The 70,978-nt window shown below is 37.0% G+C and overlaps 6 protein-coding genes and 2 long non-coding RNA genes across 12 annotated transcripts; 4 read left to right on the plus strand and 4 right to left on the minus strand.

The window, feature by feature from the left end:
• Nucleotides 1-705: 705 nt before the first annotated feature.
• On the minus strand, nucleotides 706-1,337 carry LOC140838140 (uncharacterized). Its single transcript, XR_012119541.1, has 2 exons — nucleotides 1,088-1,337; nucleotides 706-852 (listed from the first exon to the last, which is right to left on the minus strand). It is a non-coding gene; the product is annotated as an uncharacterized lncRNA (long non-coding RNA).
• A 13,209-nt stretch (nucleotides 1,338-14,546) lies between these two features.
• Nucleotides 14,547-17,991, plus strand: LOC140837622 (protein FAR1-RELATED SEQUENCE 5-like). Its single transcript, XM_073203737.1, has 4 exons — nucleotides 14,547-14,632; nucleotides 15,326-17,489; nucleotides 17,589-17,656; nucleotides 17,737-17,991. The coding sequence occupies exons 2-4, from the start codon at nucleotides 15,328-15,330 to the stop codon at nucleotides 17,778-17,780; spliced, it is 2,274 nt and encodes a 757-aa protein (XP_073059838.1). The 5' UTR covers nucleotides 14,547-14,632; nucleotides 15,326-15,327; the 3' UTR covers nucleotides 17,781-17,991.
• Nucleotides 17,992-23,094: 5,103 nt separating this feature from the next.
• On the minus strand, nucleotides 23,095-25,012 carry LOC140837867 (protein FAR1-RELATED SEQUENCE 5-like). The gene is made up of 2 exons (XM_073203955.1): nucleotides 23,486-25,012; nucleotides 23,095-23,121 (listed from the first exon to the last, which is right to left on the minus strand). Exons 1-2 carry the CDS (start codon nucleotides 25,010-25,012, stop codon nucleotides 23,095-23,097), a joined length of 1,554 nt encoding a protein of 517 aa, XP_073060056.1.
• Nucleotides 25,013-29,160: 4,148 nt separating this feature from the next.
• LOC140838141 (ATP-dependent RNA helicase-like protein DB10) lies at nucleotides 29,161-35,476 on the plus strand. Of its 2 annotated transcripts, none has more exons than XM_073204226.1 (9): nucleotides 29,161-29,367; nucleotides 30,134-30,507; nucleotides 31,373-31,513; nucleotides 32,147-32,215; nucleotides 32,682-32,951; nucleotides 33,308-33,658; nucleotides 33,763-34,040; nucleotides 34,392-34,772; nucleotides 34,875-35,476. In XM_073204226.1, the coding sequence occupies exons 2-9, from the start codon at nucleotides 30,190-30,192 to the stop codon at nucleotides 35,332-35,334; spliced, it is 2,268 nt and encodes a 755-aa protein (XP_073060327.1). In that variant the 5' UTR covers nucleotides 29,161-29,367; nucleotides 30,134-30,189; the 3' UTR covers nucleotides 35,335-35,476. The 2 variants fall into 2 exon arrangements, with proteins under 2 accessions (XP_073060327.1, XP_073060328.1); XM_073204227.1 differs by having other exon boundaries at nucleotides 30,159-30,507.
• Nucleotides 35,477-36,421: 945 nt separating this feature from the next.
• Nucleotides 36,422-39,913, minus strand: LOC140838142 (protease Do-like 1, chloroplastic). Its single transcript, XM_073204228.1, has 8 exons — nucleotides 39,566-39,913; nucleotides 39,264-39,386; nucleotides 38,715-38,886; nucleotides 38,042-38,079; nucleotides 37,375-37,573; nucleotides 37,087-37,239; nucleotides 36,847-36,981; nucleotides 36,422-36,673 (listed from the first exon to the last, which is right to left on the minus strand). Exons 1-8 carry the CDS (start codon nucleotides 39,889-39,891, stop codon nucleotides 36,596-36,598), a joined length of 1,224 nt encoding a protein of 407 aa, XP_073060329.1. The 5' UTR covers nucleotides 39,892-39,913; the 3' UTR covers nucleotides 36,422-36,595.
• Nucleotides 39,914-48,762: 8,849 nt separating this feature from the next.
• LOC140837624 (uncharacterized) lies at nucleotides 48,763-49,805 on the minus strand. The gene is made up of 3 exons (XR_012119427.1): nucleotides 49,659-49,805; nucleotides 49,439-49,554; nucleotides 48,763-49,334 (listed from the first exon to the last, which is right to left on the minus strand). It is a non-coding gene; the product is annotated as an uncharacterized lncRNA (long non-coding RNA).
• A 5,815-nt stretch (nucleotides 49,806-55,620) lies between these two features.
• On the plus strand, nucleotides 55,621-61,288 carry LOC140838144 (formate dehydrogenase, mitochondrial). The gene is made up of 6 exons (XM_073204229.1): nucleotides 55,621-55,779; nucleotides 59,122-59,293; nucleotides 59,630-60,170; nucleotides 60,338-60,462; nucleotides 60,797-60,909; nucleotides 61,012-61,288. Exons 1-6 carry the CDS (start codon nucleotides 55,705-55,707, stop codon nucleotides 61,123-61,125), a joined length of 1,140 nt encoding a protein of 379 aa, XP_073060330.1. The 5' UTR covers nucleotides 55,621-55,704; the 3' UTR covers nucleotides 61,126-61,288.
• A 460-nt stretch (nucleotides 61,289-61,748) lies between these two features.
• On the plus strand, nucleotides 61,749-67,014 carry LOC140838145 (uncharacterized). Of its 4 annotated transcripts, none has more exons than XM_073204230.1 (19): nucleotides 61,749-61,963; nucleotides 62,053-62,090; nucleotides 62,183-62,205; nucleotides 62,338-62,444; nucleotides 62,529-62,580; nucleotides 62,673-62,754; nucleotides 63,791-63,905; nucleotides 64,616-64,654; nucleotides 64,773-64,840; nucleotides 64,991-65,053; nucleotides 65,184-65,239; nucleotides 65,315-65,388; nucleotides 65,511-65,603; nucleotides 65,684-65,785; nucleotides 65,885-65,965; nucleotides 66,062-66,153; nucleotides 66,257-66,272; nucleotides 66,371-66,481; nucleotides 66,568-67,014. In XM_073204230.1, exons 1-19 carry the CDS (start codon nucleotides 61,868-61,870, stop codon nucleotides 66,667-66,669), a joined length of 1,410 nt encoding a protein of 469 aa, XP_073060331.1. In that variant the 5' UTR covers nucleotides 61,749-61,867; the 3' UTR covers nucleotides 66,670-67,014. The 4 variants fall into 4 exon arrangements, 2 of the variants coding, with proteins under 2 accessions (XP_073060331.1, XP_073060332.1); XM_073204231.1 differs by having other exon boundaries at nucleotides 63,815-63,905; XR_012119542.1 differs by lacking the exon at nucleotides 66,257-66,272.
• Nucleotides 67,015-70,978: the final 3,964 nt, after the last annotated feature.

The raw sequence follows: 70,978 nt of genomic DNA on the forward strand, positions 1-70,978 counted from the left end.
TTTAAACCGGTAAAATAAGAAATCCAGCTTGTCAAGACTGCAAGCTCAAAAGAACTAGCAAAAGAAATGCCCTCCGCAAAGTTCTACAATTTTGCAAACAACTTAATGGGTTCATATTCACCAAGAAAAAGAGGATGAAAATTAAACTCTGGCATAAGAACTCCAGTCTTCACTCCAAAATTGGACACCATGGGCCTAGTGAGGCCAACTTTTATCTCCTCTGGTGTACATTTACAACTCATCTCCGACTCCACAAGCCTACAAATCTCATTCAAGGCCATCTTTACAGCATTCAAAAAGCTCTTAGAATTACCACTCTTTGACATCTCTTCAAAATTCTCTACAAAAGGTATCAGATGTGATGGTGTGCACCAAGAACAAGAACCGTCCCCAAAAAATACCACCAAAAGACAACCCTCTTGGCTATGTTTCTCTGCAAATTCTGATGCATCTTTAGGATCATGAACCTGTCTTGGCCACCATGGATGGCTCCTAATTTTTCCCCAAACAAAATCCCCCACTCGAAAACCGTCCTCCAGCTTGTCATCAATCACATATCCTATCAAATATTTTTTCCCACTTTCTTTCAGTTGCTTACTATCATCAGTACTTTTTCCACCAAAAATACCATTAGAAGGACCATTAACATAAACACTAGTAACACCATTAGATATACTGTTAAAAATTTTCAAAGTGGCAAACGCCGACCCATCAACTTTCTCTACATCAGAAGGCCTAACCCGGCTGTTAGAACCCGACCCTGCCAATAGGGTTTAAGATTCCTTGGCAAGGAATTGGGTCGCCGCGACAACATTTTCTAGAGTTGCCATTTGCACAGGAAAAACAAGCGAGCTGCAAAAACTTTAATTCAATCCCCATATATCCGCAAAAAATTTGGTTTACATCAAAAGCAAAATCAAGCAGTTTTCATTCAAAGATAATTATTTGACGGTTTTTCCCTAAATACCTAAGAAAGACAGTAACATACAAAAAGCGGCGCAAATAACGAAATTAAAATAAATAACGTTGAAAATACATCAAGAATAGCATGAAAGAAATATAGAGAGAGGGTTAAACGACGAAGTACCAACCGAATACGTAAAAATTTTAAGCCATTTCTTGAGGAAGCGTCTTCTTAAAGAAAATAGGGTTTAAAGGTAAGACTGCGAGAAGAATAATCCGACAGCTCAATGGCCAGTAGGGATTTGTTTGGTTTGGAAGGGAGGGAATAGTACAAAACGTAGGCTTGGATAGATGGATTCCGAGATTAATTGTCAAATACTACATTAAAAAACTAATTAATTTTAAATAAATAAATTTCTATTTTAATGTTAGTTGCAATTTGTACAAGAAATTCTGACCAAAAAAAGAGGCACGCAGTTAATGGAAATGAATCCTAAATATTTAAGTGGGGCTTGCTTTTTTAAACGTGCGAAGTAGCGTCTTTCAAATTCTTCAGGTACTGGTTTTTCTTTTTTTTTAACCAAAAAAAAAAATCATTTATTTAAGATTAACAGCAGTGACCTTCCAAAAGATTTGGTCGTTTTCAAATATTGAATGCGTGAGAAATTACACGGGTATGAAGTTTCTAAAGCCAGTAAGGGATTAAAACCTTTACCTTCATCAAATGATGTCAACACATTTCCGTTCACAAATTTCACTCCTTTTGACTGGCATAAGTCTTCATGGTGATTCGCGATTTTTGGGGTAAATAAACGTGCCACTACAGAAAGCAAGTAGTCAAAAAAGATTAGCACAAGAAGATGCATTGAATCACAATCTTTTTTGTACTGAAAAGCACATCATTGTGTGTAATGCCCGAGAATTAATCACGGTTAACTAACCATTATTGAGTATTAATTTAATGTGATTATGAAAGGGCTAACCGTGACACGAAATGAGATCACGTGTGAAAATTGATGTGCGAGAACAGAAGGATTGGCGCACATGCGCGAGTGTACGCGCGCAACTGCGCGAGAGGTCCAGAGGGGTTGGCGCACATGCGCGACTGAATGTGCGCACATGCGCCAAACAGGCAGAAGACCTCGCGCATATGCGCGGAAGATGTCGCGCATATGCGCGGAAGATGTCGCGCATATGCGCGAGCCTATGCAGTTGAGTACCTGTAGGCCTCGCGCATATGCGCCAGTAATGTCGCGCATATGCGCGAGTTGCCAAGATCGAGACCAGTAGGTCTCGCGCATATGCGCCAGAAATGTCGCGCATATGCGCGACATTACTGGCGCATATGCGCGAGGCCTACTGGTACTCAACTGCATAGGCTCGCGCATATGCGCGACATCTTCCGCGCATATGCGCGACATCTTCCGCGCATATGCGCGAGGTCTTCTGCCTGTTTGGCGCATGTGCGCACATTCAGTCGCGCATGTGCGCCAACCCCTCTGGACCTCTCGCGCAGTTGCGCGCGTACACTCGCGCATGTGCGCCAATCCTTCTGTCCGATCAATCCGTCCGTTAGATTTTAAATCCGACTTCGACACTGTGTTCCTATCAACGCAGGCTACTATGGGACATTGAACAGTGACAGACTTTGAATCAAGACTTTGATTGTATCAGATCGAAAGCAAGAAAGGTATAAATAAATGTTGATTCGGGATTGCACAACTCGAGTTAGGTTTGACTTGAGTTTCCCTAAATCACATACTTTATTTTATTGCATTGATATTTGCAGATTATCAGATTGATATGTTAATCTATTGACTTAGAACAGGGGCAGAGTCCGAGTCTAGGGCAGATCAGCCTAGCTAGGGCAGAACCGCCGAGTCTTTCTCAGAACCGATAAGACTCTAGACTTACGGTGTATCGAAGAGTCTTAGATGTAGATCGACGTCTATCTCAGACACTCGATACAGAATACCAGAGTCTAAATTAGATTGGGATCCCTAGATTTGAGATAAGATAAGATTAGATCACGAATCATTGATTCATGTAGTCAGATTAGATACATGTTTTGATGTTTGTTTATGCTTTTATATATGTTTTATATGATTGCATTTAATACATTGTTTAAACTGGGATATTTATATCTCACCGGAGTTATCCGGCTGTTGTCTTGTTTGTATGTGTGCATGGCAACAGGTGGGACAGGTTCAGGGTCACAGAGGTGAAGACAGATCGAGATTAGAGTGGTGATACCGGACTTGGATTAGAGCTAGGGTTTGAACACTTGATAGTAGTTGTTGAACCTGAATATGTATGATTGTATATTTTATCAGATTTATACTTTTATACTGATATGTATAGGAGTTTGATTCCATTACCTTCCGCATTTAAAAAAAAAATTAGACCCTGATTACTATAATTGATTAATTAGTCCCAATTATGATTTAAAAGATGATTAGCGTCCGGGTCCCCACAACAGGTGGTATCAGAGCGATAGATCCTTTAGATTGAGATAGAAGAGGCTAGTGAGCGGGGTAGATTGAGGTTTTCTTTCCTGCTTTTGTAATGCTAGTATGTCTTACTGCTTTATTACATGTTACTTGTTTATCTGATTTGATATAGTAATATGGTTTATTGAGATTGGATCAGTACTGATTCTAGATCAGCAGTAAGATGATCAGAGGAAGATTGAAACAGAATTGTGGTATTTGTTACTAATCTATTTGATTATTAGATATGCCTCCGAGACGAGTACCAGAACAGGGAAGTACATCCAATCCTCCAATGGATGTCACACCGACTCCAATGGAAACGTTACTGAAATGATTTCAGTCATTTCATCCGCCGACCTTGAAAGGCACAGAGAATGCTGTGGAGTGTGAGAGTTGGTTCGATGATATTGAGATGTTGTTCGAATCCTTGGAGTATACAGATGAGAAGAGGGTGAAATTAATTGGACACCAGTTACACGACGTTGCCAAGGAATGGTGGATTACGAGGAAGAGAGCCATGGAGCATAGAGGTACGAATATTACCTGGAATATATTTAGAACTGAATTTTATCAACGATTCTTTCCAGTGTCGTACCGGAAGGACAAGGGGGCGGAGTTTGCCAACCTCAAGCAAGGACAGATGAACATAGAAGAATACGTGTCAAAGTTCTCCTCCTTGCGGAAATTTGCTCCACATGTGGCTGACAGTGAAGAAGCTACTGCTGACCAGTTCATCAATGGTCTGAACCTCGACATTTTCACATTGGTGAACACAGGGCGACCGAATAATTTTACTGATACCCTGAACAGAGCCAAGGGAGCAGAAGCCGGTCTAATGAGACAGAAAGGGGCTTCATTTGTGCCTCCAGCACCGAGACCACAGCAACCACCTCCCAGATTTGAGGGTGGCAGCAGTAGTGGAGGAAAGAAAGAATTTTTGAAAGCCATGGGAAAGCAATTCAAGAAATCTGGCAGCAGTTCTTCCAGCTCCGGTGGGACTAGACAGTGCCAGAGTTACACTGGAGTTTATTGCAAGACTTGCGGAGGAAGACATGCAACTGAGCAATGCTAGGGAGTGACTGGTAGTTGCAATTTCTGTAAACAACCGGGACACTTTGCTAAAGTGTGTCCCCAGAGAGGTTCCCAAAGAGCTCAGGGGGCCGAGTCATCGGGATCAGCAGCACAGACTGAGAGACGATCAGCTGCTGTTCACACATTCCAGCCAGCGCCAGCTCAGTCACAGCAGAGGCCAGGAGGAAGCCAGACAGTTGGTCAGCCTCCTAGACAGCAGGCCAGAGTCTTCGCTTTGACAGAGGAGCAGGCCCAGGAAGCACCAGATGACGTTGTAGCAGGTAACTGTTCTTTATGTGGTTACTCTGATTATGTACTGATTGATACCGGTGCTTCACACACATTTATTTCTGAACGATTTGCATTGAGTCATGCATTGCGGTAGAGTCTTTAGCTACTGTAGTGTCTGTTTCTTCTCCGTTGGGGATGGGTTTGATATCCGTAAATTCGGTTAATCATTGTGTACTACAGTATGACGGACATGAGATTGAGTTAGATTGCATCGTACTTGGGTTGTCTGACTTTGACTGTATTATCGGTATTGATATGCTGACCAAGTACAGAGCGACAGTTGATTGTTTCCACAAGATAGTGAGATTCAGACCAGATATGGCTGAAGAGTGGAAATTTTACGGTAAGGGTTCTAGATCGAGAATTCCTTTAGTATCCGTACTATCTATGACTCGATTGTTACAGAAAGGAGCAGAAAGATTCTTTGTATATTCAGTAGATTTACTGAAGTCGAGTCCAGCATTGGCAGATCTGCCAGTGGTACGTGAGTTTGCTGACGTCTTCCCAGATGAGATCCCGGGATTACCTCCAGTTAGAGAGATAGACTTCAGCATTGAACTGATGCCAGGTACAGTACCGATTTCTAGAGCTCCGTACAGAATGGCACCAGTTGAATTGAAAGAATTGAAGGATCAGTTAGAAGATTTACTGGCCTAGGGGTACATCAGACCGAGTGTGTCTCCTTGGGGTGCTCCAGTACTATTCGTAAGAAAGAAAGATGGTTTGATGAGACTCTGCATCGACTATCGGCAACTGAACAAGGCAACGGTAAAGAATAAATATCCTTTGCCTCGTATAGATGATTTATTCGATCAGTTGCAGGGTTCTTCAGTATATTCCAAGATCGATTTGAGATCGGGATATCATCAGCTGAGATTCAGAGATTCTGATATCTCAAAGACGGCATTCAGAACCAGGTATGGACACTATGAATTTATTGTCATGCCGTTTGGTCTGACGAATGCTCCAGCTGTATTCATGGGATTGATGAACCGTATCTTCCAGAAATATCTCGATGATTTTGTGATTATTTTCATCGATGATATTTTGATTTATTCAAAGAATATGAGTGAGCATGCTGAGCATTTAAGAACGGTATTGCGAATTTTAAAGGCAGAGAAATTATATGCGAAACTGTCAAAATGTGAGTTTTGGCTAAGACAGGTAGTATTTCTTGGTCATATTATATCTGGAGATGGTATATCAGTTGATCCCAGTAAAGTGGAAGCCGTGATTTCTTGGCCAAGACCGACATCAGTACCTGAAATTCGTAGTTTCATGGGTTTAGCAGGATACTACCGTCGTTTCATTAAAGATTTCTCGAGTATATCTAAACCAATTACTCAGCTGACTCAGAAGAATGCTCCATTTGTTTGGTTTGAAGAATGTGAGACCAGTTTTCTGGAGTTGAAGAAGAGATTGACCAGTGCACCGGTGTTGACTATTCCATCCGATACTGGTGATTTTGTGGTTTATTGCGACGCTTCTCACAGAGGGTTGGGATGTGTGCTGATGCAACGAGGGCATGTTATCGCTTATGCCTCAAGACAGCTTAAACCACATGAGACTCGTTATCCAATTCATGATCTAGAATTGGCAGCCATTGTCTTTGCATTAAAGATATGGCGACACTATCTCTATGGAGAGAAGTTTGAAATATATTCTGATCATAAGAGTTTGAAATATCTGTTTTCACAATCTGAATTGAATATGAGGCAGCGAAGATGGCTTGATTTGCTTAAAGATTTTGATTGTGAAATCAAATACTATCCAGGAAAGTCTAATGCAGCAGCTGACGCACTGAGTCGAAAGGTATGTTCTTTATCCTTATCGACGATGGGTGTTTCAAATTTGATAGAAGACTACTGTTTGTCTGGATTAGCATTTGAAACAGATTATAGACCGTTGAGACTTTATACGGTGCAAGTAGAACCAGAGCTGATTATGAGAATTAAAACAGCTCAGCGAAGTGATCAGAATGTACAGAAATCAATATCGATGGTTAGAGCAGGACATCGATCAGAGTATCAGGTACGTGATAACGTTTTATACGTGAATAATCGTCTAGTTGTGCCGAGTATTTCAGAGTTGAGACGACAGATATTGTCAGAAGCGCACAACAGTCGATTCAGTATTCATCCTGGTGGTAGAAATATGTACAATGATTTGAAAAGACAGTTTTGGTGGAAACAAATGAAGACTGACATCGCCGAATTTGTTTCCAAATGTCTGAATTGCCAGCAGGTGAAGGCAGAAAGAAAGAAACCAGGAGGTTTATTACAGAGCTTGTCCATTCCTGAATGGAAATGGGATCACATTTCCATGGATTTTGTGACACAGTTGCCACGTTCCTCCCGAGGTTGTGATGCGATTTGGGTCGTGATTGACAGATTGACCAAATCCGCATGTTTTATACCGTACAAGATGACGTACATATTTGACCAGATGGCAGAGATCTATGTCAGAGAAGTGGTCAAATTGCATGGAGTGCCGAAGTCGATTGTATCAGATCGTGATCCTCGATTTACTTCGCACTTTTGGCAGAGTTTGCAGCAGGCTCTCGGTACGAAGTTACACCTGAGTACCGCATATCATCCACAGACCAACGGACAGTCAAAGCGGACTATCCAGACACTGGAGGATATGCTGAGAGCAGTAGTACTAGATTTTGGCACTAACTGACAAGATGCATTGCCTCTTTGTGAATTTTCTTACAACAACAGCTATCAGACGAGTATTGAGATGGCACCATTTGAAGCGTTGTACGGAAAGAAGTGCAGATCCCCTCTCTATTGGGATGATATCTCTGAAGTGCCTGAGATTGGACCTGATATGATCAGAGATATGACAGAAAAAGTGAAGCTAATTCGAAAGAAAATGAAGGCATCACAAGACAGACAGGCCAAATATGCCAATGTTCGACGTAGACCGTTGGTATTTGATGCAGGAGACCGAGTTTTCTTAAAGATTTCACCTTTCAGAGGAGTTGTCAGATTTGGAAAGAAAGGGAAACTGTCTCCACGATACATTGGGCCTTATGAGATTCTCGAGAAGATAGGAGATCGTGCCTATCGACTCGCTTTACCGCCTTCATTATCCGGGATACATGATGTTTTTCATGTATCGTTATTAAGGAAATACCTTCCTGATGCTTGACATGCTATTTAAGCAGACGAGGCCGAATTGGATGAGACGTTGAGCTATGTTGAAAAACCGATTCAGATTATTGATCAGAAAGAAAAACAGCTCAGAACGAAGATTATTCCACTTGTAAAAGTTCAATGGACTCGTCATGGCACTAAAGAAGCAACCTGGGAGACTGAATCAGATATGAGACAAGAATTCCCAGAGTTGTTTAGATGATGTAAATTTCTTATACAGTTTTGTATATATACTCCTTGTTGATACGAATGAAATGCCTATGATTTCGAGGACGAAATCGTATCTTAGGGGGGGAGAAATGTAATGCCCGAGAATTAATCACGGTTAACTAACCATTATTGAGTATTAATTTAATGTGATTATGAAAGGGCTAACCGTGACACGAAATGAGATCACGTGTGAAAATTGATGTGCGAGAACAGAAGGATTGGCGCACATGCGCGAGTGTACGCGCGCACATGCGCAAGAGGTCCAGAGGGTTGGCGCACATGCGCGACTGAATGCGCTCACATGCGCCAAACAGGTAGAAGACCTCGCGCATATGCGCGGAAGATGTCGCGCATATGCGCGAGCCTATGAAGTTGAGTACCAGTAGGCCTCGCGCATATGCGCCAGTAATGTCGCGCATATGCGCGAGTTGCCAAGATCGAGACCAGTAGGTCTCGCGCATATGCGCCAGAAATGTCGCGCATATGCGCGAGACATGCAGAAGGGAAAATCGACACTTGGCTTGTGCATGTACGTTGGTATATATATATATATATATACAAGCAACTTTCATCAGAAGAAAGAAACGAAAGCTTCGGAGGAAAAATAGCTTTTGATTTCAAAAGTCGATTTTACGATCAATCCGTCCGTTAGATTTTAAATCCGACTTTGACACTGTGTTCCTATCAACGCAGGCTACTATGGGACATTGAACAGTGACAGACTTTGAATCAAGACTTTGATTGTATCAGATCGACAGCAAGAAAGGTATAAATAAATGTTGATTCGGGATTGCACAACTCGAGTTAGGTTTGACTTGAGTTTCCCTAAATCACATACTTTATTTTATTGCATTGATATTTGCAGATTATCAGATTGATATGTTAATCAGATTGATATGTTAATCTATTGACTTAGAACATGGTCAAAGTCCGAGTCTGGGGCAGATCAGCCTAGCTAGGGCAGAACCACCGAGTCTTTCTCAGAACCGATAAGACTCTAGATTTACGGTGTATGGAAGAGTCTTAGATGTAGATCGACGTCTATCTCAGACACTCGATACAGAATACCAGAGTCTAAATTAGATTGGGATCCCTAGATTTGAGATAAGATAAGATTAGATCACGAATCATTGATTCATGTAGTCAGATTAGATACATGTTTTGATGTTTGTTTATACTTTTATATATGTTTTATATGATTGCATTTAATACATTGTTTATACTGGGATATTTATATTTCACCGGAGTTATCCGGCTGTTGTCTTGTTTGTATGTGTGCATGGCAACAGGTGGGACAGGTTCAGGGTCACAGAGGTGAAGACAGATCGAGATTAAAGTGGTGATACCGGACTTGGATTAGAGCTAGGGTTTGAACACTTGATAGTAGTTGTTGAACCTGAATATGTATGATTGTATATTTTATCAGATTTATACTTTTATACTGATATGTATATGAGTTTGATTCCATTACCTTCCGCATTTAAAAAAAAAAAATTAGACCCTGATTACTATAATTGATTAATTAGTCCCAATTATGATTTAAAAGATGATTAGCGTCTGAGTCCCCACATTGTGCCAACTAATTTACAGCAGATATAAATTATAAAAAAAATCATGAAAATTACTTACTACAATGTGCTTCTGGGAATACCATGATCACTTTAAAACTGTTTATCACCAGAGATACAATACATTTCATTCTTATGTAGCATCCGCCAATAACAACAGTATTTCCACTGCCACAAGAATACATTAAGCAACGAATCTATCAGCATAAGACAAATCTTGTAAATAACACACATTAGCAGTATCAGATCCACCAACACCAAACTCTTCGATCTTCAAAGCATATAAAACATACCATAACTCTAATTTTCATGTACCTTAACCAAGTATATCCACTAAGTACTTGTTTTTAAAAAAGCCAAAACCTTTCATGATAAGTTGTGCTATTTTTTCCTAATCCATTCCTAAATTTGAATGTGCCAATTAGAAGGGGATCAAATTTTTAGATGGTAATTAAAATTTGAAAAGGTATTCGTTTTGGATAGTGACATCAAGTCATAAGTTCGAAGAGAGACTTTTGTGGAAAAAGTCGTGTCATGTTTTGAAATAGGACAATTTTTCACATCTTGAAACAAAAATGGAAGAAGAAACTTCAGACACAGAGAGTACATGCTATTAGTCACGAGCATTGAACCATTTTACACGCGGATTAATTTAGTAAGGTGGTACTCTCTCCGGACTTTGAAAGTACCAAAATGCAAATATGCAAGACCAAGCACCAAAACTGAATTCTGCCATAAAATTGTGATGTTCGAATGCCAAGTAGGAGAAAGGCCTTTTAGTTTCCTTTTGATTTTAATCAAAACAATCATCCGCATAAGATGTTACAAAGTACCCAAGTTGGACAAAAGATCATTTTCAATACCCGAGCATCTGTCGGGACAATTAGATATGTGTAACTTATGGTTTATTCGGATGCAGTTAGCAATGTCTTACGCCTCACATCAGCAGACTTCACTCGAGTTCCAAGTATCAATTCAATACCTACTGAGAAGTATAAATTATGGATATAACTTGGAAAGCTAACACGACCTCTTAGTAGCTAGAAAACAACAATTGAGTATACTAGCTCTGACTTTTTTTATGTTAATCTCCACAACTCAATAAATTTCAAAAGCATTTGAAGTACCACAAATTTAAAATCATGTCTATAGAAATCAATTATTAGATTTGATCAAACCAAAATCAAGTTTTGAACGACTCGCTGCAAAATAACTTTGATAAATCTTAAATATCCAGTTATTATACCTAAGCACCAAACCTAATTGTGTATCTACAAATAATCGCCTATATAACCAATCCGTAATTAATCAACACACAGGTGTTAAAAATTACAGAAGCAATTTTGAGCTGCAGGTGACAAAAATTATAATAAGTTAAATTACGCATAACATTATTAATGTTATTCGTGAAAGATAATTATAACTTCAGATGCACATTTAAGAAACCAATAACAATGAAGGAAATAATGACATGTTTAATGGAAAGTTACACTTGATAAAAAGTTTGTAAAATTGAAATTTTTTTTTTAAGGGAAATGAATCCATAGCCCATTAATTTAACATCTACCAAGCACACTGCCCCAATTGCGATTTTACATTTCAAAGCCTAAAATCAAATTCCTGGTCCCATTCCCAATCCTGAATTTCTGTCAGACTACCTTTCACTTCTTGCATTGCTATGATTATTTTGTTTGTTTGAACGACATTGCCATGATTCTGAGTTGCATGTTTTTATTTTACTGTGGAACAAAGAAGCGACGGGTAAATATCATGCATCTAAGGAGCTCAATATAACATTTTCCTACCGATGAGTTTCAAAATTATGTGTATTGATCTTAGATTAATCATAGAGGTGCAAAATCATTATAGGAAATATGTAATTTAGATGAGGAACAAGCATATCGTCAAGGAATCTCACAAGGGAATGAATACGTACATTCTGGAAATAAGTACCATTTGCTCAATGCAGGCCTTTCGTATGGCAAAGGTGTACCAGAATAAACAAAACAAGCAAATTGAGAAAGCACCAAATCAAACATCAAAATAAACCATTTTAATCACAAATTACTTTCCAAATAGAAATGAACACGACAACTTAGTCAAAGATATAGCAACAAACACATACATTCAACTTCAGAAAATAAAAAGTAAATATATAAGTGAAAATTAAGAGATACTAGAGTTACCCTCTCTTCAGAGATGACGCAGTGTTCACTGTGAGTGATGACTTTCTTGAAAAATTCATTGGCGGCGTAGCCAACCGATACCATGCACTAGTAAGTGTATTAAAATCAAATTCGTCCAACTTCTAATCAACAAGAAGTATGAATAGGTGTGATGAATCTAGTAACTAGTTCATCCCATTAAAAATTTCTTCTGGCATTAGAACTGGTTAGGAATGTAAATGCGCGAGGAGGCCAGTAGCTACGATGCGAGAACAGAGGCACTCGCGCATATGTGCTGAAGTGTGCGAGCATATGCGCGAAAAAACCGTCGCTATTAGCGACGGATTGTTTGAAAAATCGTCGCTGATTAAATCAGTGACGGTTTGTTAGCGACAAACCGTCGCTAAATGTTCAGTATAGTTTAGTTTCTTTTGTTAATCTGCGCGGTTCATCTTATTACTTCAGCATGAACTTATTTTTCTTATTTTTTACTTCAACATTGATATGCCGAAATAAAATATAATAAAAAAATATAGTGAATCCCGTGTTTTTAAACATCCGAAGTAAAATATATTATTTTACTTCGCTTGTGTTATTACTGAAGTTATTGGTAATGTATTACTTCGTAATTTATTATTGCCGAAGTAAAGCCTGCCGAAGTAAAATCCGATTTTTCTACTAGTGTTATAACATTGTAATTTCTGTAAGATACACTTTAGAATTTTGAATAAATGAATATTATATATATATATATATATATATATATATATATATATATATAATGAATTGTGTGGGCCTATATAATTTTGGACCATATCATATTATAATATGATACTATATAATGTATCACGTACGTGGCCTTGTATTTTTGGACCTCACAATGCTAAGGTTTCTTCTATGCGGCGACATTAGATATATAGTCGGTTGCCTTTGATGTCTGATATTCAGTTTATTATACTAAATTTTTTTTTATATATTTACTTTAAAGTATAATTAATTTCAAACCATAATTTTTTTAAATAATAAGATTATATACGTATAATCATATGTAGAATTAATTAGGAGTGAGAGTGCATACGCTAGATTCATTGCCGTAGCAGCAATAACAGATTGAAATTTTTGAACTTTTGTCTCTACATACGCTAGAATTAATTTCTACAGAGTGAGAGTGCATACGCTATATTAATTTATATCATTGCATTAACAGATATTTATATCATTGCATTAACAATCCAACAAATATGAGTTTCTTAAGTAGACTAAATTCATTGCCGTAGCAGCAATATTCAAACACACCTGAGAGGCTGAAACTTTTGAACTTTTATCTCTAATTGTTTTGCCCACTGTATTTGGAGATGAAACCAAACCAGAATCAGAGCTAGGGTTCGCAACCTATACGATCTCCAAACTCTCGATTCACGCCTCAATCAAAGTCGACCCAGACGGTACAATGATTTTCAGCCCTCGGCGCCGGCGGAAGAACGAAGAATCGTCGGAAATCGTACGCGGTTTAGAGGTGGACGGGAACCTATACACGCTCAAATCTACCGATTTCTGCTTCGATAATGGTCGACCGGACCTGGCCTACGACCGGAGACCCTCGGCAACGGCGGGCGGAGGTCGGGAGGCGCGGATTCGGGGGAAATATGTGAGGTTACGGGAATAGCCGAATAGGGTTTGGGATTTGGAATAGATGAGGATGAGGTTACGGGAATATGTCATTATTGACATAACATTCACATTTTTAATATAATTTTTAATTTTTAATTTATTATTATTTATCATACATAATTATTTTAATATTATAACCCATTAATTATCTCAAATTCGAGCTCACGATCTACATAAACGAGCCGAGCTCGAGTCCGAGCTCGTGAACCACTTAAACGATCCGAGCTCGAGCTCACGAGCCAGCTAAACGAGCCGAGCTCAATTTTGAGCTCACGAACCTATTATCGAACATGTTCATGAGCTAACGAGCCGAATATCATTAATCTCAAGCTCGGCTCCACAAAATTGTCGAGCCCAAAATAAGGCTCGGGCTTGGCTCGATAAGCTTAACAAACGAGCCCGAACGAGCTTTTTAACGAGCCGAGATCCGAAAAGCTCGCGAACAGTTCGGTTCATTTACATCCCTAAAACTGGTGAAATGATCCACATGAAAGACACATGTGGCTGATCAAAGAAATATAGTCATATAAACTAGAAACGGCCTAACATTCTTCAACCCCATTAAGCTCAAACGTAGAATTCTTGGTTTGTGATTATATTATATTAGTGGTCAAACACATAAATATTATGAAGTTTATATGTGTGATTAATATTTATTTTAAAGCATTTCGTTTAGTTAAATTTTGAGACATTATCATCATCGGTTATAGTTTTTAGTAAAACGACAAAGTTCGGTCTTACATATTTGGATATAGATAATGAATGAGATTAAATTACTAGAAAAGTGTTAGGAAGTTAACGGATTTTTTGAGATTTTGAAAAGGCATAACCAACATATATATATATATATATATATATATATATATATATATATATATATATATATATATATATATATATTTTTAGTTTAAAAACAATTATTTTTATTGAATTAATTAGGGTGCCGCACGGAAGAATAGGAGGCTGGGAATTAATAACGCTGCCGCACAGAGGAAGCGGAGCCTGAGAAATTCACGGTGCCAACCAGAAGAAGTGGAGCCTGAGAAATTCATCCGAAAGTGCAATAACACCGAACAGATTTTCAAAGATTGCATTGGGAGGTACAGAGTTTTTTATTTATTTATATTTTTGTTAAAAGAAGAAGTTGGATCATGGAAGGTTGACGAATTTATTTAGGTTTCATATGTCCCGTAACGTGATAATTTTATATATAAAATTCACCCTTTTTCATTCGTTATGAATATGAATTAGGCTTTCAACTAGATTATTGAATGAAGAAAACACCTGTTTATGTGTTCGGTGATGTGAAGAAATTGACATATACTACTTGTAGTAGTTGCAATCAAATTGTTTGCAATTGAATGAAACCAATCGTATTGTACTTAATTATCAGTTCCATGTATTTGATTTTTATAAAGCCCTGAAGCATTTAAAATTACGAACATGCCTAATATCATATTTTCTGGGGCACGAAAACCATAGCTAGCCAGCATCATCGTCCTGTACCGATATAGACTGTTTGGATTTTATTTTCTTTACCATTTATCTTTCTGCAACATGAAGAAGAAAAGGAAGGAAAAGGGCTTAATTTGTTATTGAGTGAATACGATAGGTGTTGTGTTGTCAATGTTAACATATATACAAGTTCCAAGAAAGTAGCAGTTGGGAAAAAATAAATTAATAAGCTAGCTTAATCTTGAAGGGGAAAAAAACCACAGTGTGGTCCAATATGCTTTTTGAATAACTACAATAAAAATGTTCATCAACTTGTTCTAAAGTTTCATATTTTTCAGTAATGGAAGTAAATACCGATGATGATCAACAATTCATTCCCCAAGTTGCAGACGATCGAAAGCCAAAAATTGGGATGGAATTCGTATCATTAGAGGATGCATTTTCGTTCTATAACCAATACGCACGAGAAGCAGGATTTAGCGCAAGAATAAGCAACATCAAAAAAAATAAGATAACGAATGAAGTTGTTTGGAAGAAATTTGTATGCTTTAAAGAAGGGCGTACAGATGAAATCCGGTCGAATAAAAAAGAAATAGGTGATCGACCGAAAAATGAAAGAGCTCGCGGCGAAGTTAGAACTGGATGTAAGTCGAAGATTTCAATTGTCAAGAAACAAACTGGTATTAATTGGATTGTCAGTACATTCATGGAAAGTCATAATCATCCACTCTCAACTCCTTCGAAGGTGCATTTACTACGCTCACATCGTAATATTTCGGCATCAAAGAAAGCATTGACTCAACAGTTTTCAGAAGCCAATGTGCCAACTTGTCAACAAATGCGATTATTGGAAATAGAGTATGGAGGGCCCGAGCATGTAGGTTGCACTGAAAGAGATATTAGAAACTTTGAGAAAAAGCTAAGAGATGAACAAAAAGGTATCGATGCTGAAACACTGATTGAGTTCTTTGCATCTGAGAAAGACAAGAATTCCTCTTTTTTCTTTGATTATGAGACTTATTCAGATAAAAGATTTAGCATGTGTTTTTGGGCAGATCCTGTGTCAAGGAGGGCAAACAGTGTATTTGGTGATGTTGTGGTGTTTGATACGACGTATAACACTAATAAATATGGTATGATTTTCGCACCATTTGTAGGAGTTAATCATCATCATCAGACAATTGTGTTTGGTTGCGGTTTTTTAACTGACGAGAAAACTCAGTCTTTTGTTTGGTTGTTTAACAAGTTCATAGAAGCAATGCCTAAAGGTGCACCAAACGTGATAATTACTGACCAAGATCCTGCTATGGCGAAAGCAATTGCACAAGTTTTCCCTAAAACAGTGCATCGATATTGTTTGTGGCACATATTGAACAAATTCCCAGATAAATTAAACCCTGTGACTTTTCGTGACTACTATCGAAGCATAAAGAATGTCATTCAAAATTCCACAACACCTGATGAATTTGAGAAGTCGTGGGAAGATGTTATTAAGTGCGCTAACTTGGAGCAAAATGATTGGTTGTCATTGATGTATGAATTGCGACAGAAGTGGGTGCCAATATATTTTAACCATATATTTTGTGCTGGAATGTCAAGTAGTCAGAGATCTGAAAGTTCACATGCATTTTTCAAGAGGTATGTCTCTAATAAGAATTCATTGATGGATTTTATCACCCGTTTCAATAGGGCACTCCGGCACCAAAGGCACAATGAGTTAGTTGCTGACCATATTGATGTGAATGAGCATCCCAAGATCAAGACAAACTGGCCAATGGAAGCTCAAATGGTTAAGGTGTATACGAAAAAAAAATATGTGGAGTTTCAAAGTGAAATGTGTGAGAGTCATGGTTATTACGTGCAACAAGTATCTGTAGGAGTTGAATTAGTGATTTACAATGTGATGAATTTTCAAACTTGTTCTTCCTCCAAATCAAGGACGCTCACACATAATAAACAGTTGGATTACATATCATGTAGTTGTATGAAATTTGAGTTTGAAGGCATACCATGCAGACATATGTTAGCTTTTTTTCGTATCAACCAAGTGTTTCAATTGCCTGATAAGTATATACTCAAACGGTGGACACGAGATGCAAAGGTTGGAGCAATATATGCTATGGCGGAGCAAAATGTCATCGACGATCCAAAAATGTGTGTGATGTCAAGACACTCGAGGTTATCGTATAAAGCTTCTGTAGTAATTGATGATGCATCATTGACTGATGAAGGAACAAACTTCTTCGATGAACAATTAGATTATATTTTAAAAAAAATTAAAGAGATTAACATTAGTAGAACATTCAACAATGGTAGTCAAAAGAAGAATATCATGGATGGGGTCTTTGGTATTACCGATCCTTCTGAAGTAAGAACAAAAGGATGTGGGAAGAGGTTGAAATCATCAAAAGAGAAGTCAACCTCAAAGACCAGGCTATGTCGTGGATGCGGGCATCGAGGTGTGTCACATGACAAGCGCAACTGTCCAAATTTGAATGACAGGTATATGTTGATTAATTTTGTGTTTGTTTTATAATATTTTTACAAATGTATTACTATCATTAATTTTTTTTTTAAATATGACTATTTATCATTTACCAGCTCAACTGTAGATGATCATCATAAAAATGATGACAACACAAATAAAGAAGATTTTGCATCGATGACTGGTACTTGAAATGCTTCATCTTTTTTAAACAAAAGTTTCGCATTAAAAGATTGACATTTATAATTGTCTTTATTATTGCAGGTTCTAACAACATGTGGACAACTGGAATACGTTTGGATGAATGAAATTCTTTTATGCGTCATGTTGTAGATGACTATTATTTTTTGTTCATTTTTTTTACTCAATTCCAACGATGAGATAGATAAGTTCTTTACTATTTGGCCTTTGTTTAGTTATTTGATTTTCAGAATTGTTTTTCTATTCTATTGATTAGTTTGGGTTGTTTGGTTATTTTTTAACAGCTTTAGGTAATAAGGATGTTGTGTGATGGATACACAAAGCTGTAATAAATTTATTCATGATTTTCTTGACAAAAAATTTTCTGTGAAGAGCTTTCTTAATTTAATTGTGGTTTTATTTTCTTTCAGCAATGGTTATGTTATTTATATATTGATAGACCACCAAACCCCACCACCACAACTGCTCGCCGAAATAGTTAGGGTGTCGTGAGTAATACCACAAGCCTTCGTCAAGAGTGGGAACCGAAGGTTTGCTTAGCCGTTTCAGATCATTGTTTCTAGTGACAAAGTAATCGAGTTGTGTGTCAGCGTAGTATGCAATTGTAACACCGGTCAAACAAATGAATGTGGCTATGAAATCCCAAATGGTCATTTGTTTTTGCTTCACATGGATAATGTACAGAGGCATGCATATTCCCATTAGAAAAACCTGTGGCAGCAAAGCAACCGTAGGGTCATCATCCGTTGTCAGATATGTTCATGATGGGTTGAAATAAACTTCACACTTTTGGATGATAATTTCGCAATCGGCAACTTAAACGATCCAGCTAGTCTTTGCCTAGTTTTGCTTGTACAGGCATTTCATCGAACAACTTAACTTACATCACAACAATTTGCCGGCCGGTTGAAGATATCGAAAGTAGCTGTGAGTGAGCCTCACGCTCCAAATCCAAGTCAAAACAATTACGACCCTCGACCTCCAAACGTTAAACTCAGCCAGCGGGTGAGCCGCGAAGTAATGAACTAACAATACGAGTATCGCTGTCCAATACAAGTCTATCATCTGCATCAATCCATTCAAAATTTAGACGGAGAAAATGAAATGCAAATCCAATCCAAGTTTAGAAAAATACATACCCAGTGGTTTGATTGGAGAAAACCAACAAACCATAAAAAAACGTTGACATTGAGGAAGAAGCTAATTATTGTCCAACAAGAGAGGATGGTGATAACACAAAGTCCACAGAGGAAACAAAGTATCTCCCTCTCTCGCCGACGGGTGTTGGCCGAGGAAGGAAACGTAGAAGACAATCGAGGGAAGAGGAGCCAAAATTGCAATTACTGCGTTGCTCCGGTTTCTGGCAATTGTTGTGGTGGAGAAGAATTTGTTCATTATGAGATTCTTAAAATTTTGTTTATAATTTGTTTTTAAACTAAAAAAAAAATTAATGAGGTGGGCGCCAACTCAGCGGCGCCCACCGAGGTACACACCATTTGGTGTGTAGGGTATCATTAAATACCGAGGTACACACCATTTGGTGAAATGATCCACATGAAAGACACATGTGGCTGATCAAAGAAATATAGTCATATAAACTAGAAACGGCCTAACATTCTTCAACCCCATTAAGCTCAAACGTAGTATTCTTGGTTTGTGATTATATTATATTAGTGGTCAAACACATAAATATTATGAAGTTTATATGTGTGATTAATATTTATTTTAAAGCATTTCGTTTAGTTAAATTTTGAGACATTATCATCATCGGTTATAGTTTTTAGTAAAACGACAAAGTTCGGTCTTACATATTTGGATATAGATAATGAATGAGATTAAATTACTAGAAAAGTGTTAGGAAGTTAACGGATTTTTTGAGATTTTGAAAAGGCATAACCAACATATATATATATATATATATATATATATATATATATATATATATATATATATATATATATATACAAAACTGATACCCTACACACCAAATGGTGTGTACCTCGGTGGGCGCCGCTGAGTTGGCGCCCACCTCATTAATTTTTTTTTTAGTTTAAAAACAAATTATAAACAAAATTTTAAGAATCTCATAATGAACAAATTCTTCTCCACCACAACAATTGCCAGAAACCGGAGCAACGCAGTAATTGCAATTTTGGCTCCTCTTCCCTCGATTGTCTTCTACGTTTCCTTCCTCGGCCAACACCCGTCGGCGAGAGAGGGAGATACTTTGTTTCCTCTGTGGACTTTGTGTTATCACCATCCTCTCTTGTTGGACAATAATTAGCTTCTTCCTCAATGTCAACGTTTTTTTATGGTTTGTTGGTTTTCTCCAATCAAACCACTGGGTATGTATTTTTCTAAACTTGGATTGGATTTGCATTTCATTTTCTCCGTCTAAATTTTGAATGGATTGATGCAGATGATAGACTTGTATTGGACAGCGATACTCGTATTGTTAGTTCATTACTTCGCGGCTCACCCGCTGGCTGAGTTTAACGTTTGGAGGTCGAGGGTCGTAATTGTTTTGACTTGGATTTGGAGCGTGAGGCTCACTCACAGCTACTTTCGATATCTTCAACCGGCCGGCAAATTGTTGTGATGTAAGTTAAGTTGTTCGATGAAATGCCTGTACAAGCAAAACTAGGCAAAGACTAGCTGGATCGTTTAAGTTGCCGATTGCGAAATTATCATCCAAAAGTGTGAAGTTTATTTCAACCCATCATGAACATATCTGACAACGGATGATGACCCTACGGTTGCTTTGCTGCCACAGGTTTTTCTAATGGGAATATGCATGCCTCTGTACATTATCCATGTGAAGCAAAAACAAATGACCATTTGGGATTTCATAGCCACATTCATTTGTTTGACCGGTGTTACAATTGCATACTACGCTGACACACAACTCGATTACTTTGTCACTAGAAACAATGATCTGAAACGGCTAAGCAAACCTTCGGTTCCCACTCTTGACGAAGGCTTGTGGTATTACTCACGACACCCTAACTATTTCGGCGAGCAGTTGTGGTGGTGGGGTTTTGTAGTGACCCGTTCCAGAATCACCTACTAGGCAAGAACTAAGCATGCAATTAACCTAATTAACAATAATCAGAGATAACAGCGGAAAAGTCAACAAAATAATGGTTATACAACCCAATCGAAGTCTAGAATAACTCAAAATAAAAATACCCAATACAACCATATCGAATCAAAACAATACCGATAAACTAAACCAACCAGCTACTCAACGTCCTCCTCCTGCTCCTCCTGAGCTGTCCAACCTGAGGCCTGCCCCGTGGGAATGGGGTGTCCAAGAATAAACAAAACCGAGGACGTGAGCGATAAGAACGCCCAGTACAAAAGTATGAGTATACAGACCTATATGAAATGCACATGCTATGATCATGATACCGGGGTAGTCAAGAAACAGGAGTCACAAAAGGATCTCAACAATGCTCAGTCTAGAGGCGCCAAGTGGATAGTGCCGCGCGGTCCAACCTCTGGGTCACTGCATCCACTACAAGACAGACGTGGACCTAAAATGTCCCGGACCACCGAAGCCCTCCCGACCCGTCGGCCACTGTGTACTCTCGGTGTCCATGCGTCCACAAGACAGGGCTGAGCGGCCCCAAGATATAGCTTATCTCGAAAGAGATACAGCTCAACAGTAAAGGCTATCTCAAAGGAGAATACGGCTCAACATGAAATGCAACGTGCAGTAATAAACGTGACATAATAGCATGCATCATATGACATATATCAATGCACCACATAATCATGCAACACATATAAGAATGTATACTCAACCAGGATATCTCGGATAGTACTTTCGTACCTCTATCACAGCAATCCTAATCCACTGGAACCACCAGACAACAGGTCTGATCCAAGCCTATTCATCAAAAGCATACTCAATCAATACTACCATGCTCGACTAGCAAAACCAGTACTCCCTAGTACTACCAAAGGTTTAGGGTTTACCTTCGTCCGTCGACAGCCCTTTGATGTCGATTGCCTCGTAACTCAGGCGCCGCTACGCTACTACTCCTGGCAGCTCTTGGCTATCGCTCGACCAACAACTAACCCTAGAAACCTTCCAACTCTCCAAAATGAGAGAAAACTCAAGAAATTGGCAAGTCAAAAATGAGAAATCCGAGCACTATTTATAGGCCATGTTCGGATCCTCCGAACAACACTTCGGAACGTCCGAACGCTACGTGTCCATTGGCTCTTGACAGCTCATGATCGGATCCTCCGATCATACACTTCGGACCGTCCGAACATGCACGTGTCCAGCTGCTCTTGACACCTCATGATCGGATCCACCGAACCTACACTTCGGAACGTCCGAACTCCCACGTGTCGATCAACTCTTGACACCTAATGATCGGATCCACCGAACTCACTTCGGACCTTCCGACCTCTTCGGTGCTTCCGAACCATCTTCGGTCCGTCCGATCATGACTCGGTCAAAATTACACATTAAACCTTCTTAATCACCATTACTCCGTTAATTACCCAATTTGGAATTCGGGCTACTACAGGTTTGGTGGTCTATCAATATATAAATAACATAACCATTGCTGAAAGAAAATAAAACCACAATTAAATTAAGAAAGCTCTTCACAGAAAATTTTTTGTCAAGAAAATCATGAATAAATTTATTACAGCTTTGTGTATCCATCACACAACATCCTTATTACCTAAAGCTGTTAAAAAATAACCAAACAACCCAAACTAATCAATAGAATAGAAAAACAATTCTGAAAATCAAATAACTAAACAAAGGCCAAATAGTAAAGAACTTATCTATCTCATCGTTGGAATTGAGTAAAAAAAATGAACAAAAAATAATAGTCATCTACAACATGACGCATAAAAGAATTTCATTCATCCAAACGTATTCCAGTTGTCCACATGTTGTTAGAACCTGCAATAATAAAGACAATTATAAATGTCAATCTTTTAATGCGAAACTTTTGTTTAAAAAAGATGAAGCATTTCAAGTACCAGTCATCGATGCAAAATCTTCTTTATTTGTGTTGTCATCATTTTTATGATGATCATCTACAGTTGAGCTGGTAAATGATAAATAGTCATATTTAAAAAAAAAATTAATGATAGTAATACATTTGTAAAAATATTATAAAACAAACACAAAATTAATCAACATATACCTGTCATTCAAATTTGGACAGTTGCGCTTGTCATGTGACACACCTCGATGCCCGCATCCACGACATAGCCTGGTCTTTGAGGTTGACTTCTCTTTTGATGATTTCAACCTCTTCCCACATCCTTTTGTTCTTACTTCAGAAGGATCGGTAATACCAAAGACCCCATCCATGATATTCTTCTTTTGACTACCATTGTTGAATGTTCTACTCATGTTAATCTCTTTAATTTTTTTTAAAATATAATCTAATTGTTCATCGAAGAAGTTTGTTCCTTCATCAGTCAATGATGCATCATCAATTACTACAGAAGCTTTATACGATAACCTCGAGTGTCTTGACATCACACACATTTTTGGATCGTCGATGACATTTTGCTCCGCCATAGCATATATTGCTCCAACCTTTGCATCTCGTGTCCACCGTTTGAGTATATACTTATCAGGCAATTGAAACACTTGGTTGATACGAAAAAAAGCTAACATATGTCTGCATGGTATGCCTTCAAACTCAAATTTCATACAACTACATGATATGTAATCCAACTGTTTATTATGTGTGAGCGTCCTTGATTTGGAGGAAGAACAAGTTTGAAAATTCATCACATTGTAAATCACTAATTCAACTCCTACAGATACTTGTTGCACGTAATAACCATGACTCTCACACATTTCACTTTGAAACTCCACATATTTTTTTTTCGTATACACCTTAACCATTTGAGCTTCCATTGGCCAGTTTGTCTTGATCTTGGGATGCTCATTCACATCAATATGGTCAGCAACTAACTCATTGTGCCTTTGGTGCCGGAGTGCCCTATTGAAACGGGTGATAAAATCCATCAATGAATTCTTATTAGAGACATACCTCTTGAAAAATGCATGTGAACTTTCAGATCTCTGACTACTTGACATTCCAGCACAAAATATATGGTTAAAATATATTGGCACCCACTTCTGTCGCAATTCATACATCAATGACAACCAATCATTTTGCTCCAAGTTAGCGCACTTAATAACATCTTCCCACGACTTCTCAAATTCATCAGGTGTTGTGGAATTTTGAATGACATTCTTTATGCTTCGATAGTAGTCACGAAAAGTCACAGGGTTTAATTTATCTGGGAATTTGTTCAATATGTGCCACAAACAATATCGATGCACTGTTTTAGGGAAAACTTGTGCAATTGCTTTCGCCATAGCAGGATCTTGGTCAGTAATTATCACGTTTGGTGCACCTTTAGGCATTGCTTCTATGAACTTGTTAAACAACCAAACAAAAGACTGAGTTTTCTCGTCAGTTAAAAAACCGCAACCAAACACAATTGTCTGATGATGATGATTAACTCCTACAAATGGTGCGAAAATCATACCATATTTATTAGTGTTATACGTCGTATCAAACACCACAACATCACCAAATACACTGTTTGCCCTCCTTGACACAGGATCTGCCCAAAAACACATGCTAAATCTTTTATCTGAATAAGTCTCATAATCAAAGAAAAAAGAGGAATTCTTGTCTTTCTCAGATGCAAAGAACTCAATCAGTGTTTCAGCATCGATACCTTTTTGTTCATCTCTTAGCTTTTTCTCAAAGTTTCTAATATCTCTTTCAGTGCAACCTACATGCTCGGGCCCTCCATACTCTATTTCCAATAATCGCATTTGTTGACAAGTTGGCACATTGGCTTCTGAAAACTGTTGAGTCAATGCTTTCTTTGATGCCGAAATATTACGATGTGAGCGTAGTAAATGCACCTTCGAAGGAGTTGAGAGTGGATGATTATGACTTTCCATGAATGTACTGACAATCCAATTAATACCAGTTTGTTTCTTGACAATTGAAATCTTCGACTTACATCCAGTTCTAACTTCGCCGCGAGCTCTTTCATTTTTCGGTCGATCACCTATTTCTTTTTTATTCGACCGGATTTCATCTGTACGCCCTTCTTTAAAGCATACAAATTTCTTCCAAACAACTTCATTCGTTATCTTATTTTTTTTGCTGTTGCTTATTCTTGCGCTAAATCCTGCTTCTCGTGCGTATTGGTTATAGAACGAAAATGCATCCTCTAATGATACGAATTCCATCCCAATTTTTGGCTTTCGATCGTCTGCAACTTGGGGAATGAATTGTTGATCATCATCGGTATTTACTTCCATTACTGAAAAATATGAAACTTTAGAACAAGTTGATGAACATATTTATTGTAGTTATTCAAAAAGCATATTGGACCACACTGTGGTTTTTTTCCCCTTCAAGATTAAGCTAGCTTATTAATTTATTTTTTCCCAACTGCTACTTTCTTGGAACTTGTATATATGTTAACATTGACAACACAACACCTATCGTATTCACTCAATAACAAATTAAGCCCTTTTCCTTCCTTTTCTTCTTCATGTTGCAGAAAGATAAATGGTAAAGAAAATAAAATCCAAACAGTCTATATCGGTACAGGACGATGATGCTGGCTAGCTATGGTTTTCGTGCCCCAGAAAATATGATATTAGGCATGTTCGTAATTTTAAATGCTTCAGGGCTTTATAAAAATCAAATACATGGAACTGATAATTAAGTACAATACGATTGGTTTCATTCAATTGCAAACAATTTGATTGCAACTACTACAAGTAGTATATGTCAATTTCTTCACATCACCGAACACATAAACAGGTGTTTTCTTCATTCAATAATCTAGTTGAAAGCCTAATTCATATTCATAACGAATGAAAAAGGGTGAATTTTATATATAAAATTATCACGTTACGGGACATATGAAACCTAAATAAATTCGTCAACCTTCCATGATCCAACTTCTTCTTTTAACAAAAATATAAATAAATAAAAAACTATGTACCTCCCAATGCAATCTTTGAAAATCTGTTCGGTGTTATTGCACTTTCGGATGAATTTCTCAGGCTCCACTTCTTTTGGTTGGCACCGTGAATTTCTCAGGCTCCGCTTCCTCTGTGCGGCAGCGTTATTAATTCCCAGCCTCCTATTCTTCCGTGCGGCACCCTAATTAATTCAATAAAAATAATTGTTTTTAAACTAAAAAAAAAATTAATGAGGTGGGCGCCAACTCAGCGGCGCCCACCGAGGTACACACCATTTGGTGTGTAGGGTATCAGTTTTGTATATATATATATATATATATATATATATATATATATAAATATATATATATATAAATAAGAGGCAGATTCGTTTACAATAAAAATTCAGATAAAAATAGAGAGACTCGAGACAATCACATTGCATTTCAAAGTAAATCAAACCACAACAAACGTTGAAGATTTCATACGCATGCTTCAAGAATGTGTAATCGTCTCTCTCTGACATTGAAATTGTTCTCAAATTATATATTTGAAAATAATAAATCTCATAAGCATGGATTTTATAAATTAAAATATATATATATATATAGAAAAATTAAAAAAAAAAACTAAATAACAACAACGATTTATCTTCTTCATCGGTCTCTCATCCATTAAAACCATTTTCACATAAATCTTGAATGCAATATTCATAACATACACAATATATATTTTTAGTAATAAACATGTATCATTTTATACACTGAAAATATTATGAATTTCATGAATAACTTGGGGTGAGGCAAGAATAAAGAATAATATATATATTCCTATCATTTGTCATAAACTACCATCTTTCAAATATATATTTCAACAATCGGGCTTTAAACACATAAAATACATGATAATTGTTTTTAAATCAGATTACACGAGTTAAAATAGAAAGCCTACTTAACGTAATATGCTTAATGGAATATGCAAAAAAATATGCCTTTGCTACTGGAATGCTGCTCGAATAAGATTTATCCTTGCTCGGTTTTTTATAGTGATTTGTTCAAAATTTTGTATGTTATTTATAGAGTAAAATATGATTGTTTGCCTCTCATTTACAGTCATTTATCTATCATAACTTCAAATTAGTTCTTCAGTTACGAGATTCGAAATGACTTCTTACTATTGGAATGGTTTACTGAAATTTGGTTGTGGCTGCTAAAACTTGACTGTTAAAATGGTTAACTGAAAATCGTCATGCTGACGAGAATCCTTAACTTTGCTGAAATTGGTAATCTCTTAGCTAACATATAGAATTGTGAAATTATGGATGACAATTTTGAGAATTTAAGAGACATACTTCTCATTTTATATTTCAATCCCTTATATTTTACTACAATTTCAATTTGAAATAATGCATATTATATTTCATGCTTAAAAGACTATAAAACAAGACGTTCGCCCCTTAATTATTTTGGTTGCATGTATAAGTGTGAAATTATTTATTTATAATTGTATTATTATTAAATTTTTATTGATTAAATTATTAAATTCAATTAATTATATTTAAAGATATTTTGAACGGCCCGCAAGTTGGCCCGCCTAACTTGCAACCCATCTTAAGTTAGGCTGGATTGGGTTAAGAAATTCTTAACACACCAAAGTCGGACCGGCCCACGTACACGGGTTTTTGGCGGTCAAACACAAGTTGGACCGGTCCGTTTGACGGTACTAGTTATACACCTATGAAATCATGTATACAATTTTTAAAAATAACTCATCGCAAACTTATACAGCCAATCAAAGTTACCCCAAGATTAACCCTTCAATAACCATCCTAATCTTTGAAAAAGACTTTCCTTTCTAAGAAGTACCGTGACTTCGATCTCTTGGAATAATCATCACGCAGGATTTTAATGTTTAATTTATGATAGAGTTTTTATGATTTTCAAGACATCACTTCCAGATAATTTCCTGATTAAGATAATCGATCATAATAGAAGTTTAATTTATGACTTTTATGAAGAAATTTTAAGAAATGATCTATTAGGTAGGGAGGTCACGAGCTTGAGTCGTGCTCACGAGCTGCGCGCAACTTGCATGGCATGGATCGCCCAAGATCCCTAAACCGTCGTCATGTCGAGTTGTGAATCGATCCTCTTCCTCAAGGAAAGTTGAAAAGCTTTTTTTAAAAGAATTTTATTTTTGTGCGCAAGGCATGTGCTTAAAATAAACAAGAGTTATTTTAAATGGCTTGAGAAAATTTTTAATTTGATGGAATCGAAAGAACCCCTTTGGCCGGTTGTCGATTGGACTATCTATCTTTACTAGTGCTGGATGGATTCAAGTATTTGTGGCACAAGTATATAATTCGAAATTAATAATTTAATCAGATTAAAAACTATGCAAGATGATTGAAAAAACTATAAAACCAAGTATAAATTTTTGAAATAAAATTAACATTGTTTTATTATACTAAAAAATTGATAGATAAATCGAACTTTAAAATTTAATCCAGTCGGGATAGATAGATAACTAGGCATGGAAAATCAAACACTAGCAAATGTAAGAAACTAAAAATTTAAATTATAAACCAAAATATATAGTTATAGATATTATAAATCCTTAAAAATAAAGCTATAAATCCAAGCACAAAAACCTCACCAAATTAAAATGATTCAACTAAGAAAATCCGTAAACTTAAAAGTAAACATTTGCGGAAATAATAAAAGGCTGGGATAAGTGTCCATCAACTCCGGACCGCCATTCCTTGCCAGCCAACACCACATCAATCATCATCATTAGTATCGATCAAATATAGTAAGTCTAAGGGCCAAAGAAGTTTCGGAGATGACGAATAATATATATTAAAAAAACACATGTATTTAAATTTTTTCTTAAAACTTTAACATATAAAAATACATTCGTACCTCCCGTAAAATTTTTAGAAATAACACTTCAAATTTTCGAAAAACATACCAATTAAACAATTAATTTTTTTCTCAAATCTTCTCCAACTAAAATCCTCGTAATAATTTTATGAAATATTGCTCAGAAATTTCATCAATTCAACAATCTTAATTGTTTGATCAAACACACAAGAATACAGGTTTGATAGAGCATTCCTATGCGAAGATAAAATCGCAGTCTATAATCAGTCAAGTTAAAATCATAGTACATAATCAGTCAAGTTGATAGATGCATCCCGATCCGAAAACCGACATCGAAAACACATAAACAGTTAAATTGTTAGAGACACTACGACTCGAAGGCCGTAATATCATTCTTAACTTTTCCACAAATAATTTTAAAAAAAAATTTTAAATTTTCATTAAAATATTGCGTGTAGGGCTGCCGGGGATTCAGAATTCAGATCATGAAATACTCAACGAGCCCAGCCCAATAATTCAGATCATCAAATACTCAACGAGCCCAGCCCAATAATTCAGATCATCAAATACTCAACGAGCCCAGCCCAATCCCTATATATTTGATCAGTCTTATACGCCGTCGTAAGTTGGGGAAAATTGGCGGGGTCTTCTCTTCTCTTCCCGAAGGGTTGCCTTTACTCATTGTTTCTCCACTCTCATCCCCCCTTGGCTTCTGATTTCTCGGAAGCGTGGGCTTATTTCCATTGACGTTTAATGGCTTCTTGTTCAACAGACTGAGGGATCGATCGCTGGGTAAAGGGATTTTGAATTTTGACAGAGGTACACATCCTCCTTTTCACCAGCATTTCTGCACTTATTTGCTAATGCATGTTCTGATTTTACGGTTTTTCTGTATCTGTGTGTAATGCTTGATATGTGCTTGCCATTGCGGTAGATATCACCACCTTAGTAGTTTTAGGGTTTTGGACGTGGATCTTCCTTCGGGCGAACATTTCAAGCTTTTTATTTCTGTATCTAACTTTTAGTTTATTCGTTAATACATTTATTTCTATTTATCCAGGCCTTATTTTATTTATTGCGCGGATGACTTGATATAATTGTTTGTTCTTATGGTACTTTTGGCAACTATATGAATTAGCCTTATGTATTTGGGACGGTATGGAGTTTGATTTTCCAAAATTTCCCTTAATTTTTCATGTAAGTAATGGGATTTCTATTCATGCATGAGCAGGTATGTTTGCGTTTTTAGTTTTTTGGAGTGGATTGGCGATTGTAAGCTGTCTGGGTCCTTAGCTTCTACAGATGCTATTATATTTTTTTTAATCTAAATTTTGCAATCATCAATGACATGGAATGCATAGTCGCTAATAATTATTTATGTCTTTTTATTCCCTTTTGATCTACTCCCCCACTCAACAAACTACTTTACTCCGCTCTCCCCATGTGTGTTTTTTTGCTTTATGTTGTGGTACGGATCGTTACAAGACAATGGTTAATCATTTACTAAATTTTCGTTCTCAGACAACTATTTTTAGGCAATGTTTTTTTATCTTCTCATGATTTCGTGAGATTTTTTTTCTGTCAGTGTTTTTCATTCCCTTTTGGATTAGTTTCACATAGTATTTGTGAAGAAGCTTTATTATGGCCGCTACTGTAACTTCCTCATCCACTGGTGTGAGGTATGCACCTGACGACCCAACACTTCCAAAACCATGGAGGGGCCTGGTTGACGGTAAAACTGGATATCTTTACTTCTGGAATCCTGAGACTAATACGACGCAATATGAGAGGCCGGTTGCCTCTTTGCATGCAAGTTGTGTTCCATCTCAGAAATGTCTAAGTCCATGCTTGGAAAAGCCTCTTCAAGGACACCATAATGGCAATGATGATGATAAAATAAATGACGACAGTAGCGATGGTGGCCTTACAAAGGTTGAGTCAATTGCAGGAGCATATCAGGTGTCTCAAGTGCTTCTTTCATAAATTTTTTGTGTCAGTGTACATTATATATTTACTGATGATTTTTATCCCCTTTTGAAGTGAAATAACTACTACAAGTTTTTTTGTTGTGGTCCGGTTAGTATCCAAGCTAATATAACATCAATTTTTTTCTATTTTCTCGACTCTTTTTGCTGTTTTGTTTGATTTAAGCTTTTGTAAGAATCTAAACCGCAGTAAAAAATTTCTTGTTCTTGTATCTCATTAATCAATGTTCCAACTTTTTTGTACTTCTTTTCTTTCTTTACTTTGTAGTTCTCCTTGTTTGTAATGTTTTTAGTGCTTTACCAGTCTTTATACGTGAACATACGCTTGTGATGTTGTCTTGCTAGTTTGTATGGTATGCAAGTGAAATTATCTCATATCTTATTAATCATCTCATTGTTGTTTTAATTTTTTCTTTGTTTCCTACTTTTGTTTGCGGCTCTCCTTGCTCAGAGTTTGCTAATGCTGGATTAGTCTTTACATATGAGCATGCTTGTGATACGCTGTTGTGCTAGTTTGTTTGATAAGAAGGTGGGTGGATCTTTTGAAGTCAGTACTGAAATTGGAGATTTTGTGCATAAAAGTTTCATTGGCTTATGAAAGTGCATGTGCTCTTTACCTTATCTGTTCTTTTCCTTTAGGTATCCACCTACCATAATTATTTATTTCTAATTGGGTGCACATGTATTGAATCCAACACCGAAGCAGCTTTGAAATATATGTTTTGGGCAACTCGATCATGAGAAACTTTTCTGTTCTTTGCTTAAAGCTTGTTTTGTCTGTATCAATCGTGTATTGTGATCTTAGAAGAACTCATCATTTTTTTTCTACAATTTGTAAGAATGCCAGAAGCAAATCAGATTATTCACTGAATGATTCAGATGCCAAAGCTGGTGTTGGACGTGGGCAATGTGTTTCTAAAGGTGCAGAATGTAGTTTGTCGGCAGAGTCTTATCGCCGTCAGCATGAAATAACTGTAAATGTAAGTGTTTATTTGCTTCTCTCCAGATCTAGTTCCAACTGTGAATCTGCTCTGATTCTTGGAGAGATGTAATTCACCTGGTTGTCGAACTCTTTAACTAGATCAACCATTTCTATGAGGGATCCTCCATTCTGCCCCTACCTGGTTTTGAAGGGTTTCGTTCTCGGTCAATTCTTGAAATTTCGACTGTTGATTAATGTAACAGTGTAGATTCTGGCATATAACATATGGAATCCTAATAGCTTTATCCTATAATTTTTTGTGCTACTTAATCGTTTTGTTTCCTAAACAAAATTAAGGAACTTGTGTTTTTATGAAACAGTAATTGGAGACAATATACATTGCTTATCTAATGATGTTGATTTTGTTTTAGGTGGTTAGAATTAGTAGACCCTTTAGTTGGATTTTCTTAAAACTCCAATGAAATCATTAGCAGGAATCATGGAACTGCATCCAAGTGTGATTATTATTGATTCACAGTTTTGATGTCAAGACTCAGTCAACTTAATTTTTAGTCAAGCTTCAATTTGCACCTCCTATCATTTTTTTTACATGCATTCCTTAATCTGTGAGTACGTGTTCTGTTATTTTTCCCTCTCTCTCTCACTGGTTGATTGTACTTCACTTGACTAGGGAGTTGATGTTCCTCAGCCTTTTACCTCATTTCAAGCCACTGGTTTTCCTTCAGAGATATTGAGGGAGGTAAGCATTTAATTTGTACTTTGAATTTTTTTGACAGTTGGAAGCATTTGTAAGTCTATCTGCTGATTCAAACAAATTTTCTGCTCTTTGAAGTACTATTGGAGGTATATAGTGTAGATTCGGTGTGCATGTTTATACATGCATGCTTTTTTGTCGTAGGAGCGATATTTGTTCCAGGAAGGAACCAGTATCGCACAATGTGTTGCCTTCTGGTGGACTGCCCTTATTGAGGGACCAATTTTTTGAAGGGCCTTCCAAATTGTTCAAGCTGGGCTGGGACTTCTGTTGGTGGTGATTCAGTCTGTCCCTTGGCCCAAATAGAAGAAGAGGCGGTTCCTCCATTCTGCTTGCTTCTGCAAGCAGTTCGTTGCGTTATTGGGAGATGAAGCTTCATCTTTCCCTTGTTCTAGAGAAATGAATCGGGAATTTGAAGCATAACGGCTAGTTTTTCTGTTTCATTTTATAGGTTCAAAGTGCTGGTTTTTCTGCTCCTACTCCGATACAGGCACAGTCATGGCCTATTGCTTTGCAGAATCGAGATATAGTAGCCATTGCTAAGACAGGCTCTGGGAAGACATTGGGTTACTTAATTCCTGGATTTATTCATCTGAAAAGACGCCAGAATAATCCTAGATTGGGTCCAACAGTCTTGGTGCTTTCACCAACAAGAGAGTTGGCTACTCAGATACAAGATGAAGCTGTGAAGTTTGGAAGATCGTCTAAAATATCTTGCACTGTATGGTTTTGAATGTTACTTAGTGTTCTGCTTGAACAATTTTTAATTATGATTGAAGTTGCTTGTAGTTTATGCATAGTTAGTTGTCATTAACCTTTGGTATCTTTAACTGGTTTAAATGAAGTACATCTATTTCTATCTCTGCAAATATCTTTTCTCTTTCGGTTTTCTTTTCTTGTAGTCAAACAAGTAGCCATCTTTTTGGTGTTGAATCAGGTCCTTACATTCATCAACAATATTCTGAAACAGTTTCAGTTCTAATTTAAATTATTAAACAAGTAATCACTTTGTGACTGACATTGTTTTTATTTTTCTCCGAGTTTTTTGCTGATGTTATTTCTGACTTTTACTTGAAGTGCTTATATGGTGGTGCGCCTAAAGGTCCTCAACTGAGAGACCTAGACAAAGGTGTTGATATAGTTGTGGCTACTCCTGGTCGCTTAAATGATATTCTAGAAATGAGGAGAGTCACGCTCCATCAAGTTTCATATTTGGTGTTAGATGAGGCAGACAGAATGCTGGACATGGGGTTTGAACCCCAGATAAGAAAAATTGTCAAGGAGGTGCCTTCTCGAAGGCAAACCTTGATGTACACAGCAACTTGGCCAAAGGAGGTTAGAAGAATTGCTGCTGATTTACTGGTTAACCCTGCTCAGGTTAACATTGGAAATGTTGACGAGCTTGTTGCAAACAAGGCTATAACCCAGGTATATACCTGAATATTCTGTCATTTAAGAAAATCATTCTGTTTCGATTTCTCTTTGTTATGATGCCTATTTAGTAACATTGGTAGTATCTCTTAATGTTGCAGTACGTGGAGGTTTTGTCACCAATGGATAAACGCAAGCGACTGGAACAGATATTGAGGTCTCAAGAACCGGGATCAAAGATAATTATTTTTTGCTCTACGAAAAAAATGTGCGACCTTCTTGCAGGGAACTTAACCCGTCAATTTGGAGCTGCTGCTATTCATGGAGACAAATCTCAAGGCGAGAGGGATCATGTCTTGAGTCAGTTTCGTAATGGAAGTTCTCCTGTGCTCGTAGCTACTGATGTCGCTGCCCGTGGTCTGGACATTAAGGACATCAGGTTGGTGGCTGTTGCTCTGATCTTGCAGATTTTGTTGTCTGGTAGTATTGTAGGTTATCCTTCTGCCGTGGATAATGATATCAACTATATTTCTGGGAGAGATGGGATGTGCTGTATTGTTTAATACCTAATATTTTTCTTGTTAGTGCAGGAGGCATGTTTATTTTCATTTACTGGTTTATCTTTTGTTGATCGCCTTCCTTTATCTCGAACTTGTATTTGCTTTGTCGGTGACTTTAATTGAAACATATTCTTTCGTAACTTGCTGATTGTATTACAGTAATTTACAGCCTGCTATCATTCGTTGTTTGCGTCTGTGAATAACCTGATGCTATCATAGTTTCTTCCCAGGGTTGTGATAAATTATGACTTTCCTACCGGAATAGAGGACTATGTTCACAGGATTGGAAGAACTGGACGAGCAGGTGCCACTGGAGTGGCTTATACCTTTTTCTGTGACCAGGATTCAAAGCATGCACCAGAGCTTGTCAAACTCTTGCAAGGAGCAAATCAACGCGTTCCTCCTGAAATTCTTGATATGTCTTCTTATGGTGGTGGTGGAGGAATGGGAAGGGGAAGACGATGGAGCTCAGGTCCCAATGAACATGATACAGGCTATGGAGGTGGTCGATCTTCATGTAGTGGAAGATATGGGGGAAGCGGTGGGTGGGGAATGTCATCATCTCCAGATAGGGTAGGTGGGCGTAATAATGACCATGGACAGCAAAATAGGTATGTTGTCTTGGCTGCCTTTTTTTTGCAGCATGTTTTGATTTGTGAAACAACTTGCCTGTGCACGTTGGGCTTGTTTAACATTTGACTTTGTACTCGTAGGCATGGTTTTGAATCCTCTGCTGTGCAAGATTCAATTGCCACTGGGAGCCTTCCTTACAAGAGCTTTCATGAGACCATGATGGCTGCTGCAAAGAACAGGGAGGAAAGCCCAAGTCGCAGCAGAAGCCCGACCAGAAACTCAGGATGGGGTGATAACCATGACAGAGCTCGCAGTCGAAGCCGTAGCAGTGAGAGATTTGATGGGGCAGCTGCTACTGCCACCCGATTTAGTTACCATGAATCCATGTTGGCACAGCCTCGATCATCACATTCTAAGCCAACCTCCTTTCATGAAAATTCACCTTCTTCACCCAATACTGATAATGCATTGGGTAGATCATCACCCAAGCGATTTGGCAACGACGAATCAAAGCCTAGTTATAAAGGGCAACAGGAGGAAACGACTCTGTCAGCAGAAGCAAACACGATGAATACGAGCATGTTTCAAACGACAGCTTGATCATCTGTCTTACATATTTTGGAACTGGTATCATAGCTTGCTTGTTGCGTACATTGTAATTTCGTTTTGCTACATATGTGCTTTATCTGCTGATGGGGGATTCATATTATTTTGTGTAGAAATCCAATTACTTTTGGTCAAACCATGCTCTTAGGCGGAAAACGTCTGATTGATTGCTATTACTAGTTAAATTAATATTCAAAAACTCGAAATGGTCCATTGATTTTATGAAATTCGCGAGTCAAAGCTCAATTTTAGTTTGAATTACAAATGATAATGAATATGCTTAAAGAGAATTTATTATCATTGAGTGCCAACTCATAATTCAGAGACTTGAAATGACGTCCAACGAAATCAGGTATATAAAAAACAACGAACGTTTAAAAAATGAGTTTACAATTTGTTTTATTCCTCACCAACGCCAACTACTGCGTGAAGTTTATCCTGTGTCGTCCGTTTTTGTCATTGCTCTATCATAAAACTGAGCTACACTTTCAACATCCCTTGACAATACTTATTATGAGAAGATAAAAGTGGTGAATATTCTATTAATTGTACTTAAAAAACTGGAAGTATTATATTCATTAATAATCTCTTAAAGTCTTTTTTTTTTTTTAATTGTCTCTAACTAAACATGATGCAATCCAGGGTTTTGACGGTAAAATAGCGTCATCTCTTAATTTAGGCATGAATTTAATATTCAGTTTTCTTGGTTATATTTTTGAACTCATTAAGCTGATCTGATTATCCTTACCCACAAACAGATGACAGCAGGATCGGGAACACTTGCAGATATTGTTTACTGGTGCGTTGTAAGTACTTACATAACAAACAAAATAAGCTCATTATGCTTCCGCTCTTGACTACTCTTTAGTGATTGTGAAGTCATCAATGCCATACTTGTCATCATAAAAAATGATCTTGTGCTTTATAATCACTTGTGACTTAACATAATGATCAAAAATAGAAAATTTTACCTCAATTGAGTTAACCTATACATATATCCGATAAGTATAGGAAAAGAACTCGATTTTCGGATGATGTTTTTGTTATTTATAAATACAAGATCAATGTGGTAAAGGGCGTGTACCATAAGACTTGATTTTTTTTTCCTTAACTGGTTTAAATTTACATTGTCTGAGTATCAACTGTCCTCACCTCAACACAGGTGAATGGTAAGAATAATAACTATACACTTGAAAGTGGCGGTCCATCTCCATTATATATGCTTTGATTCTTTGTAGCGGATGAATCTGTAACATCAGGATTCGTCAGGCTTCGGTTCGAGGACTACCGGAACCTTTTCCAGGTGATCACCACGTAACACTTCAATAGTCACCTGATCAATGAAAATCAGAAATGATAATGGTAATTTACTATTTCTGAAAAGTGAAAATTTGAATCTTCGGGCAAATATGAAAATTTCGGATTATTACTGATGGTGTGAAAATGAGAAACTAGAGTACTTTTTTATTTTAAAAAAAAACAATGCCTAGAGTTATTTTTATCTACCTTGTCACCAACTTTGCATTGGTCCAGTATTCTGTACAAATCACTACCATTGGAGACCTTCTTTCCATTAATAGATGTAATGATATCACCCAAAATAAGTCTGCCATATGAATCTCGTTTGGTGGATTGAAGACCCTGGGAGACAAAAATGACAACAACATAAATCTCATGTCTTCAAATTTCAAAATTCTACACACGATCTAAACCAAAGAAAAGATGGATTATAGCAAATAGACATACTGCTTTTCCTGCCGGCCCATTGGGAGGAGCATCCAAGACAAGAACTCCGCTAACTCCTAGTTGCTCCACTGATTGATCGGGTGCAAACTTAATGCCCAAAATCGGTCTGGTGACTTTCCCAAACTTTACTAATTGATCGACAATGCCACTGACCTGTACATAAAAGAACAAGGTGTTAAGAATACTTAAAAACTGATCTATCAAGTCTCTCCCCACTGGCCTACAGTCGTCTTATATTTGAACACAAATGTAAGCCTACTAACTTCTGGCATTCAATCAGTTACTCACAGTGTCAACTGGAATAGAAAATCCCACACCAGATGAAGCACCAGAAGGGGAGTATATAGCTGTGTTTATCCCAATAAGATTCCCTGAACTGTCTAGAAGAGGCCCTCCACTATTTCCCGGATTAATGGCAGCATCAGTCTGGATAACATCCTGAATTGGACGGCCAGTTGCAGCCGAACTGATTTCCCTCCGAAGGCCACTATGGAGGAAAAAAGAAGATATTGTGTTATTTAGCATTATCAAACACTATACAATATTCTTCACTAGATCTTACTAGTGTTTCAAATCAAATATTCAAATAATAGATGAAATCCAGATCTTGGAGATTCATAGAATAATTCAATGATGAACTCTAGAAATTCTATATATCCGAACCAAGTTCCCCAATAATTTATGAACTGGGCGAACTAGAAAGAGGCTATAAGATTACTTTTTACCATATTTTCGGGTTTTCTGTTGCAATATAACATCAAGAAAATTGGCGTCGATTTGAACAATAAAGAAAAGTGAACAGTCTGACATTGTTTGCTGTAGTTTTTTCGCTTCTGATAGAAAGAACATGTCCAATTAGAAAATGATGATGGAAAATACAATCAGCCATTGTGAAAGTGTAATAATACAAATATATCAACAAGTGGAATCATCATAAAATAGAGTGCATGAGTACCTGATGACGCCAGTTGTAAGTGTATGGTCAAGTCCAAACTGCTAAGTGATAAAGCATAGAACAAAAAAACATACATCTCATCAAAAAAAGGTTAATGGTATCATATACATGACACACAGATATATTATACATATATATTAAATTAAAAGCAAATGATCACATTAGAAATGAAAATTTTTACAGGGCAGAAACAACAAAAAAAGCCCACAAAAGCATTAGGAATAATACCATAGGGCAACTATTAATAAAAATATGGTGATGATATGTAAGGCAAGGAGTTAGAGGAAATCCGAATAAGGGATGATGAGCTCCATGATGACTGATTTTGGGGAGCAATTATTAATTTTGCCAGAAGAATTATCGAAATGTGCCGTTTCAGCTATTATAATTATAATTTATAAGTTTAAAATTATCTAAGTTGCTTCCTTCCTACCAGCTATAATTTTTGATAATATGACAAATGTTCGATTCTACCATGATTTTAGTGAAAAGACATTGAAATATGAAACCAGGGTGAACTGCTGGTCCATAGTCCCAACTGTGATATTCTCACAATGGAAAACAATTGCATACGATACCCTATCCTTGTCTTAATATGAAACCATAATTGGAGAAACAAAAAACTAATACACAAAATCAAAGCATGCAGAAAGGAAATGATGAATGTACTCACAGGATTTCCAATCGCATATACTTTTTGACCAACAAGTAAGTCTGCAGACACACCAATTGGTATTGGTCTCAACTTGTCTTTTGGAGCATCAATACGCAGAACTGCAACATCTTTGTCCTGATCAAACCCAATAACTTTTGCATCGTAAGCGGTTTGGTCTGCAAGAGTGACCCTGAACCCAACCAAGAAGGAAATTATCACATTATTTAGTGAGAAGCTCCTCTAATACATATTATCCAGAACCTTGTTAAAAGAAAATAATATTATATAATTATTTCAAAAGAAATTCAGTGCAGCAAACGATAAGAGAGTCAAATAACAGATAAAATGTGTGCATGAATTTCACTGGACACCAGCTGAGACCTGAAGTATAGTTTTAGTGTTGACGACTATTTCAATGTTAGAAGGACCATTTCATGTAGGAACTAAGTACCGGGACAAAAGTAAGACGGATTGATTCAATAACAATTAAAATTTAGGCTGCTTTTGGATGGAAGGGATTTAACATGGAGAAATGCATTTGAAATTATCCAAAAAGTAGGGGCATACTTGAGATCTGAAGCACCCCGAATCACATGATAATTAGTGACGATGTGGCCCTGTGTATCCCACACAAATCCTGAACCCGATCCTTGAGGCACCTCCAACACGTCCAATGTAAACGCATCCTGCCTAAACCATACCATGTCAACCAAAAGGTAAATCGAACCAAACTACATTCATAAGTTTTCCCTAACATTTTCGAAACGAACTAATTGAATAATGCAGCTAAGCAAGCCACAAACACTCCAATTTACACTATTTGTTCAAAGTACATATTAGCAATGTAGCTAAACAAAGAAAAGAAGCACCTGACGGCGAGATTAGTAATGTAGACAACAGAGGGAGTGTTCTCTTGAAAAAGACGAACTGTAGCGAGCTCATCGGACTGCAATTTCCTTGGCGTTTTCACCACAAAAGCCGAAGCAGAATCCACATCAGTCACGAAAAAGGAAACCGATAAAGCAACAGATGCGCAGAGCACGAGTAACGAGTTCATGAAGCTTCTGTTGGTGGAAAATTTCTCCGGGAGAGCGGAAACTACAGCCGGGACGACCAGATTACGACGAATGGATAATTTGGGGATTGAAGAGTGGGAAAGTAACTTTGGAGTGGAAGAGACGAGTGTGGACGCCATTCTTACCTAGTACTGAGTCAGACCAGTTATTGATATTTGTTTCATTTTTTCTTTTTTTTTTCTTTTTTACAATAATTTTTAATGATTTTCTTTATCCTTTGTCATTCAATTTTTAACAAATTATAATCTCTTCATAATTCAAACTGACATCACTTCATTACACAATTTTTTTTTAAAACTCGATTCGATCCATCTTCTAAATTAAAATATCATTTTTGGTCAACACCTATACCGAGTCCAAATGATGTCTCCCTCTTTGTGTGATCTCTAACCGCTGTGAACCCAAAGTTGCTATCATTCGAAAGAATGGCATAACACCATCTCTTTTTGATTCTACACATTAATGGTTAGGTACACACATTGCATATATCTAATATGTTCCGAACAAGGGCGGATTTTTCCTTATGACCTTGGGGGGAAATCATCATCTTTATTTTGAAAGCAAGCAAGGTTTTTTTTTTTTTTTTTTTTTAATTTTACCTTTTCTGCCATGTGATTCTTATAACGAACAGATTTTAAATTAGTGATTTTGCAATGCGGCATGCCAAAAGAGACCAAAATTATGTTCTGTTTAGGCCTTCAGAGCTTAATATATAGGTGTAGTACATTCACAGAATAACACAGTGAGGAGATGGTATGTGCGCTGTATTAGTGAAATCAAAGTGCCAGCTTACAGCATTAACAAGACATGTAGAGATTACATAGTAGGCCAGACACATTACTGTAGCAGGCTATAGAATGTAAACAAACATCAAAATTAAATTCCAAAAATATGGGAACTAAAACTCCAATCAACTATACAGGAAAACACAAATGACACCTGACAAGCTAAAAGTGAAGGAAGGCTTCCACCATGATTTAAAAGCTAAAGCAATGGACGAGCTAAGAGGCCCTGCCTTTCCCTAAAGAAGCCGCGTGCTACTATTACTTTTTTACTAGAAAATTTTACGAATATTAAAGAACAAACTAAAGGTTGATGATTCAAATAAGTGTATTACCTTGAGTAAGAAGTTTTTATTGGCTTGCCAAGATGCAGCAACTTGAAAAGTTGAATCTTGAATGTTGCTAGGAGACTTTACATCATCAACCTATCATAAAAAAAATTAAATGTAATCAAAACCCTCAAACAAAAACCGACTAATATTTCTAATAAACAGATGGAAGTAACCGCAAATAAATGTAATTTGTGATTCCAACAATCTCATTTTCTTCAAGTGGATTTTTTATCTGTATCATAGGAGAAGTAGATTATTGTCAATTATATTTTTAGCACGGAACATCCATAGAAGCTATTGGTTGGCTAATATGAAATTTATGAACTTTCAAATATTAGGATTGTGTATGAAATCTTCATTTAAGAAGGAAACCACAATTATCAAATGATGGTGGTGGTCTGAATAATGTGCTTTTGCTATTTAATCAAAACTACCACTCTAAATCCACCAAATGATATGCAGTATGCGATATTTATTCATATTTATTCAGATGCCTCAGCAATGGTGCATTCATATCCAATGTCAGCAAGGAATAACCAACTATATTGTTTGACCAATTTGTAGCATATTGTTCAGGATGTGAATAATTAAAAGCACATGAGTTTCATCATCAAAATTTGTCTGTCACATGCATATACAGCAATGCAAAAGGCTTTAACCTGAACATATTCAAAGAGCAAGAAAAACCACATAAAACAAAACACACACACACACACACAGAGAAAATGCAAGAGAGAGAAAAGACACCCGTCTCTGAACCACTACATGCTGATAGAAAGAAGCAATGAACTGCAGTACATGAGTAACAAAAAGTTAATTCAAGTCAATGCCGAGAACAAATTATAACGCACATGAATCACAACAGCAGGGAAACTGTTTCCTGATGGACAAGGTCTTTTATTTATTTCTCGTAGGTGTGTGTGTTTTGTACATTCAATAATCTTCATTCATAGGAAAAACTTTTCATCCTCCTCTACTGATAAATTCATATTTTTATGGCTAATGGCTATCAGGTAATATCATAATAAGTATAAATCTCGAGAGGCATGCAATGGCTAAAATTAGAACCCCTATCACAAACCTTAAAAGCTAGGATATTAACCGACGATTTCGATAGACTAGATCAAGTTATAGTAAATGGATGATGAGTCCAAATATCTAGAATTTTTATCATTTAACTTAAACTAGAAAAAATAAATAAAAAGATGGTATTTGAATTATTATTCTAAACTATTAAATAAAATAATTGCAACTAAAAACGACGAATTCGACGATCAAGAAGGGATTCAACTTCAAATTTATTTATTAAACAATTCCTCGAGTTAATAAAACTATTTAAATTTAACATTCCAATTATTTCTAATTGAATTTAATTAGATCTAAATGCATTAAATCTTCGTAGAATTTAATTTTTCACCTAAAACCACACACTGAAATCGAATACTATTTCTAGTCAGTTTAATCATGTGTTGATGACGTCTTTGTTGCTATAATTAACCAATCATCTTTCGATTCGCGATTAATCAACAGACATGTAAATAGTTGATCAGACTATTAACAAGAAATATTAAACTACCATCAATCAATAATTAAAATCAAGAAAATAATACATTGAAAATAAACAAATATCAAACAAAGTATTGTTTGACCCTATCGTTGTCTTAGCTTAAAGAAATTTATTTCATAAATTCAAAACATAAGTGAAAAGTCAGATATCCATTACTGAGAAAGACCGAAATACATAAAGATGAATCAATGCCAGATCTACTACCACCTATATATGCCATCTTATCTTTATTCCATCCACTTTTTTTATAAGTTGTGTGGATTGAGTCCTTGCTTTAGAATACTTCTTCACGGAACATATTAACATAATTTATGATACAAGATGTAGAGGAAGTACGTGTTTCTTTATATTGACCGACTCAAGTTCCCACACCTTTTAAGTTTATCTAAAAAGCATGCTCGGCCCATATAACAGTAACATCAGAAGTTGACACTATGAGATACAAAATGCTAGTCAACGAAGGACTAGCAGAATAAATGGTGTGAAAACTCAAGAACCTGCGAATATTTTGCAAGCTCAAGTCCAAAACTGAAGGATGGGCTCAATGGACTTCCTGATCTCGATCCATAACCAATTGCACAGCTCTAGCTTTCTAAGTTTTTTAATCTTGCTCCATCTTTGCTTCCCACTAAAGACAACATTGTATAAAAAAATTGCCATAATATTTTCCCGTCATTATATGAATGAAATGCAAAACAACATGAATAACGTGGTTTAACTCCACAAAGTCACATAATTGTCCTTTATTAATCTGAGACAAGAAAATCGGAAAATAAGAGTGCAGTGGGCAAAAACGCACAGGAATGCAACATCTAATAAAGAAATGCAAATCAAATAACAATTAAAAAGAAAAAGCTTAATGTGGTGCAGAAAAATAACCACATGCTGAACATCAAAGTAATTCTGTATAATTCTGAACCATGACATGAGTAGTAAACTCACAAAGATGACCTGATATAATACTTGTACTTTCTTTAACCGATCGACCTCCAGTAAAAATAATGTAATTCCAAAGATCCTTTTAAAATCCTCTGGAAGTTATTAGATTGTTTTTGGCAGCTCACATATCAAGGAAAACTAAGAAACAACAAACAAATTCTTTTAGCATTTTACAAAGAGAAGAAAGTGCGACAAAATCAGTAACCAGTAAAGATGTCCTATGTTGCTTCAAAATGATTGAAATGAGGTCCATGAAGGATACAATTATAAGAATAATAGGCTAGTATATCATGCAGGTGAAACAAGACAACAAAGTCTGCATGCAAAACACTTACATTTACGTTCATATATATTGAAAGCTGTCAAGGAAATAAATAAATTCATAATTCCTGCTCATGCAAAGTATGATATGTGCATCTATATCTATAGGTATGTATTTGCCATCACAATCTCACAATCAGTTCAGGTTTTCATTATAATCTTTTACAATCTCAATTTTGTTTGAGATGCTACGAAAAATTGCAGCTTTACAATTTACCATTAGACATGAGGAGCATATAAAAAAATGAAGATATGTTGTACATTGTTTACAGATCATAATAAAGGTGCAAGGTGTTGTTGGGTTTCTTACGGTTCAGTGTTTGATGCAAAAAGGTCAATAAATGTGTGAGGATCATCAACATCTGTTGGAATATTATAAACTTCAGAGTTTGACAAATTTATCCGTAAGAAAAACTGAAGAATATAACTGATCGAACAGTCGAATAAACGTAACTGAAAACTTCGGTTGAACTGAACTAGAAAAACATTATCAAACTGAAGAATTCATGATTGATAGGACATTAGTTACAAATGATAACGCACAGCTTCCGAATGTGGAGAGAAAAGGGGAAGGCTTGGTTAGTTTGTTATTTTGGTAGCGAAATGTTCTTAGATCGTTTCTTACTTCATAAATAAAACGACGACGTGGCGGGGGAGGGAGGGATCCGGCCGCAACCCGCCATTCGGTGGGCGAACTATCCGCTTATTTTATTTGGCAGGACAGAACATGTCAACCGACCAAATTTTAGTTATATTTGAAAATTGAGACGTGTTGGGTCGCACACACTACAACCCACCTTTTAGCTTGGTGGGACGGACGGAGTGACCTCTCTAGTTAGAATTTATCGGTTACTATTTGGATATAGTTTTGACCCAATTTTTGATAGCTTTGATTTTAGCATGGTTGGTTATGCTTTTGTACAATTTGATCTGATAAACTTATTCCTTTAGTTTTGACTAGTACGAGAGACAACGTATTGTATAAATAAAGATGGAGTTTTTTTTATGTGACAGCCTCACGAATTCATATTTATAAGACATAAAATTTAGTATGTATTACACAATATTTCTCCATAGCATAACTAACAAAAAATGATAAATTACTACAAAAAAAAAAAAAATTAATATTCAATTTTTCAGTATTGTGAATCACTCAAATGTCGAATCCTAATTTCAAGTACAATAGAAAACAGAGTTATGCATTAATCTTGATAAATTTGGAATCTTCCGTTCAACATAGATTAGCACCCGACTCGATCTAATATTGATTTTTACAAGTACATTTTATTGACACAAGATTTTTCTTAAAAGCCTTAACAATATCTTGTACTTTACTTTATATATCTCGACAAAAAACAAAATTATAAGTAATGAATCAAATAAAATACATCAGAAATAGCATCTTCAAACTCCTATGATACGTTTTCTTCAAGGGCTCAATAAACTAATTAATTAACGACCACATTTACAAAAGTCTTGTTAGTATATATGTATTATATTAAAAACATTTAATTAATTAATGCAAGATTCCCTATTAGCTATGAGTAATATGTCATCTTTATCACTAACGAAATAAAATGATCAATAACATTTATAATATTTGCATACAAGCATTATATTTGGGGAAATAACGAGTAAGTAGGGAAATTTAAAAACTCCACCTTATATGTACTTGAAATTAAACATAGAAGTTTGTATCCATTGTGCGAACTGAAACTCATTAATTCCACGACCCAGCAAACAAACTTTAGAATTAAAATTGTAAAAATAAGTTCTATAATTAATTAAATAAAAATTTATGAACAGTTCTCAACCGAAGTACCACTCACCAGGAGAAAATATCACACGAACTACAACTCTGTCATAGGATTGTTTCATTGGGATTTTCTCTCAACTGGAAGGGAAAGAAACTCATCAATTCCACAACACCTCAAATCAGCTCTAGAATTAAATTTTAAAAATTAGAAAAACAAGCTCCATATTAAATAAAAAAAATTAGAAACAATTCTCAAACTCATAAACTAGTTTAGAAAATCTAAGTAACTACTACAGAAAGTCATCAATAAAAGGAACATAAACTTTTACGAGTGATGGAACATAAACTTCATACAAAATCTAAGTAGCAACGTTAGCTTAGAAAATGGAAGCAAACACGGCAAATGGATTGATGGAAATACAAGTATCGAGTAAAGCTATACAAATATTTTCAAGGTACTTAAGATTGTTTATTTTTGCATAAAAGTATAAAAAAAAAAATAGAAATTAAAATCGTGTTTTCTTCATTCGAGTCACTTTTGAATACGAAGTATAATATTGCCAAGATTTCATTAATCTGTTGCACATATCTTATTCCAGTGTTTAACTTCGCAAATACAATCAATATCTCTCAAAACTTCTTGAACGTAAAACATACAGGGTGAGTGAAAAAAATGAGTTGCAATAACAAACTAATTTAAATGAGCTTGTGAGTGATCATGGAGAAATGAGCTGGAATAATAGCCGGAACAAACATAAAAATATTAAGCAAACTAAATTGGGATCCAAAAAAGAGCAACTCGCGATGGATTCCATCACAACATCAAATATATACGTTAATTGACAAATTTTCAGTTTGTACTCCTGCTATGTTTCAAGCTCATAGCTCACCTCATACTCTTATAAATTATCAAAGTCATCCCCACGTTTCATCGGAAAACACTGAACTGAAATTTGTTCGTTTATTTAGGCTATAGCACCATGATACTCACGGGAAATCTAGGGTCCGATCCCAACGAGCGTCACTAGTTCAGACGTGGGCTTTAAGATGACCCTGAGCCTGAAATCAAGAAAAAGACCGTTAAGAGGGGGCCAGGAGGGTGTCCTGGCGTAGCCCCTCCGACGCTCAAGTCAGTGACTGAGGTTATATGGGGGGAGCAGCTAAGGGTGCTGCTGAAAACAATATAGTGAATCCATCAACTGAACACCCAAACCTGGTATTTATAGGAGAATACCTGGGCCCTTGGTGGGCCTGTCTTCCCTTTGGACTAAAGATGAGCCAAGGGTAATGGGCTCATCCATGGGGTATCACCAGTCCCCCCCTCCCGAGTCGAACTGAATCGCAGGTTCGAAGTTCGATTAGTTGTGTTGTCCTTGGTTTGCAATATACGAGTTGTACATTTTCCCTTTTGCCTCCCTCACCCTCTCACCCATCCATACTCTCGCCTACCATGCCTTCTCCTTCACTCACAGCCTCGCCAGCCCCTTACCAACACAGCAGTCGCCTCACCAACCTCCCCTCGCCTGCCCGCCCTTACCCTCGCCAGTACTCGCCATTCACCGCGCAGCCTCGCCCAAGGTGCCGCTAGCACTCTCGCCCTCCGAGCTCTCGCCGCAAGCCACGCACGCCCAGCGCCCGCGCGCTCTCGCCCTTCTCGCCTCTCACTGCGCATGCCCAGCGCGTAACCTCACCTCCCTCCCCTTTCTCGCCACTCGTCGCGCCCGCCCAACGCGCAGACTCGCATAGGGCGCCGCAAGCACTTTCCCTCTCCGAGCTCTCGCCGCAAGCCACGCACGCCCAGTGCTCGCCACTCTCGCCCTTCTCGCCCCTCTTCGCGCATGCCCAGTGCCCTCTCGCCCCCCGAGCTCTCGCCATACACTCGCCCTTCTCGCCCCTCATCGCGCATGCCCAGCGCCCTCTCGCCCCCCGAGCTCTCGCCATACACTCGCCCTAGCACCAACGCCTCCGCTCTCGCCCAACCCGCTTCCCTCGCCTGTCTCCCCCTTCCTCGTCTGATGCCCACGCCTGCCCTTCGCCTCTCGCCCTAGCACTGCCCTCGTGCTCGCCAATCCTTGTCCAGTACGTTGAGAATTTTGAAAAATTTCCTTGCGAATGGTTGTCTAATTTCTGAAAAAATTATGGGGGCGTTGCCCCGGTCAGGTCGATCCCCGCGACCTGACCGGGCAGATCGATCCCCGTAAACTCTGCTCCCCCAACAACTTTCGTTATCGACTAACCAAAAAAAATGTTCTTCCTCCCTAACCCTGCTCCTCTGCTAGACGATGCCTTAGCAGGTAAATTTGATTCTCTTCCTCCACTCTGCTCCTCTGCTAGGCGGCGCCATAGCAGGAAAATAACAATTCACAACCTCCACCCTCTAACTCCTCTGCTAAGTGACGCCATAGCAGGAAGATAAAATTCAACGCGCCCACCCTCTAACTCCTCTGCTAGGCGATGCCTTAGCAGGAAAATAAAATTCAACTCGCCCACCCTCTAACTCCTCTGCTAGGCGATGCCTTAGCAGGAAAATAAAATCAACGCCTCCACCCTCTAACTCCTCTGCTAAGCCGGGCCTTAGCAGGAAAATAAAATCAATGCCTCCACCCTCTAACTCCTCTGCTAAGCCGGGCCTTAGCAGAAAAATAAAAATTCAACACCTCCATTCTCTAACTCATCTGCTAGGTCACACCTTAGCAGGAAGCCGGGCCTTAGGAGGAAAATAAAAATTCAACACCTCCATTCTCTAACTCCTCTGCTAGGTCACACCTTAGCAGGAAGCCGGGCCTTAGGAGGAAAATAAAAATTCAACACCTCCATTCTCTAACTCCTCTGCTAGGTCACACCTTAGCAGGAAAATAAAAATCAACCACCTCTTCCCTCTAACTCCTCTGCTAGGTGACACCTTAGCAGGAAAATGAAAATCAACCATCTCTTCCCTCGCTAACTCCTCTGCTAGGTGACACCTTAGCAGGAAAATAAAAATCAACACCTCCCCCCTCTAACTCCTCTGCTAGGTCACACCTCAGCAGGAAAATAAAAATCAACCACCTTCCCCCGCTAACTCCTCTGCTAGGTGCACCTTAGCAGGAAAATAAAAATCAACATCATCACCCTCTAACTCCTCTGCTAGGTCACACCTCAGCAGGAAATTAAAAATCAATCACCTTCCCCCGCTAACTCCTCTGCTAGGTGACACCTTAGCAGGAAAATAAAAATCAACACCTCCCCCCTCTAACTCCTCTGATAGGTCACACCTCAGCATGAAAATAAAAATCAACCACCTTCCCCCGCTAACTCCTCTGCTAGGTGACACCTTAGCAGGAAAATAAAAATCAACACCTCCCCCCTCTAACTCCTCTGCTAGGTCACACCTCAGCAGGAAAATAAAAATCAACCACCTTCCCCCGCTAACTCCTCTGCTAGGTGACACCTGAGCAGGAAAATAAAAATCAACACCTCCCCCCTCTAACTCCTCTGCTAGGTCACACCTCAGCAGGAAAATAAAAATCAACCACCTTCCCCCGCTAACTCCTCTGCTAGGTGACACCTTAGCAGGAAAATAAAAATCAACACCATCACCCTCTAACTCCTCTGCTAGGTGACACCTCAGCAGGAAAATAAAAATCAACCACCTTCTCCCGCTAACTCCTCTGCTAGGTGACACCTTAGCAGGAAAATAAAAATCAACACCTCCCCCCTCTAACTCCTCTGCTAGGTCACACCTCAGCAGGAAAATAAAAATCAACCACCTTCCCTCGCTAACTCCTCTGCTAGGTGACACCTTAGCAGGAAAATAAAAAACAACACCATCACCCTCTAACTCCTCTGCTAGGTGACACCTCAGCAGGAAAATAAAAATCAACACCTCCCCCCTCTAACTCCTCTGCTAGGTCACACCTCAAATCAACACCTCCCCCCTCTAACTCCTCTGCTAGGTCACACCTCAGCAGGAAAATACAAATCAACCACCTTCCCCCGCTAACTCCTCTGCTAGGTGACACTTGAGCAGGAAAATAAAAATCAACACCATCACCCTCTAACTCCTCTGCTAGGTGACACCTCAGCAGGAAAATAAAAATCAACACCTCCCCCCTCTAACTCCTCTGCTAGGTCACACCTCAAATCAACACCTCCCCCCTCTAACTCCTCTGCTAGGTCACACCTCAGCAGGAAAATACAAATCAACCACCTTCCCCCGCTAACTCCTCTGCTAGGTGACACCTGAGCAGGAAAATAAAAATCAACACCATCACCCTCTAACTCCTCTGCTAGGTGACACCTCAGCAGGAAAATAAAAATCAACCACCTCTTCCCTCTAACTCCTCTGCTAGGTGATACCTTAGCAGGAATATAAAATTTCTCCGCACCCCAACTCTGCTCCTCTACTAGGCGATACCTTAGTAGAAAAATAAAATTTCTCCCCGTCCTCTAACTCTGCTCCTCTACTAGGCGATGCCTTAGTAGGAAAATAAAATTTCTCTCCTGCCCTCTGCTCCTCTACCAGGCGATGCCTTAGTAGGAAAATAAAATTTTTCTCCTTCCCTCTCGTAATACAACAACATTCATGAACTGAAAAGAGGAACCTGATTTTATTGAATATCAACTGATAACGTAAGACAAATTCAGGAACGAAATACATCAAAAATGAAGTAAAGATATTCTCTAAGGTGGTAAGCGTTCTCAGGCCTCTTTTAGAGCTTTACCCATAGTTTCCATCAGTAGCACCCCCCGAGATCATATGAATCATTCCTCTCGTAGGGTGGTTATCCTCATTCATTCCCCCCCTCGGTTCGACGGGTCCCTGAGGAACATCTTGACCTCGACCTTCCCCTCTCTGCTCCCCGACCCTCTGATTTATCCATGGAGGGCCTTGACCACGTCTAGGAGACGAGCGAGACCTCTGTCGACTCCTGGATGAGGATCCTTCTCGTCTATCCCACGAAGGCAATCTAGCACTGCTCTTAGCCCTTCGCGACTTCTCCCAGCTCTCCTCGGGCTCCCTCACCTCCGTCACCTCGTCACGACTCCTATCCAGAGGAACATGTGATGAGAATTGTCTTCTGTCCCTAGCTTTAATCTCCTCTCTTTCCCCTGCGCCCCTCTTCCTTCCTCCTCTCTCCGCTCCCTCAACTCCACTCCTCCCAGGTCGCTGCTCCATTCTCTTATGCCGCTGGGCATCTTCAAGATTTATATATTTCTCAGCTCGAGCCAACAGATCATCATAGCTCGACGGAGGCTTCTTGACCAGCGACTTGAAAAACTCCCTTCCTCTAAGTCCCTGGGTAAAGGCACTTATCATGATGTCAGGAGTGACCGCTGGTATTTCCAACGCTACGCTGTTGAAGCGCTGGACAAACTCCCGTAAAGTTTCACCCTCTTGCTGTTTCATTACAAACAAACTCAAGTAGTTTTTTTGGTGCCTTTTGCTACTAGCGAATCGGTGCAAGAAAGCAGCTGAGAAATCCTCAAAAGAGCGTATGGAGTTGGGCGGCAAGGAATTAAACCATTGCTGGGCTGACCTCACCAAAGTGCCCAGAAACACTCTGCACTTGACTCCATCTGAATACTGATGCAACAGAGCTGTGTTCTCAAACCTCCCCAAGTGTTCTTCGGGGTCCGTATGTCCATCATATTCTCCAACGTTTGACTGTCGGAAATTTGGAGGAAGCCCCTCTTCCAAAATGGCGAGGGAAAAAGGACTTCCTTTCTTGGGGGCTGCATCTCTGTTTCCCAATTGCTGCCTCAGCGTCCGTATTTCCCTCCACATCTCTTCCATCTCCGGATTCTCCTCACTTGGGCGGGGTCGCGTCTCCTCCACCCTACTCTGACTTCCCTCCACATTCTCCTCTCGCTCCTGGCGAGCGGTCTGATCTTCTGCAAACATAGACTCTTGATTCCTCTTCATGGCCTCATCCACTATCCGGGTGATAAATTGACCCAACTGTTCTAGGGTCAAGTTCCCCACATTCTCATTGGGACGGGGTTGCTCGACCCTTGCCTCGTGAAGGGGCTGCTCGGTTCTTGTCTCTTGACGAGGTTGTTCATGTCTCGTCTCAAGATGCGGCTGTTCCTGTATTGTCTCAGCACGAGATGGTTCAGGTCCTCTCCGAGGACGTGATGATGCTGAGGTAGCTCTTCCACTCCCTCTCTTACCTACCATATCTACGTCTTAACTCAAACTTCCCACAGACGGCGCCAAGTGATACTCACGGAAAATCTAGGGTCCGATCCCAACGAGCGTCACTAGTTCAGACGTGGGCTTTAAGATGACCCTGAGCCTGAAATCAAGAAAAAGACCGTTAAGAGGGGGCCAGGAGGGTGTCCTGGCGTAGCCCCTCCGACGCTCAAGTCAGTGACTGAGGTTATATGGGGGGAGCAGTTAAGGGTGCTGCTGAAAACAATATAGTGAATCCATCAACTGAACACCCAAACCTGGTATTTATAGGAGAATACCTGGGCCCTTGGTGGGCCTGTCTTCTATTTGGGCTAAGGTCCTTGGTGGGCCTGTCTTCCCTTTGGACTAAAGATGAGCCAAGGGTAATGGGCTCATCCATGGGGTATCACACCACATAACAATATGATGAATATATTAATGGATCTGAAAGTAACATATTCATTTATTGAATCTGAAATCTGTCTAACAAAATTATTCTGTAAAATAATCTCATATAGATTTTTGTTATATATAAATATGATGAATATGATATACACGCTAAATATTTATTATAATAATATTTTGAACAATAGTAATAATAAAAAGTAGGATATGTGTATGATATTCTTCTAGAGAATGAAGAAGAAGATTAAAAAGATAACTGTAGTAAAGGGTGAAAGTTGCGTAAATTACGATGATATTTAGGGATGTAAATGAGTCGAGCCGAGCCGAACAGTATCAGGCTCGGGCTCTGCTCGTTCAACAATTTTCTCGGCTCGGGCTCGGCTCGTTCGGAAGTTATGAAGCTCGGGTTGGGTTCGAGCTCGGCTCGAACATTTAGCGACGGATTTTTGAAAGACCGTCGTGATTAAATCAGCGTAATCAGCGACGGTTGTTAAGCGACACACCGTCGCTGATTAAATCAGCGACGGTTTTTAATGACAAACCGTCGCTCAATGTTCAGCATAGTTTAGTTTCCTTTGTTAATCTGCGCGGTTCATCTTATTACTTCAGCATGAAATTATTTTTCTTATTTTTTTATTTCGTCAACATTGATATACCGAAGTAAAATATAATAAAAAAATATAGTGAACCCGCTGAAGTTATTGGTAATGTATTACTTCGTAATTTATTATTGCCGAAGTAAAGCCTGCCGAAATAAAATCCGATTTTTCTACTAGTGATTATTGCCATAACATTCACATTTTTAATATAACTAGGTAAAGATACGTGCGACGTACGTGAAAATACATTTCTATTATCAATAATTGTTTTTAAAGAAATGAGATCAGAAGAGATTAATTTACAAAGAATTATATATTAATGATTTCATGCTATATTAGTCGATAGAAATGAGTAATGCTATGTGCAACCAAATTTGTACAATAATTCTTACAATTCAAAAAAATCAATAGAAATTTCATTTATCAAAATCTCATGATAAATTAAATATAAAATCTCATTAGATAATAACAAAATCTCACGATATAATTGTTGTAAATATCGCAATACTATATATTAGTTGTACCTTTAGCATTATCAGTAGGAAATTCAATGTAATATAATTTATACTATATGTATTATAAAATCATTGCAAAAGATATTTGTTTAAAAAAATTTATGTGTTATAAATCTAAGGTTATTCTTGATTGGAAGGATTTCAATACATTCAAATGTATTTTTGTTATTTAGAGATGTAACATCATAAACTTCAAATCCACTCATTTCATGTTTATATAGTAGTATTTCATTTTAGTTATGATATTGTTCAAGTCCACCAAATAATAATGTTATTTGAAATTTATTATAGTTTATATAAATAATAATATGTAAATAAGTAATGTGTAGATTCAAGATTTGATATATTGTTTCATTGTTAACAATAAAATTATAATTCTAATCCATAAATTTGAAATCAATTTATCCAAGCACAATCTAAATAAATTAATAATTGTTGAAAAACATATTAGTAATAAATATTATAATTTTGTATAAATTAGACATTGGAGAAAATATAATATAAAATTGATATCTCAATAGGTATTAAAATTAAATTTGAGAGAAGAAAAAAGTATAATACATAACGTTAACCACTTATTTTATCACGTGTTATTGATTTATGAAAAATAAAAATATAATATACATAATATATTCTAAACCTTAAATTAAATTATTGCGTCAAATTTTTTCTTCTTTTATATTTTCAATTTATATTGCTTTCACGATTTTTTTTGTCATCAATTTTTTCTTCTCTTTGAAAAACAATATTCTCGCCATCTTCATTAGCAAATCTTATGAGAAGAAATGTATATTCTTCTCTATTTGATGCTTCTACAAATCTTCACACAATTAAGTGTTTTGTAGAAAAAAATTTGTTTAATCAAGCAAATAAAATCAAAGAATTTTGTTATTTTAGTATTCTACAAATTATATTTATTTTTTGTAAATATTTTAACTTAATCTACAAGCAAATAAAATCAATGAATTTTGGTTATTCTATCTTCTAGACAACTGACAAAATATGATTTAATTAATATTTTATTATATTTATCAAAAAGTGTTCAACTCTTTAATGATATAACATATTTATGCAATATGTTATTTAAATACAAAATTCAAAATTAAGATAATATATTTTTTTTTATATTTCATACTATATTATTGGAAGTATTAAATTTGTATATATTAATTTTTTTCTGAGAAACTTCTTGAATATATAACTCATTCAAAAGATTATAGATTGACAAAATAAAACAAATCATATTCAATTTAATATTTTGTGAAAAATATATGTTCACTTCATCTGCAAGCAAATAAAAACAAATAACTTTGACCTTAATTCACACTTTTATAATATGTATAGATTTTTAATTTTTAATTTATTATTATTTATCATACATAATTATTTTAATATTATAACTCATTAATTATCTCAAATTCGAGCTCACGATCTACCTAAACGAGCCGAGCTCGAACCCGAGCTCGTGAACCACTTAAACGAGCCGAGCTCGAGCTCGAGCTCACGAGCCAGCTAAACGAGCCGAGCTCAATTTTGAGCTCACGAACCTATTATCGAACATGTTTACGAGCTAACGAGCCGAACATTATTAATCTCAAGCTCGGCTCAACAAAATTATCGAGCCCAAAATAAGGCTCGGGCTCGGCTCGATAAGCTTAACGAACGAGCCCGAACGAGCTTTTTAACGAGCCGAGATCCGAAAAACTCGCGAATATCTCGGCTCATTTACATCCCTAATGATATTTATGGAATTTTTTAAAAAACTTGATTGACAATTCAATATGAGGTTAATGAATATGCAGGTGACTCAGGCCAAACAATAATCATCACGGATGATCTTATGTATCGATCTCATCATTGAATGAAAAATATACCATTATTTTTTATTTTCACATACAAAGTTGCAATGATCCCATTGACTTCAGACTACACAATATAAAATTGAACTAATATGCTATTTCATTTAACCAGCAAAAAATGGAGTTTCCTAGGATTCTTCCTCTAATCACGATACTGCCTCTACTTTTATATACACATACTTCGATAAAGTTATATATTCTTTTATCTTGTCTAATCATATATTTACTGTATCATATTATTTATACATCTACTAATTAATTTATCTTACATCAATTGAACCACTGAATTTAAATTGCATGAATACATAATTTTAGGATAAAAAAATGATACACGATTCAAAACATTATTTATTATTATGTAAATATAATTTTTGAATAAAAATATGATAACTTATAGAGAAGATACAAGAAAAGAATTTAAAAATAAAATTTTAATCATATTTAAAAATCAATTTTTATTCAAAAATATTAATAGATATTTTATATTTTATTTATTAAAATTTTATTATTACTTTCAATTTTATGAACTTTTTAAAATCAAAAGTCTATTTCGAAACCACTGAAAAAAATATATATATAAAATAAAAATTCGATTAATAGACTTTTAAATTCTAGTGAATAATTGGAAGTCCAAGTCAAATTGCATTTCTCTTCGTAGTCTGTCAAAATTCACGATTATCCTCAAGTCTGATCGCTATATGAGATGGCGATGAAACGAGTTGCAACTTCGGCCATTCGTGCTTTTACTTCTCCTTCGGTTATCATCAGAGGTCTGCATGTAAGAATTTTTCCCCCGGATCTCAGCTTTAACAATCGCTCCACCATTGTAACATTTTGTTTAATTTATATTTATATACATGATCTCCGATTAACTCCTCTGCTCTGAGTTCATCGGCTTTGATTTTCGATATCTGGGGCGTTTGATCGATGATGTAGAGTTTTACTAAACTGGTCAGGCCAAGTGTGCGGTCGATGGACCGTATTTATTTGGCGTATAAGTAGCACGTTGCGAGGCGAATGTAAAAAATGGTAAAACGAAAAAACAGCAACGGCCGTATATTGCTTCAGAACATATAAAGCCTGATTATTTTATATTATTTAGTGATGCGATCCTGGTGAAATGGGTGAGCCGGGTCGGGAGCTCCACCGGATCTGCTATCAATAATTTATTTCAGGAAGATGAGCAAAGTAGATGGCTTCGGCTGTAACCTGCACACAATGAAATGAACTCGTGAATGGGCGCCGGAGGGGTGTCCGGCGTGGCCACTCCGATGCTTAAGTCAGCAGGGTACTCAAGCAATAAAACCAATGTAGCCAAGTGATGGCTGTGTGATTGGTGTGAATGAATGAATGAATCCCCTTTCAATGTAAAGAGAAAACCTGGTATTTATAATATGAGGAGTAATGATGACCTCGTTCTCCGTGCTATCTAGCTACTAATTATAGTAGGACGGCTGAGCACACCCTATATTCTGACATGTCAATTCATCGGCACGGTGTCAGAGATGGGACAGTCGCCCACATCCTATTCTGTTAGTATACTCGAGTGCGGTGCTCATACCGAGGTGGCCGGGTAGAATGCCTCCCTGGAGATTTATACAAGAGCCCGAGCCTAAGATTGCCCGGAGAGTAGAGCATGGGCTTTCACCTGCCCGGCTCCAGAAGAATCCACCTGCAGACTTACTCGGATTTGGGAATCCATTTGATATTCCGGGTCATCCATGACCCGGGCTCTTACAAGGGTATCATCACACATCCCTTAAATAGTCGGGCTAGAGTCATACTCGCTGTCCCGATCAGTCATGCTTGGATTCCCAAAGAGACAAATCAATTTTGTTCTATAAAAGCATCGGGGGCTTCATGTCTCCCAGAAATGAGAAGAAATGCCGGAGTATCGTGTCTCATGGACTTGAGATAAGATGCCGAGGCCTTTTGTCTCTCGGACTTACTGAATAACCAAGGTGCGGAGCCTTGGGCCGGGGAGCAGGTCCCGGGACTTGGAATGGTCGAGGTGCGGAGCCCCGAGCCAGGGTGTAGTGCCCTGGGCTTATCAATAACCAAGGTGCGGAGCCTTGGGCCGGGGAGCAGGTCCCGGGACTTGGAATGGTCGAGGTGCGGAGCCCCGAGCCAGGGTGTAGTGCCCTGGGCTTATCAATAACCAAGGTGCGGAGCCTTGGGCCGGGGAGCAGGTCCCGGGACTTGGAATGGTCGAGGTGCGGAGCCCCGAGCCATGGTGTAGTGCCCTGGGCTTATCAATAACCAAGGTGCGGAGCCTTGGGCCGGGGAGCAGGTCCCGGGACTTGGAATGGTCGAGGTGCGGAGCCCCGAGCCAGGGTGTAGTGCCCTGGGCTTATCAATAACCAAGGTGCGGAGCCTTGGGCCGGGGAGCATGTCCCGAGACTTGGGAATGGTCGAGGTGCGGAGCCCCGAGCCAGGTTTGAGAACCCTGGACTTAATAGATAACCAGGGTGCGGAGCCCTGGCCTTCATAAATGGTCGAGGTACGGAGCCCCGAGCCAGGTTTGAGAACCCTGGGCTTCATGAATGGTCGAGGTACGGAGCCCCGAGCCAGGTTACGGATCCCTGGACTTAATAGATAACCAGGGTGCGGAGCCCTGGCCTTCATCAATGGTCGAGGTACGGAGCCCCGAGCCAGGGTACGTATCCCTGGACTTAATATAATGTGCCGAGGCCTCATACCTCCCAGACTCTGAATATGAGTGCCGGGGCCTAGTATCTCCCGGACTTTGAATATGAGTGCCGGATGCCGGGGCCTCATACCTCCCGGGCTCTGAATATGAGTGCCGGGGCCTAGTATCTCCCGGACTTAAAAGATTTTGTTTCTCCTGCTATATTAGTTTTATTAAAAACCAAATCACTAACCTGGAAATACTGAATCCGAATTCATTTTCGGTAGAGTGAAATTCTCTAGTTGAGCTAGACTACAGCTGTATGCTACTGAGTACATAGCAAATACTCTTCCACGTCAATCCGGAATAGATGCTGAGCTTCGAGCTCATATAAAATCCACATATAAGATCTGAATGCCGAGCTGGTCGGACTTCTATGTTTGCCAAGGAGAGTTGGGCTTACTGTGGTGCCGAGCAAGGTCGGACTTGCTTCGAATGGAAACCATATCTACGTCTTGAGCTCAAGTTTCCCACAGACGGCGCCAATGATGCGATCCTGGTGAAATGGGTGAGCCGGGTCGGGAGCTCCACCGGATCTGCTATCAATAATTTATTTCAGGAAGATGAGCAAAGTAGATGGCTTCGGCTGTAACCTGCACACAATGAAATGAACTCGTGAATGGGCGTCGGAGGGGTGTCCGGCGTGGCCACTCCGATGCTTAAGTCAGCAGGGTACTCAAGCAATAAAACCAATGTAGCCAAGTGATGGCTGTGTGATTGGTGTGAATGAATGAATGAATCCCCTTTCAATGTAAAGAGAAAACCTGGTATTTATAATATGAGGAGTAATGATGACCTCGTTCTCCGTGCTACCTAGCTACTAATTATAGTAGGACGGCTGAGCACACCCTATATTCTGACATGTCAACTCATCGGCACGGTGTCAGAGATGGGACAGTCGCCCACATCCTATTCTGTTAGTATACTCGAGTGCGGTGCTCATACCGAGGTGGCCGGGTAGAATGCCTCCCTGGAGATTTATACAAGAGCCCGAGCCTAAGATTGCCCGGAGAGTAGAGCATGGGCTTTCACCTGCCCGGCTCCAGAAGAATCCACCTGCAGACTTACTCGGATTTGGGAATCCATTTGATATTCCGGGTCATCCATGACCCGGGCTCTTACAAGGGTATCATCATTTAGTATTAAAATGGCTAATGCCACAATTTAAATACCTAAAATCAAATTAGATGTGCCTGTCATGACCGCACCAATCCTTTCCTCAACCTCCTCTTGCTCCAATTAAGTGTGGATAGAGGAAATTGGTACACTGGGGATTAACGTATTTTTGGGGGAAATCATCTTTTTAGAGAAAACTAGTTGTAATTGCTTATGATTGAACATTGCATTACAAATTCATTTAGATGCCACACATTGTTTCTTTTTTAAAGTGTCTTGACCAGCAAAAGTCACAACTCTAGTTTATATACTTAGGCTTCACCTGGAAGCAAGAAGATAGTGGGGGTATTTTACAATGCAAATGAGTATGCTTCCTTGAATCCCAATTTCTTGGGGTGTGTTGAGAATGCATTGGGCATACGTGAATGGCTAGAATCCAAAGGGCACCGGTATATTGTTACTTCCGACAAGGATGGACCGGATAGTGGTAAGTAAACATATTACTATCACTGTCATCACGTCATAGTTTTGGGACATAACTCATGGTTTTAGAAGAATCACGCACAAAATTTGAAGTTATGACAATCGACCGATATGATATGGCTATTAACATGTTGTCCATTGACATAAATCAAACATTTAAAATTCACTCATATAAACAGAGAAAAGTATTTTTATGGTAATTTTTTCAAATCAAATTATGGAGATTCACAACTATTATTCCTCGCCTCCTAAATAAATTATGAAAAAGTCCAGGAAGTATTTGTGAAGATTGAATATTTATTCCTAAACTAAGTTCTTTTGGTTCGATGCTGTCTCACAGAGCTTGAGAAACACATACCCGATCTCCATGTGCTTATAAGTACCCCCTTCCATCCTGCATATGTGACTGCTGAAAGGATCAAGAAAGCCAAAAATTTGCAACTTTTGCTCACAGCGGGAATTGGCTCGGATCATATTGATCTAAAAGCTGCAGCTGATGCTGGTTTGACTGTGGCAGAGGTCACTGGAAGCAATGTCGTTTCAGTTGCAGAAGATGAACTCATGAGGATTCTCATTCTTACCCGGAATTTTTTGCCTGGCCACCATCAAGTTATCAGTGGTGATTGGAATGTTGCAGCAATCGCCTACCGAGCATATGATCTCGAAGGTAAGACTGTTGGAACAGTTGGAGCTGGACGTATCGGAAAGCTTTTGCTACAGAGACTGAAACCTTTCAACTGCAATTTACTCTACCATGATCGTCTTAAGATGGATCCAGAGTTAGAAAATCAAATTGGAGCTAAGTACGAGGAAGATCTCGATGCTATGCTTCCAAAATGTGACATAATTGTTATAAACACGCCTCTCACTGAAAAAACCAAGTAAGATACTGATATTATGTCGTATTTCAAATTTAGGCACGAAATCCATGATCGTTTTTTTTACTCGATTAGCCGTGCTACTAAGATATATTCTCCCAAACTCTGTCCCGATTGATCATACCAAACATTGAAGATGACTTGTCTTTGTGTTTACCCATAATTTCTAGAGGCTTGTTTGACAAAGAAAGGATAGCCAAGCTGAAAAAGGGGGTGCTGATTGTGAACAATGCAAGAGGTGCAATCATGGATACACAAGCAGTTGCTGATGCCTGCTCCAGTGGTCATATTGCTGGTAATATTATCAAAACCATAAAGACATCATGAATTAGTTTTACTTGAGCTGTTAACATTTTCGAGCAGCCTTAATTGTCATTCATCCTTTTCGGTCTCTTCAGTTTCATCTCATCCATTAGTTAAACCAAGGGAATGACCATTGACAAAATCTTTCATCTCATCCATGAGTCAAACTAAGGGAACGACCTTCAATGAATTAATGGTTTATGAGTGATAATGCATCATCAAGGAGATATATGGGTGCTAAATCGAAATTGAAACCAGGAAAATCTAACAGATGAACGGGGATCTTTACTTGTTTTCTTAAACCACTATTTCCATGGTGAATTTAGGCTACAGTGGAGACGTCTGGTACCCACAACCAGCTCCAAAGGATCACCCTTGGCGTTACATGCCAAACCAAGCTATGACACCTCATATATCTGGAACTACAATTGATGCACAGGTACGGTACTGGCTCTTTTTTACAAGACATGCCATCTTCTGATGAAAACATATGCTGTACTCCTTTTTATATAATTAAACTTGAATAAACGTGATCTTGCAGTTGCGTTATGCAGCTGGAACAAAGGACATGCTTGAGGCGTATTTCAAGGGAGAGGAATTTTTTCCGCAGAATTACATTGTCAAGGATGGAGAACTGGCACCTCAGTATCGGTAGATGGCCTCGGTGGTGTTGGATTTGGTTACATTGGTCTGTGATTGCTGTACAGGCGATCTGAATAAATTGACCTGTAGTTTTTGTAATCCCTATCCTTGTATGTTAATGTTCTGTACCATGAAGTGGTTGTTATACTTGTAATAAATAATGGATGCTTTCTTTCTCCCCTGGGAATTTATGTGTAAACATGTGGTCTAGGGATGGCCTCGAATTCCATCCTCATCTCATACCCGTCCGATCTATGATCTTACGAGTCAATTTTGTGAGACGTATATTTTATTCGGGTCACCTGTTAAAAAATATTATTTTTTATGTCAATAATATTATTTTTGATTGTAAATATGAACTGGATTGATCGTCATTATATACGTACTCTTAAAATATATTATGGAGACAATGATGGTAGATGGCGTGAGGAATTTATATTATTTAGAAAATAAAAAAATTTGGTTTGGAGGTGTTATTGTACTATTTTTGGATTTAGTAATGTATTCAGCAAAAGCAGGACTATTTTGGTAAAATTTACTTTTGTAATTTACTTTGAAGTAAATTAATTTGAGCGTTAACTGCTTGAGTAGGTATTAGAGTTGAAATTTAAAATTAATTAAAAAAAAACATTTAAATCGGCGGAATGTGGAGAAAACTAAAGTGAAGTGAAGACCTTGCAGTCTGCTGAGGTAAGAATGTAACCGATCCACTTATCAGTTTCAATCAACTGTTGCTTTCCCGAGCAGAAGAGAGAATGGGAGGTTTTTCAGACGTTTCTTCGAATTATCAAGATCCGAGGTTCTCCAAGCACGTTTATGACAACGTCCATGGCAATATTTTTCTCGATCCTGTACTACTTTCCTCTTTTTTTATACACACACACACACACACAATCAACTGTATCGAATTTCTTCAATAGATTCGTATTTCTATCTACAGCTTTCTTTGAAGTTTATTGACACAGAGCAGTTTCAAAGGTAAACTTAGATTGCGTTCCTTCATTTTTCTTTTAGTATTCATTGTCCAATTTTGATTCGCCAACTAAGTCGAGAAATTGTTCCATTGACAGGTTGCGTGATCTTAAGCAACTAGGTGAGTGCCTCGATTTTTCTTGTTTCTTCATCTCCATAACTGTTTCTACCACTAACTTAATGTCATCAACACCACCTTCACGAGAGAGAGAGAGAGAGATTTTTAATGCTTGCACACTTTGTCGCTTTTCAGGGATGGCACATATGGTTTATCCAGGAGCAGTACATTCCAGATTCGAACATTCTCTTGGAGTGTACTCGCTTGCTGGTGAAGCTATCCATAAACTTAAGAATCAGCAAGTATGATAGCTGCATAATAAGTACTCGTTTGATAATATGAGTCATGTTCCAGAAAATTTTTCCTCAACAATATACCTTTTGCAGGGCCTAGAGCTTGGTATTGATCACTTTGATGTACAAACTGTGAAACTTGCGGGTACTGTTGTGGACTTTAAAAACGTGTCAATAGATTATGAGTGTGATTTTTATATCTGTTGATGTCGATCATCCATAATTTTATATGGACAGGTCTTTTGCATGATTTAGGTCACGGACCCCTTAGTCATTTGTTTGAACGTGAGTTTCTTCCCATGGTTAATGGATCAGAATGGTAATATTCTTAAACTGACTGCAAGTTTATGCTACATGGTTTTCCAGATGACAAATGCACAATTCATCTTGACAAGTTCATTCTTGTTTTATTATTATCTGCAGTTTTTTGGTGGTAATTTCATTTTTTCCTTTGCATAATAAGTTCTACAACTCTCGCTTTTGCTCTTGGGCTCGTTATAGCTTTATGCGACCTAGCTTTGCATTATGTTTTGAGTTTGATGTACATGCAAATTAGCAGAAATCAAATCAATCATTTTTCAAACAACTGGCCTTTCATGCCAAGTATTTGCAACTATCTGGAAAGATGTTTATCAAATGTGAAATGATCTTTCTGCAATATTTTCAAGCTATAACATCTTGTGAGATATGCTTATGAATCTTATGTCTTGTTCTGTCATGACTTGGCAATTTATTATAAGTTGAGAAAAGAAAAGATGCCGGAGGATGTTCTCTATGCACTCTCTCTGTGTTTTTTTTGTCAGATGTCCCTAGTATGCACACTAGCATTTACGTGGACAAGAAATTCATGTCTCCTAATAGGGCTTTGTTCTTTTGGTAATGTGAGAAGCTGTATAAGATGTTTATCAAATGTTCAATGATGTTAATGCAAGATTTTCAAGCAATAAAATCTTGTGAGATAGCTTATGAATCTTATGTCTTGTTCTGTCATGACTTGGAAATTTATTATAAGTTGAGAAAAGAAAAGATGCTACCGGATGTTCTCTATGCGCTGACCTTGCATTGTTGAGGCCTTTTCCTTGGGATCTCCAGGATCCTTTTGTGAATCACAGGCTCTCTCTCTCCGTGTTTGTTTGTCAGATGTCCCTAGTATGCATACTAGCATTTACGTGGACAAGAAGTTCATGTCTCCTAATAGGGCTTTGCTCTTTTGGTAATGTGAGAAGCTGCATAACCTTTTTACTTGTTATTGGGTTTTATCAGCACTACCTCACATATTTCTTTCTAAGATAAGATAAGCTTTAGCTATAAGATCTATGTGTAACTTAATGTTGGTCTGACTGAAATCTGCCCAGTTTTATGAATTCATTCTGTTACAGGTCTCATGAGCAAATGTCAGTGGACATGATTGACCACATTGTCGATGAGCATCATATTGAAATAGATGCTGAGGCCACAAAAAAAGTCAAGGTGAGCTGATGATGGTTCATCAATGCCGTCAGTTTTGTTGCATCTTACTAGCTCTTCTTCTTGTTCTTTGAAATCTTAAGAAAAACATCTTAATATTTCTGATGCAACTTCGAAGTTCTGACTTGATAGAGAAAACTACCACAATAATTTTTTTTAATGTTTTTTTGGTTTTTTGCTATACGCAGTTTCACTAGTTAGACATATCTTGTCTGTGGATTAATTTTTTTTAGCAATTAGCTTAATTTGATCACACTAAGTCTTTGTATTAGATGGTAAAATACGAAAACACTGATTGCGAACTGGGAAAAGTCATGTTTACAGATTTGGTTCTCCCTTTCTATAAGGATTTAATTTTTTTTATTAGAAATTATCTCGCTTCGATCACACAGTCTCAGGGTTAGATGCTAGAATACGAAGATATGGATTGCTAACTAAATGACAAGTCAGTTTTACCTTTTTTTGTTTTCCTTTTCAAAAGAATCTAGTTTCAGTTATTCATTAAAAATAGGTTAGTTTCCGTCTAACATCAATCTACTTTATGATGTCAAGTGTGATGATTTTATTGCTTTTATTTTATTCAATGGTTTATTTCTTTTTATTGAACTTTGTCTCAGGGAGAATTTCATTTACGTTCATGTTAGCTAGTAGTATAGGGTAAATCTTATGTTCCTATGTACCAAATAAAGTGCTTGCTTTTAAATTCTTTGCAGGAAATGATACTTGCAAGTTCGAAATACTCTATAGCCACAGTAAGTGTTATTTGTAAACAATTTGATTATTATTTTAGTTTTATTCATTTGTTGATCAGCTATATTATCAGCTGCCTCGTTTGTTCGGTTTGAATCAGTAATTTTCTCTAATTTGTAGAGCGGAAGGGAAAAGCATTTTTTATATGATATTGTGGCTAATGGTCGAAATGGTGTAGATGTTGACAAGTAAGTAGCTTTAACACTAGGAACCATATTACATTTTCATGTTCTCGCATTCCACTTATTTTTTTAATCTTTATTGGTTTTTAATGTTCACTCTTATTGTTTGACTACTTGACTGATATAGTTGTTTACATGTTAAAAACTTGTTTGCAGGTTTGATTACATTATTCGTGATTGCCGAGCATGTGGTTTAGGATGCAGCTTTCATTTTCAAAGGTTATTCCTAAAATCTCTTCAATATTCTGACATTGACATCATGTACATCCCCAAACCTTACAAACAACCTATGTTGGAAAGTTACTAAAAAGAAACATATTTCCTAATTTTTTTAGCCCCTGACTATCAGGTTGTTGGAAACTATGAGAGTAATGGGAGATGAGATATGCTACCGGGACAAAGATTGTAAGTATCCAAATGAAATTACTAAAATTGTGCTATTGGTTAGTTATCCATCCTATGTTGCTTACTATGTTATAGATCTGACCATCTACAAGTTGTTTTCAACACGAGCTGATCTGCACAGAACAGTTTATACACATGCAAAAGTAAAGGTACAAGTATGATGCCGTGTTTCATAATTAACATCTTTATGTCAGGATCATATTTACATTGATCTTCATGTCTGAGTTTATGAAATAAAATAGTTACTGTTAATTTGTTCACACCTTTCCAGGCAATAGAGCTCATGATTCTTGACGCCTTAGTGAGAGCAAACGATTATTTACAGATTGCATCTTACATACAGGATCCTTCACAATATTGGAAGGTATAAGGGGCTATTCTACTTGTTATTCATTTTTATCATGCTTGCTCCACTGTTGAAAGGTTTTGCCAGTGTTGTTCTAGTTGGATGACACAATTATCAAGACCATTGAGACAGCTCCAGGTCAACAGCTGAAGGAATCTAGGGATTTGATCCTTCGCATACGCAGGAGAGATTTGTATCAGGTTTTAATCATTATTGCTTTAACACCATCCTACTATGAGTTTAAACCTGTGTATTTTTGCAAGGTTTCATGGTTTCCACACCATGTCCATTTTTTGCAGTTTTGTAACGAGTATGTTGTTCCCAAGGACAAATTGGAGAACTTTAAAAATGTCACGGCTCAAGAAGTTGTTTGTTCACAGGTAGTAATTACTTGCTCTAAACAATGATTTTTGTGCTTTGAAGGTTTTTTTGCAATGAGTAGTGCCCATATATTGAGATGAATAAGCCTGATACAGAAAAATGGCGGAGTGATGCTACGAGAGGAGGACGTTGTGGTAAGCAATGTTCGGATCGATTTGACTCGTGGCAGGTGTGATCCTCTTGAGAGGTACGTATCTAATTGAATGAAATTACCACCCATTTGGTCCTGCTCAAATTTAAGCTCCATCAGTGATCAGTCTTCATTCTTTTTGCCACGTTCCTTCCACCAGAATCAAATTTTTCAAGGTATGACTAATCTTTCCCAACTAAGAGCTAGTAATTGTAACCTTTTACAGATTTGCCATTCTTTCCCAATTTTTAAACTTGTGATTACTCTCTTTTAGGATTATGACTGTGAAGAGAAGTTCTCTATAGCCAATGATCGTGTCAGTCACTTGCTTCCAACATCTTACCAGGACATGATCGTGCGAGTGTACTCCAAAAAGCCTGAGCTGGTCTCTTTGAATCAGCTCTTGAAAAGTATCAAATATCTCCAGTTATCCGATTGCATAATAATGATATTAACTCTATATTTGCGCAGGTCGGAGTAGTTTCAGAGGCTTTTGAGAATTTCCAGTTGTTGACTTATGGGATTAAAACACAAGTACATTCAACACCAGATAAGAAAAAGCGTCGGATATAATGCTGCAACTATGGCCCTTTACCCTTCTTTTCCAATTTTTCCTTCTGATTTGATGCAATGACGTTGCTACAATGCTTATGCATTTACCAGATTTGTATGTACGTGCCCTAGTGATTACGTCATTTCTGGAAACCGTATTTCATACTTTAGTGATCGTGCTGTTTGCTGTAAACTCCATATTTTACTTGTAAAGAATGGGCTCAACTCTGGGTCAGCTGAATTACCCCGGGGGGGACTTGACTTGTCATGAGTTGTATACCATGGGGCTTTTAAACCCGATCGTCTGGTTATTGTAAGGAACTTTGCTTCCTTTTGTGGTGTGAGAAATTAATATTCTCTAGTTCACTTGGGCATGCATGCAATTAATTAATGTCTGTTGGTTGGCTAGCTCTCTCACTCATCCATCATCGATGTTATGTAGTGCCATTCAACTCTTAGCATGATATGTCATGCTATCATTTTGTATAATCTTACTATTTTTTTATTATAGCTAGGTTTATATTTAACTTGTGGATGAATGAGATTTGAATTGAATATTATAGGTAAATCTGTCATTTTGTTTACGATTTTGTTCATAAATATATGTAATTTCAAGATTATAAATTTTACTTGTTATCCACTTGAAAGAACAAGTATCCACTTTATGTTATCATTTATTGTTGGTCAAGGTTGTGTTGTTGTTCCCATTGCATATATGGTTTGTCGTGTCTTCGGTGATGGTATTATTATTGTGATGGAATCTCATGGTTTTTGCATTTATATGGTTTGCAGTCTGTTGAAGGGCGATATCTCCAAAAAAAATGCAAGTTCATTATAGCATTTTGTAGTTTAAAGATTAATGTACTCTTACAAAATACAAATATCGAATGTTTAATTTTATTTCCTTCACAAGTTTGTGGGTTGTTTTTCAAAACAATGAAACCGAGGTCGTCTAGCTAAAGTCCTTTTCAAAATAAATTCAAAGATACGGACAAGTTAATTTTGTTACACACTAAGAATGCATCACAACTAAATTAGATTATGTCAAATACTTTTATATAACTAGAAAACGCACGTGTGGAACATACAAAGATGGAACATACAATAATCATAATTTCTGAATTTTTCATGATATATTTTGAAATTATAAAGTTTTATACATAAATCACGTCATTGAAAAAGTAGCTTCTATAAGTATTCATCGAAGAAAATTTGACATGCCATAAAACATGAAGATAATTGTAATATTTTTAAAAAAATTATTTAAAAAACATAAGTAAAATTTTAAATTCTTATAAATCATTTTAAGTAAATATAGATGTAAGACTAATTTTTTTCACATAAAAAAGATTTGAATTCATTCATATTCCTCATTTTCTCTCATTTTGATGTGTATTAGAGCAATTATTACACATAAAATCAATTTAAGCTCATTTTCATTATTTTGAAGTGTTCTCTCATGGCACCAAGTAATTATTTGGATTTGTCATGCATAAGGCTTTTAGGCTTTGACCCATTGACACTCACATCAGTGCAATTCTCATTATGTTCACAATTAGCTTTGTATATGGCTTTACACGGTACATCACAATTATAAAAAATAAAAGTCTTGTATTTGGTAACAAATATAACATTTGACCTGAAAATAAAAAAAAAGTATGAACTAAAATACTAATCTTTCACTGTTATTCAATTTTGTTCGGTTAAGCATGCATGATGAGAATCGTACTGAGATGGATGAATTCTTAAGAAGTTCTTGTACGTACTTCTGACATTGTGTATCTTATTTTAAATTTCATTAAAGATACAGTTTTTTTTTTAAATGGACTGTAAATTTTATTCCAAAATAATTTTTTTTCTTTAATTTATTTTAAAATTCATTAATATTTGACAAACAAAAAAAGCATGTATCTATTAGTACTATCTAACTAAAATAAGGACATAAATGTAAATTAACACAATCTACGTTATTCATGGATGGTAATTTACTCAAGTTAGAAATAAAAATTTGCACAAAGACTCATGTAAGGCTGTTTCACGGATCAATTTTGTGAAACATGTCTCTTATCCGACTCGAATCATGAAAAAATTGTTTTTCCCACTCCGAAAATGGACCAGATCAACCTATCTCAGGGATATATATATATCCATGATACCACTTTGTTGGGTGCAATAATTGTCCCTACTTGGTAGAGCAATCGAACCATTGTGCTTGAGCTGCTGTGCAGTTTAAAAGATTTGAGTTGCATCATTACCACTAACTATAGCTTTTGGTAAAGCGGTAAGCACTCGATTCTATAATTGGTATCAGAGCCAAGGTCACGGTTCGATTCGCATTGATTTCAAGGTGTGCAATTATTGAGAGGGAGATTGTTGGGTGCAATAATTGTCCCTGCTTGGAAGAGCGATCGAATCGTGATGATTGAACTGTTGTACAATTTAAAATATTTGAGTTACATCATTACCACTAGCTATAGCTTTTGGTAAAGTGGTAAACACTCGGTCTTACACACTTCACAAAAGACCTACTCAAAAATTAGAGAATTATAAAATTTTGAACAAAAGTGCATATTTTAATTTCATTCGATTTATTTTAAATTCATTAATTAATGAAAAAAATAAATCAAACAAAGATGGCATCGAAAAAAATTAAAATAGAGTTAATAAATCAAACAAAAAGAAAAAGAAGAGAAATAAACAAAAATAATTATTTTTTAAAATAAGAATATAATTTATTTTTAAAAAATGGAACATAAATTTTATTATTCTTCTATTTATTTTAAATTCTATTATATATATATATATATATATATATATATATATATATATATTCTATTTTAAAAAAATGTGGTTAAGTTTATTTTTCAATTTATTTTAGAATTCATTAATAATTCAGAAAACAAATAATAAAACTTGTATTTATTTTTATTATTTTAAATTTTATTCCGAAAAATGAATTTAAATTTCATTCCAAAAAATGATGATTAAATTTCATTTTTCTTCAATTTATTTTAGAATTTATTGATTAATAGACGGAAAAAACAAACAAACTAACGAAGAGACATGTATTAATTATTATTATTATTTACATTATTTATTAATGTTAATTTACTCAAGTTAAAAATAAAACTGACACAGAAACTCTTATGAGGTTGTTTTGAGTGGTCAATTTTGTGGCATGTGTCTCTTATCCTATTCAGCTTGAGTTGGGTTAAAAGCACAGAATGTATTTGCACCATCACCATCTTCAAATAAAGTATTTTCTACGGTATTGAATCCATAGTAGAACTACACCCATGCACAAAAGAGTTCATCCTTGAAGAGCAGGTATATTAGGCATAGAATCGGACGACAGAGCTGTGAGACTTATGTTATGTTCTCGCATCCGCAATCGAAAGGGCATGCTAACCAATTCAACCACTCCAACTAGATAAATGGATGGAAGAAAAATCCAGCCCACAGCTGCAAGGGATATAGACGCACCGGCAGAAAGAATGGCACTTGTACTCTCATAAAGGGGACTAGCCATATTATCCACGTTTAGACATAATCATGAAAAAATATTGTTTTTCACTCTGGAAATGATTGGGTCAACCCGTATTATGATATACAAAATACCTACTCAAAAATTGGAGAACTATAAAATTTTGAACAATAGTATAAACTTCATTTTTCTTCGATTTATTTTAAAATACATTAATATTAATTAATAAAAAATCTGGACTCATCTTAGAGATATATCTACTTGATACTTATAAAATTTTGAACAAAAACTAAAACTTCATTTTTATTATATTTATTTTAAAATTTATTAATTAATGAAAAAATTAAAATCAAACAAAAATACATCCTAACAAATAAAGATAGAGTTCACAAATCAAATTAAAAAAGCAATAAATGAAACAAAAATAATTATTTTTAAAATAAGAATATAGTTCATTTTTTAAAAAATGAAACATAAATTTCATTATTTTTATATTTATTTTAAATTTCATCAAAGATATAAATTTTTTTTCTAAAAAAACATAGATTGTAAATTTCATTCCAATAAGTGGTTAATGAATTTTATTTTTCTTCGATTTATTTTAGAATCTATAATAGATAGGAGAAGAAACAAAAACATGTATTTATTATTACTATTATTTTAAATTTATTAAAGATATATATATTTAAAAAAATTGAGTGCACATTTCATTCCAAAAAAGAAAAATAAATTCAAATTTCATTCTAAAAATAGTAACTAAATTTTATTTTTTTTCAATTTATTTTATAATTTATTAATAGCTACGAAAAATCATATATCTATAGTCCTAATAATAATAACTACAAA

This window comes from Primulina eburnea, chromosome 8 (genome assembly GCF_022965805.1).
Source record: "Primulina eburnea isolate SZY01 chromosome 8, ASM2296580v1, whole genome shotgun sequence".
Taxonomy (NCBI): Eukaryota; Viridiplantae; Streptophyta; class Magnoliopsida; order Lamiales; family Gesneriaceae; genus Primulina; species Primulina eburnea.

Excerpts from the sequence above, each read along its gene's own strand:
- LOC140837622 (XM_073203737.1), top strand. The coding sequence starts at position 15,328 with ATGGAAGTAAATACCGATGATGATCAACAATTCATTCCCCAAGTTGCA. Across the intron at positions 17,490-17,588 it reads TGTCCAAATTTGAATGACAG|CTCAACTGTAGATGATCATC; the intron begins GTATATGTTGAT and ends ATCATTTACCAG. Across the intron at positions 17,657-17,736 it reads AGATTTTGCATCGATGACTG|GTTCTAACAACATGTGGACA; the intron begins GTACTTGAAATG and ends TTATTATTGCAG.
- LOC140837867 (XM_073203955.1), bottom strand. The coding sequence starts at position 25,012 with ATGGAAGTAAATACCGATGATGATCAACAATTCATTCCCCAAGTTGCA. Across the intron at positions 23,122-23,485 it reads ATGGTTATTACGTGCAACAA|GAACAAACTTCTTCGATGAA; the intron begins GTATCTGTAGGA and ends TGACTGATGAAG.
- LOC140838141 (XM_073204226.1), top strand. The coding sequence starts at position 30,190 with ATGGCCGCTACTGTAACTTCCTCATCCACTGGTGTGAGGTATGCACCT. Across the intron at positions 30,508-31,372 it reads CAATTGCAGGAGCATATCAG|AATGCCAGAAGCAAATCAGA; the intron begins GTGTCTCAAGTG and ends ACAATTTGTAAG. Across the intron at positions 33,659-33,762 it reads CAAACAAGGCTATAACCCAG|TACGTGGAGGTTTTGTCACC; the intron begins GTATATACCTGA and ends TTAATGTTGCAG.
- LOC140838142 (XM_073204228.1), bottom strand. The coding sequence starts at position 39,891 with ATGGCGTCCACACTCGTCTCTTCCACTCCAAAGTTACTTTCCCACTCT. Across the intron at positions 39,387-39,565 it reads ATTACTAATCTCGCCGTCAG|GCAGGATGCGTTTACATTGG; the intron begins GTGCTTCTTTTC and ends GGTATGGTTTAG. Across the intron at positions 38,887-39,263 it reads CGGGGTGCTTCAGATCTCAA|GGTCACTCTTGCAGACCAAA; the intron begins GTATGCCCCTAC and ends GGTTGGGTTCAG.
- LOC140838144 (XM_073204229.1), top strand. The coding sequence starts at position 55,705 with ATGGCGATGAAACGAGTTGCAACTTCGGCCATTCGTGCTTTTACTTCT. Across the intron at positions 55,780-59,121 it reads TTATCATCAGAGGTCTGCAT|GCTTCACCTGGAAGCAAGAA; the intron begins GTAAGAATTTTT and ends TTATATACTTAG. Across the intron at positions 60,463-60,796 it reads CTCCAGTGGTCATATTGCTG|GCTACAGTGGAGACGTCTGG; the intron begins GTAATATTATCA and ends TGGTGAATTTAG.
- LOC140838145 (XM_073204230.1), top strand. The coding sequence starts at position 61,868 with ATGGGAGGTTTTTCAGACGTTTCTTCGAATTATCAAGATCCGAGGTTC. Across the intron at positions 65,389-65,510 it reads ATACACATGCAAAAGTAAAG|GCAATAGAGCTCATGATTCT; the intron begins GTACAAGTATGA and ends ACACCTTTCCAG. Across the intron at positions 66,482-66,567 it reads ACTCCAAAAAGCCTGAGCTG|GTCGGAGTAGTTTCAGAGGC; the intron begins GTCTCTTTGAAT and ends ATATTTGCGCAG.